Here is a 72,089-nt window from a genome sequence, read left to right on the forward strand (position 1 = left end):
AAATCAGCATTAATTATCTTAAGATTTTATTATTGTAATAAATAAATATGCTTTAATTCAGTTGCCTGAAGAAGAAGGTTTTCAAGTTGCATCTAAAATGCTTATCTAAATATAAAAATGAATATCAATGAATATTCAAATGTTAATGCCAATTCAGGGTCCACATAATTTCATATTGACATCACTGTGATGATTAGAAATGATGGGAATATGTGTGGTCATATCCCCATTTAGTAGGTAGATGACCAATATGCTAGAAACAAAACAGATGTTTGGTTACTTTGTCTTTCATGGCTGATGAAACGAGGCATCATATTTTTATGAATACTGAAGCCAAAGTTAAACTTTAGAGCATCTCTATGTTAAAAAAAAAGATCCTAAAATAAAGTTAAGAAGAAAAATAAAAGAAAAATTCCCTAAATCTGTAAATAATCCCTAAAGAGGAAACTTGAATCATGAAAAAAAAAAAAAATCCTACAAGAAATTTCTTAACCCTGCCGGTAATTGGGTACTGGAATTTAAAACAGCAATGAGATGCCATTTCACACTCATCAGGTTGGAAACAAAATTAACAAGTATCAAGCATTGGTGACAACACATATAAGCAAAAAGCCATAAGTGACTCATTAATACATAGTAAATGGGAAGATGGTATACTTAGCAGCCAGCAATTTCATTTTTAATCCATATCCTACAGAAATATTTGTATATGTACCCCACATATAATATTGGAGTTGAATTGTAACCAAACAATACCATTTAGCAATTTTTTAATTTTAATGTTTAATTTAATAATTTAATAAATGGGATCTATTTTGTTAAGTTAACAAATATAAAAAGTATTCTTGGTAGAAAAAGCAAGCTGTAAAATGATAACTAAAGCGAGGTAATACATATTTTTAAAAGAGGCAAATTATGTCGTTTGTGGCTTCACCACATGGTAAACATATAAAGAAAATGCTTGGGAATGTTGCACAACAGTTTTAAGATGGTGATTGCCTCAGAGAAGGTAACCAAATATAGCTATTCTATTATATTACTCAGAAAACATATGTGAAAAATGAAATCTCTAGAAAGCAAATAATGCTTTTTATAGATGAGTAAACTAAGGTATGGAGGACTGAAGTCACTGTCCCATGACTGCACAAGTAATTAGAGATGAAGCAAGAATTTGAGCTAAGGCTATCTTGTTTTAGCCTACACTCTTAATTATGGCAATACACTGTGTTAAATGGTGAACTTATTTCAGTAGGTGTTGAAAAAAAGGAAAAGAAAAAAAAAAGCTATTTCCATTAATTGGCAGGCAGATGATTTGAACCTTTTCTAATTGATTCAAAACACCTCCCCATGGCCCTGGAACCTTAACAGAGGTGGGGGGGGGGGGTATTCAAATATTTAGCTCAAATGATGGAAGATCTGTTACAAAATAAAGGACAATTTAGTGTAGACCATGAAGTCCAAGGGATTTCTATATAACCAATCAACCCAGATATTTGGTTGCTCTTGGTAATTGGTGTTTCTTTGTAGGAATTCGAGGCTGGCATTTCTTAGAAAATTTTATGACTTTCTGTATTCTGAGAAAACATCAGTTAAGATGTTGGGGAGATAGGGGAACGTATTATAATTTTGTGAGATTTAAAATGTGACAAGCAACATTGAGAGTTTACTAATTTAAAGGAATCTGTCAATGTCAATTCCAAGCAAGAGCAATTAACAGAGACATTTCTGGGAGTCAGAATCAGTTCAGATCAGTTCAGTCACTTAGTCATGTCCAACTCTTTGCAACCCCATGAATCGCAGCACGCCAGGCCTCCCTGTCCATCACCAACTCCTGGAGTTCACCCAGACTCACGTCCATGGAGTCAGTGATGCCATCCAGCCATCTCATCCTCTGTTGTCCCCTTTTCCTCCTGCCCCCAATCCCTCCCAGCATCAGAGTCTTTTCCAATCAGTCAACTCTTCGAATGAGGTGGCCAAAGTACTGGAGTTTCAGCTTTAGAATCAGTCATTCCAAAGAACACCCAGTAATGATCTCCTTTGGAATGGACTGGTTGGATCTCCTTGCAGTACAAGGGACTCTCAAGAGTCTTCTCTAACACCACAGTTTAAAAGCATCAATTCTTTGGTGCTCAGCTTTCTTCACAGTCCAACTTTCACATCCATACATGACCACTGGAAAAGCCATAGCCTTGACTAGACAAACCTTTGTTGGCAACGCAATGTCTCTGCTCTTGAATATGTTATCTAGGTTGGTCATAACTTGCCCTCCAAGGAGTAAGCGTCTTTTAATTTCATGGCTGCAATTACCATCTACAGTGATTTTGGAGCCCGCAAAAATAAAGTCTGACACCGTTTTCCCATCTATTTCCCATGAAGTGATGGGACCAAATGCCATGATCTTAGTTTCTGAATGTTGAGCTTTAAGCCAACTTTTCCACTCTCCTCTTTCACTATCATCAAGAGGCTCTTTAGCTCCTCTTCACTTTCTGCCATAGGAGTCAGAACAGGGGCATACAAAAGTGATAACAATGGAATCCATCGCATTGTAACTGATACTATGTGTTTGTGGTGGTCCTGCCTACTATAAACAATGAGTCACCCTTACAAATAAAACATATAAGTAAATTTAGCTGTGTCATGCAAATCCTATGAGCAATCTTCCAAAAATAAATTTGGAAGCAAAATAAGCCCTCAAATTGGTGAGTTCAACAGATGTTTGTGCGTATCATGAATGATGCTAAGAGATCAGTATGGTACATTATCAAGTGTCACCCGATGATGAACGTTGGTGTTTGAATATTTGCTGTAAGCAAATATTTGTAAAGTAGACAAAACACTTTCATCACTGAAAAGGAGAATGAGCTTGTGGTATATAGCATAATGTCCTCCAAAGATGCTTGCATCTTGAACCCTGCAATCTAAATATTCTTATACTGCAAATGGGATTCTGCAGATGCGATTCTACTCTTCTTGAAAAAAGGAAATTATCCTGAACTATACAAGCTAGTCCAATGTAATCACAGATATCAAACAATGAAAGAGGGAGGCAGGTTAGAAAGAGGAACATTTGAAAGTGCTATACTGCTCACTCTGAAGATGCTGAGAGGAGCCACTAGCCAAGGAATGCAGGTGCCTCTAGAAGGTGAAGAAAGCAAAGAAATGGCTGTTCCCCTAGAGTCTCAGAAAGAAAGCAGCTTACTGACACAATGTTTAGCCCAGTGATAAATTTTAACTACAAATTATAAGATAATAAATTTATGCTTCCTTAAAGCAGTAATTTTGTGGTAACTTGTTGTAGTAGCAATGGGAAACTGATGAAGACCTTGTACAAAACACTGTGAAGATGCTTTTGAATCCACCCTTTTAAAAATGTTTTTACCATGTATTTATTTTTAATTGGAAGATAATTATTTTACAGTATTTTATTGGTTTCTGTCATACATCCACATGAAGCAGCCATAGGTATACATATGTCCCCTCCCTCTTAAAACTCCCTCCCACCTCCCACCCCATCCCACCTATCTAGGTTGTCACAGAGCACTGGTTTGAGCTCCCTGAGTAATACTGCAAATTCTCACTGGGTATCTCTTTTAAATACAACAGTGTAATTTTTCCCATGCTCCTCTCTCAATTCAGCCCACCTTCTCCTTCCCCTACCGGGTCCACATGTCTGTTTTTATGTCTGCATTTCCAGTGCTGCTCTGCAAATATGTTCATCAATACCATCTTTCTAGATTCCATATGTATGCATTAATATACAATATTTAATTTTCTCTTTCTGACTTACTTCACTTTGTATGATAGGCTATAGGTTCCTGCACCTCATCAGAAATGACTCAGATGTGTTCATTTATGGCTGAGAAATATCCCATTGTATATATGTATGACAGCTTCTTTATCCATTCATTTGTCAAAGGACATCTAGGTTCCTCCCATGTCCTAGCTACTGTAAATAGTGCTGCAGTGAACATGGGGGTATGCGTGTCTTTCTCAGTTGTGGTTTTTCTCAGGGTATATGTCCAGTAGTGGGATTGCTAGGTCATGTGCTAAGTTTTGTTTTTAGTTTTTTTAAGGAATCTCTGTACTCTTCTCCATAGTGGCTGTATCAATTTACATTCCCACCAACAGTGCAAAAGAATTCAAAGAATAGCAGATTTACAATATTGTGCCAATCTCTCTTCAGTAGCAAAGTCACTCAATTATGCACATATACACAATTTTTGGTTAATAGTCTTTAACATTGTGGCTTCTCAGAGGATACTCAATGTAGTTCCCTAACTCTAACTCTAACCCACAAGCCACATGGTGTAGCCAAAAAACAAAAGGTGAAGAAAGATTCACTCTTAATAGTCCAGCCACAATATTAATGAAAAATGAAAGAGAATTTCCATGTTGGCAACATTTGTCATGATTTAAAGATCAAGAATATGGAGAAAGGAGATTAACGCTTTCCATGTTTCTAAATTTTTATTTTAAGAGTAGTTTTTAAGTATTTGTGGTGTATATTTCAATATTCTAAATTGCTTTATTTAACTCTTATTTTTGCGTATACAGTGTGTATACATGTATCAGGTTGCTTCTTAATGATTTCTACTATCAAATGAAAATATTAGGTAAACATCATTTTCATGTATTATTGAAATGCATTATTTTGTCACAGTATAACAGTTCATAATAATACAAAACTATGCATTGATTATTGTGTCTTTTCCTTTTTTCCCCATGCAAAATCCTCTACAGCTTTATATAGTTCTGTCATAGACAAATAATTTCCTATGTATTATTGTTGTGGCTCACTATAATTTTAACATATGTCAATAAATTATTATAAAAGTATAAAATATCTTCTGATTGCAGGAATTCCTGAGGATTCCTGGAAATTTTTAATTCACACTTTCTGATTCCTGAAGATAAATATGTCTTTAAAATTTGGCAATTGTTGGTATCAAGAGTGCAGCAGTGTGACTCCTCTTAAAAGTACAAAACTAGTGTATCCTTTTTCGAACCCACACATTCAAGATTATGTATTCTAAAAGCTATAATATGTGAAACATGCAGTATCTTCCAATCAGCACTGGCAGAAATAAAATTAAGTGCTGTAAACAGCAAAGGTGAATTCCTGGAAAAATATGATACATCCATGATTATAATCATACAGTTTCCATCATCTCCACAATGTAAGAACAATGGTCAAATCATTTCTACCTATGTGGTAGGAAAAGGACTAAATGGAATAGATATGGGAGAACTACCTATATTGAATAGATTTCTATTTCTGAGTCAGATTTCACAGCATTATCATTTGAGTCTCCATCTATTATTAATAGAAATGGAAAGCCCAGACTTGAAGTAGCTAAGTTATTGGCACAAATTCCTTGATTCTTACCTTACTTGATACTCTGAACGATTCACACAAGTCATCATCTAATGAGGGATTAGCATAGACTTTGAATTAAACATTTCTGGGGTTTGAATTGCTCATTTTACTCTGCTTGTAACTATTTCTATGAAATGAATGAAATGTAAACCAATCACTGGCAAACTAAAACATAAAAGTAACAGCTTTTCATATTATGTTTGCCATTTTTGTGGGCTTCCCTGGTCCCTCAGCTGGTAAAGAATCCACTTGTAATATGGGATATCTGGGTTAAATCCCTGGCTTGGGAGGATCTCCTAGAGAAGGGAAAGGCTACCCACTCCAGTATTCTGGCCTGGAAAATTCCACAGACTGTATAGACCATGGGGTTGCAAAAAGTTGGATGCGACCGAGTGACTTTCACTTTCACTTTCTTCTCATTTCTGTGGCTACAAAATCAGACTGTTTATATGTGTGGCCCAATATTTCAGAGATGTTCAGGAAAATGACAAATGATTCAGACAAAAACCTGTTCTCTTGACACCTCCCTTGCCAGGGGATGAAATGAGGCCCTTCATGTCACAGTAGAATGTGTACTGGGCACAAGTGTTCCTTAGCAGCTGGAATGAGGATGAGCACCTCTGGGGATGGCTTCATGAGAATTCCATCTCAAACACAGAAAACAACCTACTTGAATGTCCTAATTAAGACTTCTGAAATTGAGATAGCAAAGAAACAAGCAAAATCCATTCTCTTTATTTAGACATTCTGACAGAAAAGTGTAATGGAACATCTGTTGTGTAGTATGTTTAAAACAAAATCACAACAGCGAAGTTTTTTTCCATACTACCTGAGGTAGAGTCTGTCTTTTGGGAGCTTGACTAGACTGAGACCCCCATGTGGTCTGCCTACTCTTGGTTGGAGTTAATGGTTCTTTCCTTTTCCTCTCATTCTAAAGACCTTCCATATTCTAATTGTCCATTCTTTTCACTCTTCTTTGGTTTTTCAAAAAGGAAAAAAAAAAAAACAGCAATACCAATGAAAAAAATAGCATGCCTTATATTCATTGACTACAATCATTTAATCATTGACTATTTAAGCTGAAAATGTTCTTATTACCTATTTCGAGCAGCTTCATTTTTAGAGTCACAAAATAAGACCTAAATGATTTTGGTATCACTACCTATAACTTTTAATCCAGAGTCTCTTCTATTTAACAATAGATACTATCTGAATTTTCATTTTCTGTTTTTTCTATTTATTTTACTAAATTCCAAGATGTCGAAAATACAACATGGGCTTACATCCGCATTTCTAACTATCACATTTTATTTGAATGCAAAATCAATCTTTAGAGGGGAAAACAAATTTCTTCAGATGCATATTTCATTGCATAAGAAATCAACAAATAAGGACTCCAGTGAAGTGATGATGGTTCAGTTTGTTACAAATCATCAAAAATATGTCAAGATATGCATTCCAAAAAATGCATTTTAATGCAATAATAAAGTCTTTGGGGGTAAAATATTGCATAGAGAATACTTTCAAACCCATATATATGCATATGTGAAGTTAATGAAAATCTCTTAGTCGTATCTGACTTTTGTGACCCCAACGACTGTAGGCCACCAAGATACTGTCCATGGAATTCTCCAGGCAAGAACTGGAGTTGATTGCCATTCCCTTCTCCAGAGCACCTTTGCTTTCAAATCCATACACACACACACACACACACACACACACACACACCAGTTCAGTTCACTTCAGTCACTCAGTCATGTCTGACTCTTTGTGACCCCATGAATCGCAGCACGCCAGGCCTCCCTGTCCATCACCAACTCCCGGAGTTCACTCAAACTCATATCCATCGAGTCAGTGATGCCATCCAGCCATCTCATCCTCTGTCATTCCCTTCTCCTGCTGCCCCCAATCGCTCCCAGGATCAGAGTCTTTTCCAATGAGTCAACTCTTCGCATGAGGTGGCCAAAGTACTGGAGTTTCAGCTTTAGTATCATTCCTTCCAAAGAAATCCCAGGGCTGATCTCCTTCAGAATGGACTGGTTGAATCTCCTTGCAGTCCAGGGGACTCTCAAGAGTCTTCTCCAACACCACAGTTCAAAAGCATCAATTCTTCGGTGCTCAGCTTTCTTCACAGTCCAACTCTCACATCCATACATGACCACTGGAAAAACCATAGCCTTGACTAGATGGACTTTTGTGGTCAAAGTAATGTCTCTGCCTTTTAATATGCAATCTAGGTTGGTCATAACTTTCCTTCAAAGGAGTAAGTGTCTTTTAATTTCATGGCTCCAATAACCATCTGCAGTGATTTTGGAGCCCCAAAAAATAAAGTCTGACACTGTTTCCCCATCTGTTTTCCATGAAGTGATGGGACCACATGCCATGATCTTCATTTTCTGACTTTAAGCCAACTTTTTCACTCTCTTCTTTCACTTTCATCAAGAGGCTTTTGAGTTCCTCTTCACTTTCTGCCATATGGGTGGTGTCATCTGCATATCTGAGGTTATTGATATTTCTTCCAGCAATCTTGATCCTAGCTTGTGTTTCTTCCAGCCCAGCGTTTCTCATGATGTACTCTGCATAGAAGTTAAATAAGCAGGGTGACAATATACAGCCTTGACGTACTCCTTTTCCTATTTGGAACCAGTCTGTTGTTCCATGTCCAGTTCTAACTCTTGCTTCCTGGCCTGCATACAGGTTTCTCAAGAGGCAGGTCAGTTGGTCTGGTATTCCCATCTCTTTTAGAATTTTCCACAGTTTACTATGATCCACACAGTCAAAGGCTTTGGCACAGTCGATAAAGCAGAAATAGATGTTTTTCTGGAACTCTCTTACTTTTTCGATGATCCAACCGATGTTGGCAATTTGATCCCTGATTCTCCTACCTTTTCTAAAACCAGCTTGAACTGGAAGTTCGTGGTTCATGTATTGCTGTGTATATATATAATTTCTTGTATTCTGACATGTCAAAGTTCATTCTTCAATTATGTAAAAATTTGGGCCTCAGCACTTAAATTCATTATAACCAGTGTAGTTATACCTCTGGAAGAAGTTATTTATTCTTTGTAGCAATTGTCACTTTCTTAGTAGTAAAATTGTAGGTGTACCTATTTTTTTAGGGTCTCTCTATGAGTTTCCTATGGTCAGAATCTAGTTTGATATTGTTTATTTTTTAATACTTAGTACAATATCATTTTATTAAATCTCAGGAGTATGAGCATATATTGTTTGCCTTATGAGAAAATCCTATCATCCCCCTTTCTAGTCATAAATTCAGAAGATATGTTAAGACTAACTTCAGCTTTTATTGCCTGAACTTATACTAATTGGGGATGATGATATTCATCATGAATTTATTTGAGCACATATTATATGCAAGATTCTGGGTTTAAAAGAGCTTTACCCATATTCCACTTAATCATGAATTTGAATAATACAACATAGAGCAAATTTGAAGAATGTTTTGGGTTAAATTGTTTCCTTTAAAGATGGAGATATGTTGTAATTTTAATCCCCAGTATCTATAAATGTGACCATATTTAGAAACATTTGGTCTTTGCAAATGTACTCAAATTAAGATGAAGCCATATTGGGTTAGAGTGGGTCCTTATATGACTGACATTCCCATAGGAAGAGGAGAGACACAGATAAAACTAAGTAGAGAATGCCACGTGAAGATAGAGGCAGCAATTGTAGTTAGATCTCTGGAAGTCAAGGGACACCAAGGATAATGCAGCCACCAGAAGCAGGCGAGGCATGGAATAGATCCTCCCTCAGAGCTCTAGTGGAGAAGGAAATGGCAGCCCACTCCAGTATTGTTGCCTAGAGAATCCTGTGGACAGAGGAGCCTGGTGGGCTGCTGTCCATAGGGTCACACAGAGTCCGATACGACTGAAGCAACTTAGTATGCATGCATGCATTGGGGACTGAAATGACAACCCACTCCAGTATTCTTGCCTGGAGAATCCCAAGGATGGAGGAGCCTGGTGGGCTGCCGTCTATGGGGTCGCACAGAGTTGGACTCGGTTGAAGCAACTTAGCAGCACCAGCAGCAGAGCTCCTAGTGGGAGTCAATCCTACTGACACCTTGATTTCAGACTTCTGGCCTCCAAAGATTGAGAAAATAAATTTATGTTGTTTTTTGCCACCGAGTTTCAGTACCATGTTACAGTAAACCTAGGAAACTAACACAAAGAGTTAACATGTTGTAATGGGATTAATACTTGAACAATAAACAGAAGGGAGTGTGCATTCCCTCTCTTCTACTTAGTATGTGCATGCATAGACAAGTTACTTAACCCCCTCTGCTAATTAATTTCTTTATTTATAAGATAAGGACTGTTATACATACTTGAAGACTTACTGTGAGGACTAGAGATAAATTGTAAGATATCTAATAATGTCATTTGGTGATATGTATTCAGTAAGTTATTATCTTTGTTACTAATTACCAGGAGCATTTCACTTTTCATAATTTTAATACTGCTTCAGATTAGAGTTGCATTGTATATCACTTCATATTTAGTTTACATCACATATACTATTGGGATGTGCACATTTTGGATACTCAATAAATAAATTTTTGATTGACGTAATGGTTTTGAAAGCATTGCAAAGGTGAATAGCAGATACTAAGCTGTTGTCTTTCTTCATGTTTTGAAAAAATTGGAGGAAAAGGATTGATCTGTCAGTATCAATGTGTTTAAAATTTATAAAATTATACAACCCTTTAGAAAGAGCATAGAAAGATTTCAGCTGGGCATTGAACAAGAAGCATATGACACAGAAGGGACCTTTTGAAAAGTGGTATACCCCACTCTCTTTGGCTGTTCAAGAAACCAGACAGTGATTGCTCTTTGAAACATCAGTATCTGTCCACATGCTTCCAGCCATGTCTCATTGGAAATTAAGAAGTCAAGTGAAATTGAACATTTGTTAGTAGTGCTTGCTCATTTCCCTCTTTGTAAATATGATATTTAATATGCATTGGGGAGGCTTCTTGTCCCATCTTGATTGATCACTTGTAAATTACCAGGGACAATTCCTTTTGGTGAATGAGAAACATAAACTCATTTATCTTTATATCATATCTTCTTCAAATTAAAGTAAAAATATACAGTTTGCACACTAAAGTGGGTCTACTGTGGAGCAATGTGGCTATAAAACAGCATGCTAGCAAGCATGACATGATGAATGGAATACGATAAACTGCCATGATTGCCATTTCTCCCCCAAGCTGATCTCAGGACTCTCACCTATTGGGGACACAATAACAACACTCCAGGGAGCCCAGTAAACCACCTTGAGGGCAATGATCCTCAGATTACACAAGGTAGCTGTTCATCCAAGTCAAGATGAGAAATATTGACCACATGATACATCATGTAGGCATAGCTTCCCCTCCTGTATTTAAATGCATACTACAACCACAAAAGGCACAATGCTGGTTAGGGGTGAGAGCAATATTAGGACAAGAAGTATCTTGAGAAGGTCTGATGCAAAAGGCAGAAAGAAAAAGGACTAGCAACTTCTTCAAACTTCCTAAGAACAGAAGGCCAAGGGGAGGGAATCATCCCTTTCCTACCTTTAAAGGCACTGTTTTAAGAAAGAACAGAATTATTACTGCGGAGACATGTTAACTTTGAATAGAGTCCCTGACACGGATAAAAACCAATTTAATAAACTCTCTCTTTTGGATTCTACTCATACACTCTAGGAACTTGAGACTTGGGAAGTGTGAAATACATGGAGTAAATCTTCTTACAAAATACTTCACTGTACTGTGCATTTTTTAATAATGTAGGTCAGGTTCCAAGTTCTGTGTAGGTAGGAACATTGAAGTTGATCTTTCACACTGTGCTATAAGGAGTCCATTATTTCCTACTTCCCTAGACCATTCACACTAAATTCTCCACATCATATTTCCTTTTCATATAAAATGTGCACATTTGATCCATTTCTTCATTTTCCTAAAATAGTTATTTTTTATATAAATATATTTATTTATTTGGCTGTGCTGGGTCTTCCTTGCTGCATAAAGCTTTTTGCTAAGTTTGGTGAGAGGAGGCTACTCTCCAGTTCTTGTGTGCTGGCTTCTCATTGCAGTGACTTTTCATACTGCAGAGCACAGGCTCTAGAGCATTTGGACTTCAATAGTTGTGGCACACAGGCTCAGTAGTTGTGGCTCCCAGGCTTTAAAACATGAGCTCAGTTGTTGTAGGGCACAGCTTAGTTGTCCCATGGAATGTGGGAATCTTCCTGGACCACGGATAGAACCCCTGTCTGGCAGGCAAATTCTTTACAAATGAACCACCAGGGAAGCCCTCCTAGATTTTTAGATGCACTTTTCCATTGGACAATACATTAGCTATTATTTTTATTATTATTTTGCATTGCCTTTATGCTCAAGTTCTATCTAATAAACAAGGGGGAGAGGAAGTATGGAAGGACAAAAAAGAAAGCTGTTTCTTAACAGCGAGTAGTCTTAGCATCTAGTAGACTCTCAAGAAATACTTAACTAATTTATGGCAAATGCAGCAATTTACTAGTCAATCAAATATATATTCAATTTATTTTATTTATAAGTCAAGTAGAGTAAGGGTATTCAAGAAGTCATAAAAAACAGTGATTTGGACACTTTTCTTTCTAGCCAAGATAGAGTGATAGCCACCAGATTTACCTTTCCATTTGAATCAACATACAGACAGAATATGGAGAAGGAGATGGCAACCCACTCTAATGTTCTTGCCTGGAGAATCCCATGGACAAAGGAGCCTGGTGGGCTGCTGACCATAGGGTCACCCAAAGTCAGAGATGACTGAAGTGACTTCACATGCATGCATGCATTGGAGAAGGAAATGGCAACCCACTACAGTATTCTTGCCTGGAGAATCCCAGGGACAGAGGAGCCTGGTGGGCTGCCATCTATGGGGTCACACAGAGTTGGACACGATGAAGTGACTTAGCAGCAGCAGTATATACAGAATATATGAAACAGTAGTTCTCAAGATGCTGAGCATCAGCGTATAAAGGACAGTAATTCCTGTACATAAGAAAGGATCAAATGACAGGAGACCTTTGATTGCCCCTGCTTACTCGCAAGAGAGGATTTCCAGTCTGCAGGAGCTGTGAGCCCAGAAGAAGCTCAGTGGAATTCTTGAGTTGAAGAGATGGAGTTGAAAGTCCAGGGAAGCCAGGTGGCTAAAGTGTGCAGGGCAGAATATTTGAGAGAGCTACACAGGCAATTTGGATTCTGCAAAGCAAACCAGTTGAATATTCAGCTGAATACATGAATATGAGGACACTTCCTATAACTGGGGAAAAACTACTCTAAAGGATAAGAGGGAACAACCTATAGAGCTCACACAGAGTCAGAGAGAGTTTGTGTATCCACCAGCCAGGGTGAAATTCCTCATAATTTATGGGGCATCAATAGAGAAATCCTTTGTCTCTGAAGTAAAGAAAAATTAATCCTAGAACAAATGTTGTTTTTATCCTATCTAACAAGGCTTTATAGCAAGACCTGAAAGGATCAAAATATTTTCAAGTGACATAACTGTATCTCAGAATAAAACTGAATTAATATTTATAAGCTATAGGAACAAAAATATTCAGGACTCGACAAGTGAAAATCTACAGTCTAGGAGTGCAAAAAAAAAAAAAAAAGCAAGAAAATAAAATTCATAATGAAAAGAAAAATCAATCAAGGGAAACTGACTCAGAAATTACACAGATCATAGAATTGATAGAGTAGGACACTGAAACATTTATTATAATTGTATCTGATATGTTTAAGAAGTGGGAGGAAATATAGAACATGTTAAAAAGAGACATGAAAGCTATAAACTCAACATAAAAGGAACCAGTAGAGATGAAAATTGCATAGTCTACCATGAAAATGGTATTAATGGCAGACTCAATACCACAGAAGGAAGTGATTTAAAGTCACTGCAAAAGAAACTTTTCAAAATGAAACAATGAAAGATAAAAAGAGACAGAATGAGAACCCTAAGAGAATGTAGGTAATCATAATAACTGAGCTATAATTATAATCCCTGAAGGAGTCAGAAAAAAAAAAAAAAAAGCAAATACTTGGAAAAATATTGGCCATATATTTTCCAAATTTGATGAAAACCAAACACCTCAATTCAAAAATTGCAGAGACTTCCGATCATCCCAACCTGAACAAAGCTAACAATTTCTCAAACCCATCCATTAAGAGAAAACTCTGGAAAGTAGCTGGCAAAAGGATTGGGGTGGAAAATACATTATGAATGAAAGAACAAAGATAAAACAATAGTAAATTTCTTGTTTGGACCAATGTAAAAGAAAAGAGAACAGGCAATCATCTTTAAATTATTAAAAGAAAAAGGAAACTAAACTGAGAAAGATTTATCCAGTAAAAGACATCCTCCATCAATGAAAGAAAATAAGAGCCAAAAGAGTTCATCACCAGCATACATGCCTTATAAGATGTGATAAAAGAAGTCCTACATGCCGAAGAAAAAACTTGACCTATAAAAAGAAAAATATACTATATTATAAAAATAATAGAAAATATGTACTAAGTGCATATGTAGCATAAATATTAAAACATATGTAAAATCATATAAGTGTCAAAAATAATTTAAACTTCACAAGGAAAGAATTATACAATTGAAATATTTTTGTGCTATGTTCAGTGTAGTATCACTGGAAGGAAGACTACTGTCAGTTGGAGAAATCTTAAAAACAAACTGTAAACAACCGCTAAAGTCTCAAGACAAAAAGGTATAGCTAACAAGGCACAAAAGAGATAAAACTGTCATTCAAAAAAAAACCAGTTATTCCAAAAGAAGTTAGAAAAGGAGGACAAAACTCATTTGGCCAAATAGAAATCAAGTAGCAACATGGTAGAGTTAAACCCCATCATATCAATGATTACAATAAATAGAAATAGTCTGTTCCAATGAAAAGTCAGATATTTTAGTTGGATAAAAAGCAAGACAAAAGTATGGTCTACCTACAAGAAACCCACTTTAAATAAAAAGACAAAAATAGGTTACAAATAAAAGAATGAACAAAAACATAGTATATGAAAAGGAGCCTATCAAGTATAAGAATAGTCATTTCATTAAACTGACCTCATTCATTCATAGAAAAAAGCAATTGTAAATATTTTCCCACTTAATTAAAAAAATCAAAGGAAGCAAAAATTGATACAATCACAAAGAGAAGTATTCAGACCTAGGCAAAAACTTATACATAAAATTTTATAGCAGGTTTATTTTTTAGTAGCCAAAACCTAGAAAGAATCCAAATGCTTATCAACTGGTGAATAATATATTGGGATAATGCCTTTTGCAGCAACATGAATGGACCTAAACATTATCATACTGAGTGAAATAAGTCAGACAGAGGAGAAATATTACATGACATCCATTACATGTGTGTGGGGGGGAGGAATAATATAAATACAATTCACAAAAGAGAAAGAGATACACAGAATTAGAGAACAAACTTGTGGAGAACAAATTTGTGGTTGCCAGGGGAAAGATTGGGGGGCGGGATAGTTAGTTTGGGGTGGCCATGTGCACAGTGTTATATCTTAAGTGGATAACTAACTAAGGACTACTTATAGCCCATGGAACTCTGCTCAATGTTATGTGGCAGCTTCAATGGGAGAGGGGGTCGGGGGAGAATGGATACATGTATATGTGCAGCTGAGTCTCTTCGCTGTTCACCTGAAACAAATCACAACACTGTTAATCGTCTATACCCCAATACAAAATAAAAACTCTAAAGAAAAATAAAGTTACCTTTAAGGGAAAATGAGAATATATTTATATAATGGAAAGTGACTAATCAATATAATGAAATATTACAACATACTGCAACATGAGTGAATAAATAATTATTCTGAGTCTAATAATTCAGACTAGAAAGAGAATCTACTGTGTTATTCAATTTATGTAAGATTTTCCAAAATTCAAACTGATCTATAGTGACAGAAATCAGATAAGTGGCCATCTAGGTGTTGAGAGAGAGTGGGAAGGAGAAAGACCGGCAGAAGTGAGAGATTACAAAACAGCATCTGAAAATTTTTTTTGAGTGATGCATATTTTATTTCTTATCTTGACTGTGATATTTCCATGCATATACACAATATGTTATCAAACAAATAGTTTAAATATATACACAGATTTTGTGTTTTAATCACTCAGTCATATCCAACACTTTGCGACCCCGTGGATTGTAGTCCACCAGGCTCCTCTGCCCATGAAAATCTCCAGGCAAGAATACTGGAGTGGGTTGCCATTCCCTTCTCCAGCAGATTTTCCCACTCAGGGACCAAACCAAGTTCTCCTGCATTTCTGGCAAATTCTTCACCATCTCAGCCACTGGGGAAGCCCATATATACAGCTTTAGTTCAGTTCAGTTCAGTCGCTCAGTCGTGTTTGACTCTTTGTGACCCCATAAATCACAGCACGCCAGGCCTCCCTGTCCATCACCAACTCCTGGAGTTCACTCAGACCCACGTCCATCGAGTTGGTGATGCCATCTAGCCATCTCATCCTCTGTCGTCCCCTTGTTCTCCTGCCCCCAATCCCTCCCAGCATTAGAGTCTTTTCCAATGAGTCAACTCTTCTCATGAGGTGGCCAAAGTACTGGAGTTTCAGCTTTAGCATCATTCCTTGCAAAGAACACCCAGAGCTGATCTCCTTTAGAATGGACTGCTTGGATCTCCTTGCAGTCCAAGGGACTCTCAAGAGTCTTCTCCAACACCACAGTTCAAAAACATCAATTCTTCAGTGCTCAGCTTTCTTCACAGTCCAAATCTCACATCCATACATGACCACTGGAAAAACCATAGCCTTGACTAGACGGAACTTTCTTGGCAAAGTAATGTCTCTGCTTTTCAATATGCTATCTAGGTTGGTCATAACATTCCTTCCAAGGAGTAAGCGTCTTTTAATTTCACGGCTGCAATCACCATCTGCAGTTTTTTTGGAGCCCCGCAAAATAAAGTCTGACACTGTTTCCACTGTTTCCCCATCTATTTCCCATGTAGTGATGGGACCAGATGCCATGATCTTTGTTTTCTGACTGTTGAGCTTTAAGCAACTTTTTCAGTCTCCTCTTTCACTTTCATCAAGAGGCTTTTTAGTTCCTCTTCAATTTCTGCCATAAGGGTGGTTTCAGCTGCATATCTGAGGTTATTGATATTTGTCCCGGCAATCTTGATTCCAGCTTGTGTTTCTTCCAGCCTAGCGTTTCTCATGATGTACTCTGCATAGAAGTTAAATAAGCAGGGTGACAATATACAGCCTTGAAATACTCCTTTTCCTATTTGGAACCAGTCTGTTGTTCCGTGTCCAGTTCTAACTGTTGCTTCCTGACCTGCATACAGGTTTCTCAGGAGGCAGGTCAAGTGGTCTGGTATTCCCATCTCTTTCAGAATTTTCCACAGTTTATTGTGATCCACACAGTCAAAGCCTTTGGCATAGTCAATAAAGCAGAAACAGATGTTTTTCTGGAAGTCTCTTGCTTTTTCAGATCCAGTGGATGTTGGCAATTTTATCTCTGGTTCCTCTGCCTTTTCTAAAACCAGCATGAACATCTGGAAGTTCATGATTCACATACTGCTGAAGCCTGGCTTGGAGAATTTTGGGCATTACTTTACTAGTGTGTGAGATGAGTGCAATTGTGCAGTAGTTTGAGCATTTTTTGGCATTGCCTTTCTTTGGGATTGGAATGAAAACTGACCTTTTCCAGTCCTGTGGCCACTGCTGAGTTTTTTAAATTTGCTGGCATATTGAGTGCAGCACTTTCACAGCATCATTTGTTAGGATTTGAAATAGCTCAACTGGATTTCCATCACCTCCACTTGCTTTATTCATAGTGATGCTTTCTAAGGCCCACTTAACTTCACATTCCAGGATGTCTGGCTCTAGGTCAGTGATCACACCATCATGATTATCTGGGTCTTAAAGATCTTTTTTGTACAGTTCTTCTGTGTATTCTTGCCAGCTCTTCTTAATATCTTCTGCTTCTGTTAGGTCCATACCATTTCTGTCCTTTATCAAGCCCATGTTTGAATGAAATGTTCACTTGGTATCTCTAATTTTCTTGAAGAGATCGCTAGTCTTTCCCATTCTGTTGTTTTCCTCTATTTCTTTGCATTGATCGCTGAGGAAGGCTTTCTTATCTCTTCTTGCTCGTCTTTGAAACTTTGCATTCAGATGCTTATATCTTTCCTTTTCTCCTTTGCTTTTCACTTCTCTTCTTTTCACAGCTATTTTTAAGGCCTCCTCTGACAGCCATTTTGCTTTTTTGCATTTCTTTTCCATGGGGATGGTCTTGATCCCTGTCTCCTGTACAATGTCACGAACCTCCGTCCATAGTTCCTCAGGCACTCTGTCTATCAGATCTAGGCCCTTAAATCTATTTCTCACTTCCACTGTATAATCATAAGGGATTTGATATAAGTCATACCTGAATGGTCTAGTGTTTTTTCCCACTTTCTTAAGTTTAAGTCTGAACTTGACAATAAGGATTTCATGATGTGAACCACAGTCAGCTTCTGGTCTTGTTTTTACTGACTGTACAGAGCTTCTCCATCTTTGGTTGCAAAAAATATAATCAGTCTGATTTCGGTGTTGACTATCTGGTGATGTCCATGTGTAGAGTCTTCTCTTGTGTTGTTGGAAGAGGGTGTTTGCTATGACCAGTGCATTCTCTTCTCAAAACTCTATTAGCCTTTGACCTGCTTCCTTCCATACTCCAAGGCTAAATTTGCCTGTTACTCCAGGTATTTCTTGACTTCCTACTTTTGCATTCCAGTCCCCTATAATGAAAAGGACGTCCTTTTTGGGTGTTAGTTCTAAAAGGTCTTGTAGGTCTTCATAGAACCGTTCAACTTCAGCTTCTTCAGCGTTACTGGTTGGGCATAGGCTTGGATTACTATGATATTGAATGGTTTGCCTTAGAAACAAACAGAGATCATTCTGTCATTTTTGAGATTGCATCCCAATACTGCATTATGGACTCTTTTGTTGACTATGATGGCTACTTCATTTCCTCTAAGGGTTTCCTGCCCACAATAGTAGATATAATGGTCATCTGAGTTAAATTCACCCAATCCAGTCCATTTTAGTTCGCTGATTCCTAGAATGTCGATGTTCACTCTCGCCATCTCCTGTTTGACTTCCAATTTGCCTTGATTCATGGACCTGACGTTTCAGGTTCCTATGAAATATTGCTCTTTACAGCATCGATCCTTGCTTCTATCACCAGTCACATCCACAACTGGGTATTGTTTTTGCTTTGGCTCCATCCCTGCATTCTTTCTGGAGTTATTTCTCCACTGATCTCCAGTAGCATATTGGGCACCTACTGACCTGAGGAGTTCCTCTTTCAGTATCCTATCATTTTGCCTTTTTATACTGTTCATGAGGTTCTCAAGGCAAGAATACTGAAGTGGTTTGCCATTCACTTCTCCAGTGGACCACATTCTGTCAGACCTCTCCACCATGACCCACCCGTCTTCTGTGGCCCCACGGGCATGGCTTAGTTTCATTGAGTTAGACAAGGCTGTGGTCCATGTGATAAGATTGGCTAGTTTTTTGTGATTGTGGTTGCAGTGTCTGCCCTCTGATGCCCTCTCACAACACCTACCGTCTTACTTGGGTTTCTCTTAATTTGGACGTGGGGTATCTCTTTACGGCTGCTCCAGCAAAGCGCAGCCACTGCTCCGTACTTTGGACAAGGGGTATCTCCTCACAGCCACCCCTCTTGACCTTGAACGTGGAGTAGCTCCTCTCGGCCCTCCTGTGCCCATGCAGCCACCACTCCTTGGACGTGGGGTTGCTCCTCTTGGCCACCGCCCCTGACCTCGGACATGGGGTAGCTCTTCTGGGCAGCTCCTGTGCTGATGCAGCCTGGCACTCTCAGTCGCTGCTCCTGACCTTGGGCGAGGGGTATCCCCTCTTGGCCATGCTTCAGAATCTAATAAGGTATATACAGTTCAGTTCAGTTCAGTATCTCAGTCGTGTCCGACTTTCTGTGACCCCATGAATTGCAGCACTCCAGGCCTCGCTGTCCATCACCAACTCCCGGAGTTCACTCAGACTCACGTCCATCAAGTCAATGATGCGATCCAGCCATCTCATCCTCTGTCGTCCCCTTCTCCTCCTGCCCCCAATCCCTCCCAGCATCAGAGTCTTTTCCAATGAGTCAACTCTTCGCATGAGGTGGCCAAAGTACTAGAGTTTCAGCTTCAGCATCATTCCTTCCAAAGTAATCCCAGGGCTGATCTCCTTCAGAATGGACTGCTTGGATCTCCTTGCAGTCGAAGGGACTCTCAAGAGTCTTCTCTAACACCACAGTTCAAAAACATCAATTCTTTGGTGCTCAGCCTTCTTCACAGTCCAACTCTCACATCCACAGAAGCTCTAAAATTGTTAACTTATAAGATCTGTGAAATATAATGGCATTTGCCATTTCTAGTTTGAAAGAAAATCTCAGAAAAATTAATAAAATCTCTGTGGTGCAATTGATTTCAGAGACGGACCACAATGCTTGATTTCAGAAGCAAATCAAAACAGAAGCTCAGTTTTCCACAAAATTTCTATGTCTGGCCAATACTGTCAGAGACAGGTCAATTTCAGAAATTTACATTCTTAAGTTATGCATCTGAATAGGAATTTGTGCACTCCAGGGGGACACATAAAGCTATGAGTTAAACATGGATTCTTCATAAGCCAGCATTTATCTTCAGAATTTTCAAAGTTAAACTTCTGTCATTAGTCCATTTTTTTGATTTGATGGAAAAGATGTTGTTGTTAGAGTGCTACACTCAATATTTCATCAAATTTGGAAAACTCAACAGTGGTTACAGGACTAGAAAAGGTCAGTTTTCATTCTAATCCCAAAGGGCAATGCCAAAGAAAGTTCAAACTAGTGTACAATTGCACTCATTCCACGTGTTAGCAAGGTTATACTTGAAATCCTTCAAGCTAGGCTTCAGCTGTATGTGAGCCAAGAACGTCCAGATGTACAAGTTGGGTTTAGAAAGGGCAGAGGAACCAGAGATCAAATTGCCAACAGTCATTACATCGTGCAGAAAGCAAGGGAATTTAAAAAAAAAAAAAAAGCATCTGTTTCATTAATTACATGAAAGCCTTTGACTCTGTGGAACACAAGAAATTGTGGAAAATTCTTAAAGAGATGGGAATACCAGACCACCTGACCTGTCTCCTAAGAAACCTGCATGTGGGTCAAGAAGCAACAGAACTGGACATGGAACAACTGACTGGTTCAAAATTTGGAAGGAATTTCATAAGGCTGTATACTCTCATTCCGCTTATTTAATTTATATGCAGAGTAAATCAGGCAAAATGCTGGGTTGGATAAATCACAAGCTGGAATCAAAAATGCCAGGAGAAATGTCAACAACCTCAGATATGCAGATGATACCACTCTAATGGCAGAAAGTGAAGAGGAACTAACTAAAGAGCCTCTTGATGAGGGTGAAAGAGGAAAGCCAAAAAGCTGGCTTGAAACTCAACATTCAGAAAACTAAGATCTTGGCATCTGGTCCTATCACTTCATCAGTTCAGTTCAATTCAGTTGCTCATTTGTGTCCGACTCTTTGCAACCCCATGAATCGCAGCACGCCAGGCCTCCCTGTCCATCACCAACTCCTGGAGTTCACTCAAACTCACGACCATCGAGTCGGTGATGCCATCCAGCCATCGCATCCTCTTTCATCTCCTTTTCCTCCTGCCCCCAAACCCTCCTAGCATCAGAGTCTTTTCCAATAAGTCAACACTTCGCATGAGGTGGCCAAAGTACTGGAGTTTAAGCTTTAGCATCATTCCTTCCAAAGAATACCCAGGGCTTATCTCCTTCAGAATGGACTGGTTGGATCTCCTTGCAGTCCAAGGGACTCTCAAGAGTCTTCTCTAACACCACAGTTCAAAAACATCAATTCTTCGGCGCTCAGCTTTCTTCACAGTCTACTCTCACATCCATACATGACCACTAGAAAAACCATAGCCTTGACTAGATGGACCTTTGTTGGCAAAGTAATGTCTCTGCTTTTCAATATGCTGTCTAGGTTGGTCATAACTTTTCTTCCAAAGAGTAAGCGCCTTTTAATTTCATGGCTGCAATCACCATCTGCAGTGATTTTGGAGCCCCCAAAAATAAAGTCTGACACTGTTTCCACTGTTTCCCCATCTATTTCCCATGTAGTGATGGGACCACATGTCATGATCTTAGTTTTCTGAATGTTGAGCTTTAAGCCAACTTTTTTAGTCTCCTCTTTCACTTTCATCAAGAGGCTTTTTAGTTCCTCTTCACTTTCTGCCATAAGGGTGGTGTCAGCTGCATATCTGAGGTTATTGATATTTGTCCTGGCAATCTTGATTCCAACTTGTGCTTCTTCCAGCCCAGTGTTTCTCATGATGTACTCTGCATAGAAATTAAATAAGCAGGGTGACAATATACAGCCTTGATGTATTCATTTTCCTATTTGGAACCAGTCTGTTGTTCCATGTCCACTTCTAACTGTTTCTCCCTGACCTGCCTACAGGTTTCTCCAGAGGCAGGTCAGGTGGTCTGGTATTCCCATCTCTTTCAGAATTTTCCACAGTGTATTGTGATCCACACAGTCAAAGGCTTTGGCACAGTCAATAAAGTAGAAATAGATGTTTTTCTGGAATTCTTACTTTTTCTATGATTCACCAAAATTGGAAAACTCAGCAGTGGCCACAGGACTGGAAAAGGTCAGTTTTCATTCCAATCCCAAAGAAAGGCAATGCCAAAGAATGCTCAAAGTACTGCACAATTGCGCTCATCTCACACGCTAGTAAAGTAATACTCAAAATTCTCCAAGCCAGGATTCAGCAATATGTGAACCATGAACTTCCTGATGTTCAAGCTGGTTTTAGAAAAGGCAGAGAAGCCAGAGATCAAATTGCCAACATCTGCTGGATCATGGAAAAAGTAAGAGAGTTCCAGAAAAACATCTATTTGTGCTTTATTGACTATGCCAAAGCCTTTGACTGTGAGCTAATAGTTAATGGGAGAAAGGTGGGAAAAGTGGCAAATTTTATTTTCTTGGGCTCCAAAATCAGTGACTGCAGACATGAAATTAAAAACACTTGTGACTGAACAATAACAACATTTTGGGTTTTATATTTAAGCACTCTAAGTCATGTCATTGAAATTTGAGGGACTTCCTTGGCAGCCTCAGTTAAGACTCTGCACTTCTACTGCAAGGGTTGCAGGCTCAATCCCTGGTTGGGGATTAAGATCTTGCATGCTGCATGGTCAGAAAAAAAATTTTTGAAACTTATTCATATAGGTTTTGTTTACTCATGTAGTGTTAAACTATTGAAGATGAACATCACAATGCAAAGATACCTTAGTTGGGGAAATTAGTTCAAAATGTCTTGATTTACTAGATGAGCCTTAAGAGCTTGAATGATTGGTAAGATTTGGTATGATAATAGTCTTGATATATTCCTACTTCTGAACCATTCCTTAATTATAAGATAGATTTGTCAGACTTTTGTTCTTCCTTACATTAGCATTGGTCTCATAGTTTTAAGTGAATGACCCAATCTTCCAAATTACTTGTAAAGCCTTTGAATGCCAATCCCATGCCATCTCTTCTCTCACATCTCTTAATTTACTTAACACAGGCAAAGCACAGAGGAGGCATTCAGTGGTTGCTAAATGGTATAAAACACTTACTTTCTATTCATATCAGAGCCCATTAACATTGGACCTTCCCTGGAAGCTAAATTTATATCTTCATTTTTACAGCTGTGAGAGGCTAATATTCTAAAAGGATAGAGAATATGGTGACTCTGTATTTTGAGATATTTGGGCTAGTTTTAAACCATAAAGAGAATCTGACATTTTTGTTGTCCAAATCAAATATTTAATAATTCAATAAACATGTTGATATCACCAAATCAAAGGCTAGTGATTCATCCATTAGATTTGGAGTACCTATCATATACCAGGTACTGAACATTTATGGAAGAAATCTTTATCAGCAGTCAAAGGAAAAGATGATTAGCAGCAAGTTGGGAAATTAGACTAGATAAATAAAATAAGAATTCCAGTTTCTTAAGGTATTAAGACTACGTGACTTCCCTGTGGCTCAGGCGGTAAAAGAGTCTGCCTACAATGCTGGAGACCCGGGTTCGATCCCTGGGTCAGGAAGATCCCCTGGAGAAGGAAATAGCAACCTACTCCAGTATTCTTGCCTGGAAAATCCCATGGACAAAGGAGCCTGGTAGGCTACAGTCCATGGGGTCACAAGAGTCAGACACGACTGAGCAGCTTCACTAAGACTACATCAGATAATGTAAAATTCGGTGCAGGAAAAAGCACATTTTGTGTATTTCATGTGTGGTACTAATTATTACCATGATGTGATGGGGCTGAGGTGGAAAATCTCTTTGCTTTCTATAGTTTTATGATTCAGTAACACAAATTGGTATATAACTGGATAGAATTTTCTCCAGAGTACAGTTTGCACTTTTTATCTTTAGTTCCCCCTCTCTAGGGAGAAAAATGCCTTCTCTACTCAGTTAAGCCCATTTGCAAGATTCTGAATATTATACAGTCTCACATTCAACACTTTTCCTTAAGGAAACAAATAGGATGTACCTAAGCAATGTTTCCTTCATTCTTTCTGAGGTTATTTCTGCACTGATTTCCAGTAGCATATTGGGCACCTACTGACCTGGGGAGTTCCTCTTTCAGAATCCTATCATTTTGCCTTTTCATACTGTTCATGGGGTTCTCAAGGCAAGAATACTGAAGTGGTTTGCCATTCCCTTCTCCAGTGGACCACATTCTGTCAGACCTCTCCACCATGACCCTCCCATCTTGGGTTGCCCCACGGGCATGGCTTAGTTTCAATGAGTTAGACAAGGCTGTGGTCCTAGTGTGATTAGATTAACTAGTTTTCTGTGAGTATGGTTTCAGTGTGTCTGCCTTCTGATGCCCTCTTGCAACACCTACCGTCTTACTTGGGTTTCTCTTACCTTGGGCGTGGGGTATCTCTTCACTGCTGCTCCAGCAAAGTGCAGCCGCTGCTCCTTACCTTAAAAAGCCTCTTGATGAAAGTGAAAGTGGAGAGTGAAAAAGTTGGCTTAAAGCTCAACATTCAGAAAATGAAGATCATGGCATCTGGTCCCATCACTTCATGGGAAATAGATGGGGAAACAGTGGAAACAGTGTCAGACTTTATTTTTGGGGGCTCCAAAATCACTGCAGATGGTGACTGCAGCCATGAAATTAAAAGACCCTTACTCCTTGGAAGGAAAGTTATGACCAACCTAGATAGCATATTCAAAAGCAGAGACATTACTTTGCCAAGAAAGGTTCATCTAGTCAAGGCTATGGTTTTTCCTGTGGTCATTTATGGATGTGAGAGTTGGACTGTGAAGAAGGCTGAGCGCCAAAGAATTGATGCTTTTGAACTGTGGTGTTGTAGAAGACTCTTGAGAGTCCCTTGGACTGCAAAGAGATCCAAGCAGTCCATTCTGAAGGAGATCAGGCCTGGGATTTCTTTGGAAGGAATGATGCTAAAGCTGAAACTCCAGTACTTTGGCCACCTCGCGTGAAGAGCTGACTCATTGGAAAAGACTCTAATGCTGGGAGGGATTGGGGGCAGGAGGAAAAGGGGACGACAGAGGATGAGATGGCTGGATGGCATCACTGACTCAATGGACGTGAGTCTGGGTGAACTCTGGGAGCTGGTGATGGACAGGGAGGCCTGGTGTGCTGCAATTCATGGGGTCGCAAAGAATCAGACATGACTGAGCAACTGAACTGAACTGAACTGAACTGAAGCAGTGTTTCCACATGAAGCAGTGTCTTCACTTGGTCTTTTTGAAAACTTGCATGCAGATGGAGTAGATAGTGCAGGCATATCATCAAGGCTGATTGGAGAAGTGAGCGGATTCTCTTTTAGGAGATGAGGTCAGTTATAGGGAATTGCTCATCAAATGCCTTTAGCACTCTTACCACCCAAAGCCACCAGGTTCTTAATATATGCCCTGAAAGATGTATATGTGTTTGCTAGTCTGGAAACAGCACAGACTGCATTCTGCTCTACTTTTTCAGGAAACATTTCTTTAAAATGCTTTGCCATCTGATTAAACATATTTTAAGCTGTTTTTTTATGTTGCTTTCATAACAACAAGATGTCCAGTGCTTTCCATGGGAAATGATAAGAATTCTAAACAGTAAGAGAGGGCAGCTGAACACTTGATTTCTGGCTCTGGCATTGCCTCAACTGAGTTATCTTGAGCAAATAATTCATGTCCTATGACTCTCAGTTCCTTGAGGTATCCGAAGGTCTCTGCTTCCCCTCTTCCCACAGAGAGAAACTTTCAACCCCTATTCTTTTTTTTTTTTTGAATTAATGCAACCAAATAAAAAAAGTGCATAGGCCAAATTTGTCAGGCATTAAATATATATCTAGATTTATACAATATTAAGTCTCATTTAAACATATTTTCCTAAATTTGTAAGAGTGTTGTACTTTTATTTGTAGTCATTTTGTTTTATTCCTAAAAATGTTATAGTCAACCTGGCTTCAGTTTGCTAAACTTTGGCCTATAAGGTATAATTAAAAAGCAAACTTTGGCCAACTCAGTATTGAAAGACAAGGACAAAATCGGTGGACTAATACAACTTGAGTTAAAAACTTACTATAAAGGTACAGTACTCAAGACAGTATGGTATTAGAGCAGACAAATAGATCAACAGAAAGAACAGAGGGTCCAGAAACAGACACATAGATATAGTCAAATAAACTTTGACAGATAAATGATGGAGAAGATAGTCTTCTCAGCAAATGGAGCTAGAACATCTAGACAGCCACATATTTAAAAAAAAATCTAAACACAGACTCTAATGTCCTTCACAAAACTTAACTCAAAATGTATCAAAGATCTCAATGTAAAATGCAGAATCATAAAATTTATAGGTAGCATAGAATATAACAAAGGAGAAACTCTAGACAACCTTGAATTTGGTGATGACTTTTAGATAAAAAAACTAAAAAAAAATGAAGCAAAAAATTAATAAGCTGCACGTCATTAAAATTAAAAATTTCTATTCTGCAAAAGATACTGTCAAAGAATGAAAAAGCAAAACATGGCCTGGGAACTATATCTATTTCCAAAAGACATAGCTGATAAAAGATTATTATCCAAAATAAAAAGAACTATAAAAACTCAACAGTAAGAAAATAAGCAATCCAATAAGTAGATCAAAGACAATAGCAGATACTTTACAAAATAAGATGTACAAAATGACAAGTAAGCTTATGAAAATATGCTCCACATTATGTCATCAGTAGTGAGATGCTGCTAAGCACCTAAGACAATGGACAAAATCCAGAATGCAGAAAACACCAAATGTTGGCAAGGATGTGTGTCAACAGGAAATGTAATTTCTTGCTCCAAGGAATGCAAATTGGAATAGCCAGTTTGGAAGAGAGTTTGTCAGTTTCATACAAAACTAAACATACCTGTGCTATATGATTAAGCAATGCTTCTTAGTATTTACCCAAATGAGTTGAAAACTTATGCTCACATAAACCCTGCACACAGAGATTTACAACATCTTTATTCATAGTGCCCAAAACTTGGAAGCCACTAAAATGTTCCTCAGTAGAAGTAATGGATAAATAAATTGTGGCATATTCAGGAAATGGAATATTACTCAGTGACAAATGGAAAAGAGTTATCAAACCATGAAAAGACACAGAAGGAACTTAGATGAATATTACTAAGTGAAAGAAGCCCATCTGGAAAGATTGCATGTTATATGAATTCAACTAAATGACATTCTGGGAAAAAAACAACAACAACAACAACAAAACTATGGAGCTAGTAAAAACATCAATGCTTGCTAGGGGTTTGGGGCAGGGGGATGAATAGGTAGAGCCCAGAAGAATTTTATTGCAGTGAAATCACTCTGTATGATACTATATGATAAATACATGTCATTATGCATTTATCAGAGTCATTGGAAAAGACATTGATGCTGGGAAAGATTGAAGGCAGGAGGAGAAGGGGATGACAGAGGATGAGATGGTTGGATGTCATCACTGACTCAATGGACATGAGTTTGAGCAAGCTCTGGAAGTTGGTGATGGACAGGGAAGACTGGTGTGTTGCAGTCCATGGGGTCACAAACAGTCAGACACCACTGAGTGACTGAACTGATGCATTTATCTAAACCCATACAGAATGTAAAACACCAAGAGTGAACCCTGAGGGTAAATTAGAGTCTGGGGTAATGATGATATGTCAATGTAGTATACCAATTATAACAAAGGTACCTCTCTGTGGGGGATGCTGATAATGGGGAAAGTCATGCAAGTGTGGGACAGGAGGCAGAAGGGAAATCTCTGTATCTTCTTCTCAGTCTTGTGGCTCAGACAGTAAAGTGTCTGTCTACAATGCAGGAGACCAGGTTTGAGCCCTGGGTTGGGAAGATCCCCTGGAGAAGGAAATGGCAACCCATTCCAGTACTATTGCCTGGAAAATCCCATGGACAGAGGAGCCTTGTAGGCTACAGTCTATGGGGTTGCAAAGAGTCAGATACGACTGAGCGACTTCACTTACTTTGCTAAGATAGCAAAGTATATTTAGAATCAAAACCAAACCAAGAAAAACAAAATGACCATAGAATATGGGCACCATTGGCCCATCATTGATATGTGACTTTTCTACAAGGATTAGACCTTCCTTCCAAGGAGTTCATAAAAACACTGTTGAGAATGGTAAAACTTTAAGGTTTATTTCAAGAGTTTATCCAAATGTGGACTACCTTGAATCAATAGAAAGAACAAATGAGGATAAGAGGCTCGGTTTTGGAGAAGAAGCTTGGGTTGGGCCCTGATGTCTGAATGAATGAAAGTGTTAGTTGTTTAATCACATCCAACTGTTTGGGACTCCATGGACTGTAGCCCAAGGCATTAAGCTTTATCCATAGAATTCTCCAGGCAAGAATATTAGAGTAGGTAGCCTTTCTCTTCTCCAGGAGATCTTCTTTGACCCAGGAATCAAACCCAGATCTTCCCCATTTTAGGAAGATTCTTTACTATCTGAGCCACCTGGGAAGCCCCTAATGTTTGAACAGCTCTTTATTAATCAGGGTTTGCCAGAGAAACAGAATCAATAGAATTGGTTCATTTTAAGAAACTGGCTCATGCAATTGTAGAAGCTAAGTGAGTTCAAAATCTGATGGAGGAGTTTGTCAGACTGGACAGTCAAGAAAGAGTTTCAGTTTAAGTCCAAAGGCAGTCATCTGTAGCATCAGGAAGAGCCAATGTCACAGATAAAATCCAAAAAGTAGCCTGCTGGAGAATTTCCTCTTGCTCAAAGTGGTCTTTTCTTTTTTTAGGCCTTCAGTTGATTGAGTGAAGCCCACCCACATTATGGAGAACAATCTGCTTTACTCAAAGTCTACTGATTTAAATACAAATTAGATATAAAAAAACACCCTCACAGAAATATCTAGAAAGATGTTTGACCACATATCTGGATACTGTCACTCAAATAAGCTGATGCATAAACATAATCATCACAGGCTTAAATAACAGGAAGCAATTGTACAATTTGGTGAAATCATAAATAATTGTAAGATTAAGAGATACCATGGACAAATATACACTTTGTGGTTTTGCTAAATGCTAGGAATATTCATAGGAATGCACACTCTACAAAGATAGGAAAAGAAAATGAAACTTCATTTCTTTAGCCAGATACTGTTTGGAACCTTTTTGCATTAGAGAGGAGATAGAAAAATTATCAACAACACAGCACTCTTCAATACTTTAAATTTTAGGATGCATGACTAGACATGGATACCTTCCTTTTCTTCCTATTCAGTATGTTCTTAGAAATAAATATAGGGAGCTAGTATTCAGATGAAAGGCAATTGGATGATAAATAAAATAAATAAGCTAAATAATTTTTCTTCTCTCTTTGCATTTTTAAAGTATTATATATTTAACTTTATTTTTTCCAAACCTTAGAATTGCTTGCTCTTTCTTACAATTTATGTTTCAGATCAAAAGTCACAATTCAGAGAAGTCTTCTTGTACTTATTTGCTCAGTCACAGCCAACTATTTGTGACTCCATGGACTGCAGCTCCTTTGTCCAAGGAGATTCTCCAGGCAAGAATACTGGAGTGGGTTGCCATGAAGTCTTCTTTCTCTGCAATAAAAATGTTTATCCCCATTCCTTTGGGTCATGTGGTGCTCTTTTATTTACATTATAGCAAATGTCACTGACCTACACAATGGATACAGTGTGACTTATGAAAATAAAAGATCCGTGGGGGCAGTAGGCACCTCTTGTGTATGTATGTCATGATGTATGTCCAGATCTGCAATAGTATCTGGAGCATAGAAAACATATAACACTTAACTAGTGCAAAGGAATTTGAAGCTTCAATTCCTGTGAAATATTTTAAGACCATTTTGTGCAAAGATTTATGTTTTAAAGGGATGACTTTGTGGAAATATGTAAAGTTGTGCCTTTGAAAAAAATATCTCCAGTTATCTGCAGGGTACAAAACATTGCTCCATACAAATAGAGGCCGAAACAGCTAATTTTAAAACCCTCCTTTTATAGGTGAGGTAACTGCCAACTAAGGTCCATCTTGTCAAGGCTATGGTTTTTACAGTAGTCATGTATGGATGTGATAGTTGGACTATAAAGAAAGCTGAGTGCCAAAGAATTGATGCTTTTGAACTGTGGTGTTGGAAAAGACTCCTGAGAGTCTCTTGGACTGCAAGGAGATCCAACCAGTCCATCCTAAAGGAAATCAGTCCTGAATATTCACTGGACGGACTGATGCTGAAGCTGAAATTCCCAATAATTTGTCCACCTGATGTGAAGAACTGACTAATTCGAAAAGACCCTGATCCTGAGGAAAATTGAAGGTGGGAGGAGAAGGGGATGACAGAGGATGAGCTGGCTGGATGGCATCACTGACTCAATGGACATGAGTTTGAGTAAACTCTGGGAGTGGGCGATAGGGAGGCCTGGCGTGCTGCAGTCCATGGGGTCGCAAAGAGTCGGACATGACTGAGCGACTGAACTGACTGACTGAACTGAACTGCAGTCCGCAAAGTGTAAGTAACTTTATCTAGGTTGATTTGTAGGAAAGATAACTTTAAAACTTCAGAGCACTCAACAATAGAAAGAGTTATTTTGCTATAAACATGTTATTCTGTTACTATGTCATGTCCATCTGTTTGCAACACCATGAACCACACACCAAGCTCCTCTGTTTTCTACCATCTCCCAGAGTTTGTTCAAATTCATGTCCATTGCGTTGTTGGTGCTATCTTAACATGGTATTCTCTGCTGCCCTCTTCTCCTTTTGCCTTCAATCTTTCCCAGCATTGGGATATTTTTCAGTGAGTTGTCTCTTCACATCAGGCAACCAAAATATTGGAGCTTCATCTTCAGTATCAGTCCTTCCAATGAATAGTCAGGGTTGATTTCCTTTAGGATTGACTGATTTGATCTTGCTGTCCAAGGGGTTCTCAAGAATCTTCTCCAGCACTACAACTTGAAAGTATCCATTCTTCAGTGCTCAGACTTCTGTATGGTCCAACTTTCACATTCACACATGACTACTGAGAAAACCATAACTTTGGCTGTATGGACCTTTGTTGGCAAAATTATGTCCCTGCTTTTTAATATGCTGTCTACATTTGTCATAACTTTCCTTCCAAGCAGCAAGCATCTTTTACTTTCATGGCTGTAGTCACCAACTGCAGTAATTTTGAAGCCCAAGAAAATAAAGTCTGTCACTACTTCCAAATCTCCCCCTTCTATTTGCCATGAAGTGATGGGACCAGATGTCATGATCTTAGTTTTTTGACTGTTGAGTTTTAAACCAACTTTGTCACTCTCTTTCACTCTCTTTGCTTTCTGCCATTAGAGTTGTATCATCTTCATATGACATTATTGATATTTCTCCCAGCAATCTTGATTCCAGCTGCAAGTCTTCCAGCCTGAAATTTTTCATGATGAACAATGTACTTTTCATATAAGTTAAATAAGCAGGGTGACAGTATAGAGCCTTGACGTTTGGGACCAGCCCATCGTTCCATGTCTGGTTCTAACTGTTGTTTCTTGGCCTGTATACAGGTTTCTTAGGAGGCTGGTAAGGTGGTCTGGTATTCCCATCTCTTTAAGAATTTTCCTCAGAAATTCTTTAGCATACACAGTCAATGAAGCAGCAGTAGAAGTTTTTCTGGAATTCCCTTGCTTTCTCCATTATCTAACAAACGTTGGCAATTTGATCTCTGGTTCCTCTGCCACTTCGGACCAAACTTGCACATCTAAAAGTTCTTGGATCATGTACTGCTGAGGCTTAATTTGGAGGATTTCAAGCACAACCTTGCTAGCATGTGAAAGGAAAACAATTGTGGTAGTTTGAACATTCTTTGGCATTACCTTTCTTTGGGATTGAAATGAAAGCTGATCATTTCCTGCCCTGTGACCACTTCTGAGTTTTCCAAATTTGCTAACATATTGAGTGCAGCACATTAATAGCATCTTCTTTTAGGATTTGAAATAACTCTAGTGGAATTCCATCACTTCCACTAGCTTTGTCCATAATAATATTTCCTAGGGCCCACTTGACTTCACACTCCAGGATGCCCCATTCTTTGTGAATGATCTCACCATCATGGTTATCTGGGTCATTGAGACCTCTTTGAATATTTGTTTGTATTCTTGCCTCCTCTTCTTAATGTCTTCTGCTTCTGTTAGGTCCTCACTATTTCTGTCCTTTATCATACTCATCCTTGCATGATATATTCCCTTGATATCTCCAGTTCTCTTGAAGAGATCTTTAGTTTTTCTCATTTTGTTGTTTTCCTCTATTCCTTTGCACTCTTCATTTAAGAAAGCCTTCCTGTCTCTCCTTGCCAATGCTCTGAAACTGCATTCAGTTGGGTATATCTTTCCCTTTCCCTCTTGCCTTTCAGTTTTCTTCTTTCTTTAGCTATTTATACAGCCTCCTGAGACAACCATTTTGCCTTCTTGAATTTTTTCTTTGGGATGATTTTGGTCATTGCCTTCTGTACAGTTTTACGAACTTCTCTCTATAGTGCTTCAGGCACTCTGTCTACTAGATCTAGTCCCTGATTGTGACAAAGGTCACATTTGTCACCTTCATTGTATAATCATAAGGGAATTGGCTTATGTCATACCTGAATGGCCTAGTGACTTTCTCTTCTTTCTTCAATGTTAGCCAGAATTCTGCAGTGAGGAGCTCATGATCTGAGTCACAGTCAGCTCCAAGTCTTGCTTTTGCTGACTGTATAAATCTTCTCCATCTTCAACTGTAATGAACATAATCAATCTGATTCTATTGACCATCTGGTGATGTCCATGTTTACAGTCCAAGTGTAAATGTCCATGTATAGAGCTATATAGTACATATAAAACTATATAGTACAGCTAAAATAGCTTTTAGAATAGCTTTTTTTCAAATCAGGTTCTTCATAACTTTATTCTACTTAGAGATTCCTAGTATCAAAATAAAGTTTAGAAAACAACATTTAAAAAGGACTCTCCTGTTGCTTTATTTTAAAAAGTAATATCTACTAAATAGCATACATAATAATATACAATATTCAACCCCTAATATCTGGCTTCCACTTTTACAATGCCTGTATATTTTATAAACAAAAGAAAAGATAGTAATGCTTGACTTTTTTAAGGCAATAAAATCCAATAAAATTGTAAATGAAAAACTTTTAGAAACATGAAGTCTTTAGAAAATAATATAAAGTATTTGAGTAAAGAGGCAATATAAATCCAAAGAAAATATTATGAAATAAAGGTCAAAGTCAGGATTTGGTTGGTCTTCATATTATCAACCACAAAACCATGAAATATGAAGCAAATTTCTCAAAAAGACTCTAGTTAGGTTGTTTTGGAAACCTCACCACCGATAGAGGATCCAGTCCCCTTTGAAAGAAATTTCCAGTTCAGTTTCATTTTAGGGCAGCCTAAGTGCTCTTAAGGTTTGCATATTTCAGGATCTCACATTTAAAGAGACAAAATGACAATCTTTTGGCTTTGAGGAGGGACAAAACAAGTTTAATGTATCAAATTCCTAAAAGAATTTCAAATCATAAAAGTCACTTATGGGGATGAGTTTTTGAAATTACTTAATATGAAGGATATTTGGATTATTTAACTTCAAGAAGAGAAGGTATTTTTTGATGATTTTTTTTCAAATACATAGGAGAGTAATTAGATTTATTCTGAATATATCTTGTGGTCACAGAGCAGTCAGAACTAGAAGCAATACCAGCTTAAAATAAGAAAATTTTAATAAGTGGAGCTGCAATTGGATATCTCAATATATTGAGTTATCCATTCCCAGAAAGATAAAAATAAATCAAATATTAGTGTGATCCTCAGTACCGCAGTGATCAACACTTTCATGAATAACTGAGCCAAATAAACTCCATGGTGTCTTCTTGAGGTTTGCTGAGTTTAGATGAGATTTTTCTACTCAAATGACAATTGGAGCTAGATGCCAGCTCCATGATTTGTAAGCACAGAATGGTTTTAGAACTCTTCAAATTACATCTCAAACAAAGTCTTACCATTCTCATTAATTATAAAAGTTCTATCTGATTTACTGAAACACATAAATCTCTTCTAATGTAATCAATACACTGAAGTGACTATTACACTTAAAAATATACTTTATTCCATTATTGAAGAAAACATGGTTTTCTTAGCCTGATGAACTTGGACAAATAAACCCACCTTCCAGAATCTCAGTTTTCTCATCTATAAAATGGAAGTTTTATGTTCCAATTTCTATTTCAAGTTCTGCATCAAGTAAACACCTAGTCATCATCAAAGGCTGGACAACAATTTAAAGAAGACACCTATGGTTCAGTTTCAGACCTCTGTTTAGGAATTCTTCTTACCATCAATTTATGACACAAGAATACAAGTCTTATTAGGTTATAGTCAAAATTTGTTTTTATTCCAAAATCCCATTTTTCAGTTTGATCACTCATCTTATTCACTAGTCTTGACTCTGAGTGACTTTTAGCTACTTCCAAAAATTGAATCTATCTGCAAGAGATGACTATTTATCACTATTAAGGCCTTTTTAAAAAGTGTTACAAAAAAGGCTTTGAAGAAAATTTCAAAAGAGTTGAAACAGGATTCTGAACTATAGCAGCATCATTAACAATAATTGTATAATTGTCCAAAGGACAAACATTTTTTGACAGTATAGTTTCTGATATGACTCAAAATGGTGACAGTATATTTCTTCAAGAAAATATTAAGGAAAAATACAAAGCAGCATCTGAGAGACAGAACATAATAAACCTTATAACAGTTCAGAGGAGGCGAGGGGAACCCCTTTATATTGACTAGTTAAAGATAAAATCTGCCTAGACTCTGAAAAGTGAGCAGATTATTGGCATCTATTATTATCTGAATTTTTAAAATTACTTCATCAGAAAGTATTAATTGGTAATGCTAGTTAGAATTCACTTAGAAAAGAGTTGAATTCTGAGGGACTAGAACAAAATGGATTTAAGCTTTGTCTTGGCAAAAGTCTGAAAGGGCCAAGAGCAGAAGCCACAGTCAGAGCAAACTGAAGTGGATTGAAGACCAAAGGGATGGTCCTCTCTCTGCCTCCTTGGTAACATGTTCAGTTCTCTCACATTTAAAGACCAGCATTTTCTTAAGGAAGTAAAATCTCACCCACTGCCAACTACCAAATACACCAACAGACAACATCAACAAGAAACTGAACCAGTGTCTACCTTAGATCACGCACTCAGTTAGTTCACTCAGTCGTATCTGACTCTTTGTGACCCCATAGATTGCAGCCCTCCAGGCTCCTCTGTCCATTCTTCAGGCAAGAATACCTTAGACAGCTAGTTCTTAATCCCTGTTTACGTACTTTGGTGTATAGGGTTTTTTTTTTTTTTTTTTTTTCGGTTTTTGTCTTTATTTTTTCCTAGGAAGATGCTATCTAACAGGGCTCTCAATTTGACTTTTATAACCATGCCAGAAAAACAGCTATTAAATGACAAGATTATCAGGACATTTAAACACACAGAGATGGGTTTACACAAGGAGGCTGGTGATGATGAAAATGATCTTTTCTCAGAAGTGTCACTCAAGTGAAAACCACTTACTCTTTCTCTGTCTCCGAGAGCTGGGATAGGAATGTCAGTAAACTGGTGTGTCACATGTATGCAAATTTCTAAGTGTTCTAAAGGTCATTTACAATCCACAAGGCTTGGCATTTTCCTTCCAGAACACTAAAAGAAATAATTTAATTAACTCTTCCAAAGAAACATAATCAGACTTAATTGGAATTTGTGCTGGTCAAGATATTTGATTCTAGGATCTAGATAACTGAAAAATAAACGATACAAACACACACACACATAGTTGGTGTCAGTAAATTAAGTATGTGAAAAGGAGATCAGAACTTAAGAGTAGGCATGTCATAGGAATTCAGGTTAGCACTCTGGTAGTTTTTCCTTGGCTCCTTTCTTCAAACTCTTAATCTGTAGAAAATATATCAAAAATGAGTCAATAAGAAAGCTTGCCTCTGAAACAGGAGCCTCAACAACAAATACTGTCCAACTGTCATTGTTTAAGCTGCAGCTTACTTATGAGCAATTGAATCACATTATTTCAGCTAAATTATATTTTACTGCAGTGAGAAGCCAAACAAAATAAACTTTTTTTTCCTTGCACTTCAGACTTCAGTGATATGGAAAAACATTGATGTCTCAAGAAAACAAAAGCATCTTTAACCAAAAGGAATATCCCAGGAATGATAACTAGCTCTTGTAGACCTAAAGGATAGATTAATAATAATAATAATAATATTTTAGTCAGATATTTATCATCTGTATGCATAGTTACTTAGAGAGTGATTGTCACCATATAGAAAGCAAACAGTGGATATTCCTAAACTGCATTTGGCATGTTATAACTTTTTCTAAGATTTGTCTTGCTAAATGACTAAGAATTGCCACTAATAATGATAAAAACTATTATAAATTAAGTAAGGCAGTATGTTAACTTATTTGCATGGATTTTCTCTTTTAAGTGTTACCAAAACACTATGTTTCTATAGGTGATAAATCTGAGACTCAGAAAGGTAAGTAATTTGCTCAAGGTTACCCAGCTAGTGAATGGGGTTACACTGGTATGTTAGCAAGTGACAATACAATGTCAACTGGCTAAGAGTGGGGAAAAAAGGAAGAATGAATTATTTCATGAACCTGAGCATTCAATAGCAGATATAATCTCAGTATGCCAAAGATATCATTGAGATTCAGTCTCTTGCTTCTGTGTGATCTTCACTCTTAGGCACATTTTATATATGATGGCAAAGATGATGGTAGCATCCTAGGTTGTGTCTGTAGAAGTAGATATTATATACCCACAGAGATATAATACCATAGTCTCTGTCACTTTAAATCAATTTCTATTAGGGTATTTTAAGGTGTTGCAAATAAACACCTGATGAAATGTGAGGTTCAAACATTTCTCCAAACTTAGAGTTTGATCCATGCATTGAAGTTTTTGCTAACAATGTGATGGACAAGGTGATTAGTCTTCAAAATTTACAAATAGCTTATGTTGCCTAACAGCATCAAAACAAACAACACAATCAAAAAATGGGCAGAAGACCTAAATAGACATTTCTTCAAAGAAGACATATGAGTGGTCGATAGGTACATGAAAAGATGCAATGAATTTCTTTTATGTCATATTTGCTGTTTTTCTGGGGGACAAAAAGTGTTTGAGTTCAGTTCGGTTCAGTCGCTCAGTCATGTCTGACTCTTTTCGACCCCATGAATTGCAGCACGCCAGGCCTCCCTGTCCATCAACTCCTGGAGTTCACTCAAACCCATGTCCATTGAGTCGGTGATGCCATCCAGCCATCTCATCCTCTGTCGTCCCCTTCTCCTCCTGCCCCCAATCCCTCCCAGCATCAGAGTCTTTTCCAATGAGTTAACTCTTCGCATGAGGTGGCCAAAGTATTGGAGTTTCAGCTTTAGCATCAGTCCTTCCAAAGAACACTCAAGACTGATCTCCTTTAGGATGGACTGGTTGGATCTCCTTGCAGTCCAAGGGACTCTCAAGAGTCTTCTCCAACACTGCAGTTCAAAAGCATCAATTCTTTGGTGCTCAGCTTTCTACACAGTCCAACTCTGACATCCATACATGACCACTGGAAAAACCATAGCCTTGATTAGACGGACCTTTGTTGGCAAAGTAATGTCTCTGCTTTTCAATATGCTATCTAGGTTGGTCATAACTTTCCTTCCAAGGAGTAAGCATCTTTTAATTTCATGGCTGTAATCACCATCTGCAGTGATTTTGGAGCCCCCCCCCCCTCAAAAATAAAGTCAGCCACTGTTTCCATTGTTTCCCCATCTATTTCCCATGAAGTGATGGGACCAGATGCCATGATCTTTGTTTTCTGAATGTTGAGCTTTAAGCCAACTTTTTCACTCTCCTCTTTCACTTTCATCAAGAGGCTTTTGAGTTCCTCTTCAATTTCCACCATAAGGGTGGTGTCATCTGCATATCTGAGGTTATTGATATTTCTCCCGGCAATCTTGATTCCAGCTTGTGCTTCTTCCAGCCCAATGTTTCTCATGATGTACTCTGCATAGAATTTAAATAAGCAGGGTTACAATACACAGCCTTGATGTACTGCAGCGAAGAAAAAAAAAGAAACTCCATTAGGAGGAAGGGGAAGTACATCACTAACTCTGTAGTGATAAGAGTTCCTCTTGATGGTTTTAGTAAAGTCATGAGGATGACTCACAGAGCCCCACATGAGGTCTATGACTAATCTGAACTGACTATTGTGGAAAGGAAACGAGACACTCTCATTGGTAAAACTCAGGTTAAATGCTAATATGGTAGAGATGAGATAGAGATTAGGCTATGGCTCCACCCAAACATAAACATAGTTTCAAAGAGGAAAGTTTAGAAAGAAATAAGTGATTTGTTACAAACTATACATAAGTATTGTCTGCATAGTAGATACAATTAATTTACATTAATTTCACTTTACATACTTGGAAAATATATAAACCAAGATCTGTTTTCTATCTGTCTATATCTATCTATGTCACACGCTAGTAAAGTAATGCTCAAAATTCTCCAAGCCAGGATTCAGCAGTATGTGAACCATGAACTTCCTGATGTTCAAGCTGGTTTTAGAAAAGGCAGAGGAACCACAGATCAAATTGCCAACATCTGCTGGATCATGGAAAAAGCAAGAGAATTCCAGAAAAACATCTATTTCTGCTTTACTGACTATGCCAAAGCCTCTGACTGTGTGGATCACAATCAACTGTGGAAAATTCTGAAAGAGATGGGAATACCAGAACACCTGATCTGCCTCTTGAGAAATTTGTATGCAGGTCAGGAAGCAACTGTTAGAACTGGACATGGAACAACAGACTGGTTCCAAATAGGAAAAGGAGTAATTTCAAGGCTGTATATTGTCACCCTGTTTATTTAACTTACATGCAGAGTAAACCATGAGAAACGCTGGACTGGAAGAAACACAAGCTGGAATCAAGACTGCTGGGAGAAATATCAATAACCTCAGATATGCAGATGACACCACCCTTATGGCAGAAAGTGAAGAGGAACTAAAAAGCTTCTTGATGAAGGTGAAAGTGGAGAGTGAAAAAGTTGGCTTAAAGCTCAACATTCAGAAAACGAAGATCCGGGCATCCGGTCCCACCACTTCATAGGAAATAGATGGGGAAACAGTGGAAACAGTGTCAGACTTTATTTTTCTGGGCTCCAAAATCACTACAGATGGTGACTGCAGCCATGAAATTAACAGACGCTTACTCCTTGGAAGGAAAGTTATGACCAACCTAGATAGCATATTGAAAAGCAGAGACATTACTTTGCCAAGAAAGGTTCATCTAGTCAAGGCTATGGTTTTTCCTGTGGTCATGTATGGATATGAGAGTTGGACTGTGAAGAAGGCTGAGTGTCGAAGAATTGATGCTTTTGAACTGTGGTGTTGGAGAAGACTCTTGAGAGTCCCTTGGACTGCAAGGAGATCCAAGCAGTCCATTCTGAAGGAGATCAGGCCTGGGATTTCTTTGGAAGGAATGATGCTAAAGCTGAAACTCCAGTACTTTGGCCACCTCATGCGAAGAGTTGACTCATTGGAAAAGACTCTGAACTGGGAGGACTGGGGGCAGGAGGACGACAGAGGATGAGATGGCTGGATGGCATCACTGACTCGATGGACGTGAGTCTGAGTGAACTCTGGGAGTTGGTGATGGACAGGGAGGCCTGGCGTGCTGTGATTCATGGAGTCGCAAAGTGTCGGACATGACTGAGCGACTGATCTGATCTGATCTGATATCTATCTATTTATCCACCCATCCATCTGCATGCATGTGATAAGTCACTTCAGTAGTGTTCAACTATTTGTGACACTATGGACTGTAACCCACCAGGTTCCTCTATCCATGGATAGAGGATATTTTTACAGACAAAAATACTGGAGTGGGTTATTATGCCCTATTTCAGAGGATCTTCCTGACCCAAGGATCTAACCTGTGCCTCCTGCAATTCCTGCATTGCAGGTGGATTCTTTACTGCTAAGTCACTGAGGAAGCCTATCCAGACATTTATCTATGCCTTTATATCTCAACAACTTGATCTCTATTATCATAAGGGAATGTAGTCTTCAGCCTAAGTACAAAGCCCCAAATAAATTAACCCATAGCCTCTGAGTATCTAATGTCCCAAATTCTAGTGATTGTTTATTTAAGCAATTTTTAATAGCAGATTTCCTTATGTGAGTTTTTTGTGTTTTTTTTTTACAATTCATACCATAGCGTTTCAGTCAAACCCCCTACCTCACACCCCTCTGTCATGCATGCATACCTCAAAGGCCATTCTTCTGAATTCAAAAGGTCATAATCAAGTCCAGGAGTCAAAATGTCTACCTGAGTGATGTTTTATCCTGAGTTGTGGCAATCGCTTCAAATTGTGGTGTTATTATTGTTTACTTGTGTTTTTACATTCCTTTTGCTCAATTACATAAGGTTTTCCTTCTGTTCTCAGGACAGAAACCAAAGTCCTGAATCTAGCATTTAAGATCTTTGATAATCTGGACTTGATGTACATTTCCTATAACTAATATTTCTATACACATTAGCTCTAAATATGTAAGAAGTTTAGCATTTGAAGATCTTTCTAAAAATTAAGAATTCTAGACTTCACTTGCTGTTGATTCTAACTCAAGTTGTTTAATATGGTTCAGAAATCTATATTTTTAATGAACGTTTTTGCTAGCCAAGATGGACTCTGTTCCATTGTGTAACAAACACACCTCCAAATCTTAAGGGCATGGAACAATCAAAGTTGACTTTCTTCTTGACAAATTATACAACATAGGTCAGCTAGAGGCTCTTCTCCAGGACCATAGCAAAAAAGTTTAAAAAAAGTTACCATTCACCTAAAGTGAGGAAAAGAGAATGTATTAAACTGCTCACTAACTCTAAAATCTTCCACTCAGAAGTGACACCATCTTCTCATCTCTTTTGTTTAGACTTTATTGTACAAAATTAGTTCTGCAGCCATGTTTAAGCTGAAGGGATGCAAACTATTTGGTAAATGATATTTATGCAGATATTTTGAGGACTTTTTTTTTGGACACAGGTGCCATAGTTTTTAATCCTGAGTTAGCTTGCCCCACAAAGATTTAAAAAACAACAAAAAAAAATGAAATGTTAGTCACTCAGTAGTAGCCATTCAGTTCTCCAGGGGATCTTCCTGACCCAAGGAGCCCAGGTCTTCGGCATTGCAGGCAGATTCTTTACTGTTTGAGCCATCAGAGGAGCCCAAAGATTTCAAAACGTACCTTTAATTTTCCTCTGTACATTTGTATATCCATTACCAATGCTGAATTTGTCTTCCCTATTTCTAGCTGCAAAAGAAATTCCAACCCTAAGTTTATCTTCTGGAACTAAGAAGTCAAAAGGAATTTTCTGCTCAATAATTTATTTGCTTTTACTGTATTTTCTAATACTCACCTTGTTCAAAAATAATTTAATATATCTATAATATACAATGTAATCTTATTTTTGAGGAAACAAATCTTTTAGCAATCAAATCATGGCAAAAGAAATACAAAGGAAATTAACTTTATCTACTCAGCAGAATACAACTATCAACAGATTATTTTCTGAGAATTTCTCTATAAATCAGTTGTTTAAAAATCTTTTATATTTCTCCATTTGGACAGTATCATAGTGATTGAGATGTCTAGGAGAGTATTGCCAATGCCTAATTAACTCATTAGGCTGTATGTTCAAAATGAAACAATATAAAATAAAATAGTATAGAATAAAATGCAACACCTTTACAATGCAGAAAAATGCTAAAATTGAAACCATATGTTTGCTATGTATATTTTAAGCTAATACTGAGGCAAGTCTTTTAAATTAGAGAAGAATGAAAAGCTAGGTAGAGATTTTGTAGATATTTTGAAAAGGAATTTTGAGTATTTTCAGGATTTATGTATTATCGGCAGAAGATCTTAATTATTCCTAATTGCCACTTCAAATTGTATGATGTCCTTGCTTCAACAAAGGTGTGTCACTACTAATACTTTAAAATTTCAAACTATGATTAGCCCATTGTTCAAATTATGATTGCAATAATGAGGGTGAGAATAAAAAAGTTAATGAGTAAAAAAATAAGGAGAATGAAAATATACAGTGCTAACTAGGAGAGACTTTTAGCAAATAGAGGAGAAAACAATAAAATTGAAGTGGGTATGTTTATGTTGTGAAAAGTTGTCTGATAAGGAAAAGCTGAACTACTACCAGTAAACTAAGAATAACAAAGAGAGACTATGGTCTGTGCACGATCCATTTGACAGAAAAATAAAGTTGACTGTAATATAGAAACATTTAAGTGAGACAACTTGCATAACATAGGACAAGGGAAAAGAGGAGAATGAAATTAACTTGCTTGCTTTTTAAAGTAATGTGTGTTAGTGAGACTTGAACTTCCGAGATTGATAGGAGTAGGGGTGGGGAAAGCTGTGAAGTGAAGTGAGTCCTGCAGTTGTGTCCGACTCTTTGAAACCTCATGGACTATACAGTCCATGGGATTCTCCAGGCCAGAATACAGGAGTGGGTAGCCTTTCCCTTCTCCAGGGGATCTTCCCTACCCAGGGATGGAACCCAGGTCTCCTCCATGGCAGGCAGATTCTTTACCAGCTGAGCCACAATGGAAAGCTGAGAAGGTGCCTAAAAGATGTTTTATTTAGCACTTAATAATAAGACCATCTGCCCACTTAAGTTTCCTAAAGATGAGGAAGGAATCCCACACCCACAGTCCCACACCCTCTCAATGAGCAGAGTGCAGAACCTTTGTCAGCTTTTCATTTGTTGATCAGTGAAAATTGGCACCTCTCTGTGTGGAGAAGTTTGTTAGTCTTCATTACGTTATGTCCACACCTCAACTGATCCACCATTTTCAGGCTCAACTCTGAGAATTTCTCCAGTTCCGCTCAGTTCAGTCACTCAGTTGTGTTTGACTCTTGGTGACCCCGTGGACTGCAGCACACCAGGCTTCCCTGTCCATCACCAACTCCTGGAGTTTGCTCAAATTCATGTCCATTGCATCGGTGATGCCATCCAACCATCTCATCCTCTGTCATCTCCTTCTGCTCCTGCCTTCAATCTCTTCCAGCATCAGGGTCTTTTCCAATGAGTCATTTCTTCACATCAGGTGGCCAAAATATTGGACCTTCAACTTCAGCATCAGTGCTTCCAGTGAATATTCAGGACTTATTAAGGACCCCCATTTTCTGAATTGAACCCCATGCTCAATTCTGAGAACTTCTCCAGAGTAGATCCCAAATTATTAATGGATTAGAACTCGGACTGTTAACAAATACAGAGCTAGGGAAAAACATACTAGCAATAATCCAAGGAGGACAGTGACAATTCCAAATTAATCAAGTGTATACTGAGTGCCTATTTGTGGATCAGCTATTGTACTATGAATTTTACATATGTAATTTCTATTTGGACTTCCCCAGTGACTCAGCAGTAAAGAATCTGTCTACAAGGCAGGGGACCCAGGTTCCCTGGGTCAGGAAGATCCCCTGGAGAAGGAAATGGCAGCCCACTCCCGTATTCTTGCCTGCAAAATCCCACGGAGAGAGGAGCCTGGCAGGCTATAGCCCATGGGGTCACAAAATATTTGGACACAACTTATCAACTAAACAACAACACAAAAACAACAAAATTCTAGTTACCATTTGATCAGTGTTTTATTGACCATATTCTCAGAAACTTTAGACAGGAGCTGGAGGACTAACTAGCACAGACACAGGTTCAAGTCAGAGGAAGCAGAAACCAGAGTAGAATCATGATGGATGGGTGTAGACCACTGGAGGCTGAGGGCAAACTCTGAGTTCTGAAAATGTGCCTTTTGTGTCCCTGTCTTTTCCACTTCTCCTACTTTGAATCCCCCTCACAGAACTGTTGAAAATTAAAATTGGTTATCAGAGTCTTCATCACACTGACATGTGAGTGAAACCGGCTTTAGGTGCCAGCTAGCTAAGAACACCAGACAATTTCTCTTGAACTGAAGGTTTAGAATAAATAAATGTACTCATTTATATATTATTCAGTCACATATTGAATACCTTATACGTGTCACACATTAGGTTAGGCTTTATTGTCACATGTCAATAGAAGCTATAAATTGAAAACTGAAATTCCAGGTATTAATTAAGAAAGGTGAGTTTGAAGAATGAGATTAGCAAGGCCTTCAGTCTGCTCTAATATCAGACCTCAATGCCTTATTTCCTCAATTTCCCCTTATTTGTTTAACTTGTTCATGGAAATACAGGGAGAACATGGCCACTTAGATTGGAAGAAATAAGTCTCAGCTTACACACTCAAACAGGCCTTCTTATAAGAGATTGTCAACAAAATAAATACATGCATGGAATGTAGTTTTATACCTTGGAGAGGAAGTTGAAACATTATATAAGAAAAAGCATATCTCTATAGGCGACCACTCTTGCTTGGAAAATCCCATGGATGGAGGAGCCTGGTAGGCTGCAGTCCATGCGGTCGCGAAGAGTTGGACACGACTGAGTGACTTCCCTTTCACTTTTCACTTTCCTGCATTGGAGAAGGAAATGGCAACCCACTCCAGTGTTCTTGCCTGGAGAATCCCAGGGACGGGGGAGCCTGGTGGGCTGCCATCTATGGGGTTGCACAGAGTTGGACACAACTGAAGCGACTTAGCAGCAGCAGCATATATACCTCTATAAATGAGTAAAATTCAAATAAAATTTTAATGAAAACCATATCCCAAGATACTCTAGTTCTTTCCTGAAGCAAAGAGACACTGTCCTGTGTGATAGGGCAGTGAGGAGGAAGTCCAGGCATTGTTGTATGAAAGTTCAGGTTCAAAACAGTAAGGCCACCTACGAGGTCTTCCGTGTCAAGAAATATGTCATATTCTTCTATCACTAAATTGTTCTCCAGGGCATGCATTGTTTTCCTATATTGGGACCCACAACTGTCACTTGCCTTGGAAACCCAGATATTTCTAGGAGGGGCAGCAAGCTGCTGGAAGTCACTTCAAGGACATGGGTGAGGTTCAGAGAGTTATCTTCCCACATACCCACAACCTCAGAGTAAAGGAAGGACCAGGAAAGGACAGGCTTGGCTGAGACTATGCTATGAGGTCAGGGTGTTCCCAAATTTAAGCTAATATTTCAAAATAGCAAGCAGATCACTGGTTTCAAAATATGGCCCCCAGATTAGTGACATCAGCTTTGCTTCAGAACTTAGTATTAACACACTTCCTCAGTCACTGCTTCAAGATTGTTGAAGAAGAAACTAAATTGGGGGCCCAATGATATGTTTCAAGAAACCCTCTCAGTTCAGTTCAATCACTCAGTCATGTCTGACTCTTTGCAACCCCATGAATCGCAGCATGCCAGGCCTCCCTGTCCATCACCAACTCCCGGAGTTCACTCAAACCCACATCCATCAAGTCAGTGATGCCATCCAGCCATCTCATCCTCTGTCGTCCCCTTTTCTTCACACCCCCAATCCCTCCCAGCATCAGAGTCTCTTCCAATGAATCAACTCTTCACATGAGGTGGCCAAAGGACTGGAGTTTCAGCTTTAGCATCATTCCTTCCAAAGAAATCCCAGGGCTGATCTCCTTCAGAATGGACTGGTTGGATCTCCTTGCAGTCCAAGGGACTCTCAAGAGTCTTCTCCAACACCACAGTTCAAAAGCATCAGTTCTTGGCACTCAGCTTTCTTCACAGTCCAACTCTCACATCCATACATGACCACTGGAAAAACCATAGCCTTGACTAGACGGACCTTTGTTGGCAAAGTAATATCTGTGCTTTTGCATATGCTATCTAGGTTGGTCATAACTTTTCTTCCAAGGTGTAAGTATCTTTTAATTTCATGGCTGCAGTCACCATCTAGAGTGATTGTGGTCCACTGGAGAAGCAAATGGCAAACCATTTCAGTATTCTTGCCTTGAGAACCCCATGAACAGTATGAAAAGGGAAAATGATAGGATACTGAAAGAGGAACTCCCCAGGTCAGTAGGTGCCCAATATGCTACTGGAGATCAGTGGAGAAATAACTCCAGAAAGAATGAAGGGATGGAGCCAAAGCAAAAACAATACCCAGTTGTGGATGTGACTGGTGACCGATGCAAGGTTCAATGCTGTAAAGAGCAATATTGCATAGGAACCTGGAATGTCAGGTCCATGAATCAAGGCAAAATGGAAGTGGTCAAACAGGAGATGGCAAGAGTGAACATCAGTTCTAGGAATCAGCAAACTAAAATGGACTGGAATGGGTGAATTTAACTCAGATGACCATTATATCTACTACTACGGGCAGGAATCCCTTAGAAGAAATGGAGTAGCCATCATGGTCAACAAAAGTCTGAAATGCAATACTTGGATACTTGGATGCAATCTCAAAAATGACAGAATGATCTCTGTTCATTTCCAAGACAAATCATTCAATATCATAGTAATCCAAGTCTATGCCCCAACCAGTAACGCTGAAGAAGCTGAAGCTGAATGGTTCTATGAAGACCTAAAAGACCCTATAGACTAACACCCAAAAAAGATGTCTTTTTCATTATAAGGGACTGGAATGCAAAAGAAGGAAGTCAAGAAATACCTGGAGTAACAGGCAAATTTGGCCTTGGAATATGGAATGAAGTAGGACAAAGGCTAATAGAATTTTGCCTAGAGAATGCACTGGTCATAGCAAACACCCTCTTCCAACAACAGAAGAGAAGATTCTACACATGGACATCACCAGATGGTCAACAGCGAAATCAGTCAGCAAAAACAAGACCGAGAATTGACTGTGGCTCAGATCATGAGCTCCTTATTGCCAAACTCAGACTTAAATTGAATAAAGCAGAGAAAACCACTAGACCATTCAGGTATGACCTAAATCAAATCCCTTATGATTATACAATGGAAGTGAGAAATAGATTTAAGGGACTAGATCTGATAGTCTGATGAACTATGGACTGAGGTTTGTGACATTGTACAGGAGACAGGGATCAAGACCATCCCCATGGAAAAGAAATGCAAAAAAGCAAAATGGCTGTCTGGGAGGCCTTAAAAATAGCTGTGACAAGAAGAGAAGAAACCCTCTAGGTGATGCTAATTCCTAGCAAGTTTAAGAAACAGTGACCTACATGGCACTTTCACTGGGGCCCACCCTATTTTGTGGATTCAGGAAATAACCTAAGGTTTAATAAGTTTCTAGTTCTTTCCTGAAATCAGACTTTGATGTCATCCAAAAGGGCTAGAATAAAAGCTTCCTGTGCTGGGAGTTGGGAGTAAAAAAGTAGGATGAGATGAGAATAAAAAGTAATCAGGATGGTGTGAAAAAAAATCCAGAAGTGAAAGAACAAGGATGAGAGATCCCAAGAAGACACATATATTAGCATATTTTCTAGCTTAGTCCTAGCTTAACTTCAGTCTTTGCCGTGATAGAACTTTACACTAGTGACTACTGGGTTGCAGACCTGCATTAGGTCTACACTGGGGACCATGTTATCCTGGGATTTTGTTTTTCTGTCTCTAAAGGCAGTAGCAGTAGGTTAAGCTGTCTCCCTGTTTGTGAGCTTTCTTCTGCCCCAATTTGTGTGTGTGTGTGTGTGTTTTCTTTTTGAAATGCATTCTAATGTACTTACATCTTTCCAGGGATTAGGCCTGACAGCAACAGCCCACAATAAAGTGAGCACTTGGTCATACAACAATGAGGAAGAATGAACTACAATTAAGCCAACATAATTGCATACAAGCAACACCCTCCAAAGTAGGGAACAATGAATCTTTGGCTCAAAGTAATAAGGGATCAGGAGATGAAAATGTTGAAACAGCTCACTGGAGCAGTCTTAAAACTCACAAAGAAAGGAAAAATCAAAACAAAAAAATTGCCATGGATTCCTAATCCCAAGAAATCAGCCTGTCCTCCAAAATGTGAGATGCATACTTTCTAAGGTACATGGTTATTTGCACATAGGTGCTCAGTCATGTCTGGCTCTTTTTGACCCCATGGACTATAGGTTGCCAGACTCCTCTAACCATGGGGTTTTCCAAGCAAGAATACTGGACTGGGTGGTCATTTCCTTCTTCAGATGATCCTCCTGACATAGGAATCCAACCCGTATCTCCCATGTCTCCTTCATCTTCTGCATTGGCAGGCGAATTCTTTACTACTGAGCCACCTTGGGAAGTGGTACATGTTTAATGACCACCACTTAATCCCTCCTGGTTTGGATGGACAGTGGACTGTTGTTTGGAAACCATGTACATTTGCAAGGGTAATGAGTCTTATAATTAGCTCATATTTAAATTGTTGCAATTCATTCTATTTATTAGTACTTTCATTCCAACAACCAATTAAGTACATACCTTCCTTGAAATGATTTTTAGAATTCTCCAATCTCTACAAAGTAGACGTAGGTTTTCAAAGTAGTTTTTCTTACTGCAAGTCATCTAGAAAACAGACTTACTCTCAGAGAGAAACTGTGCCAGTGAAGAGCTTGGAGGTACAAGCTAAAATGAATATGCTTATTACTTTTTAATCTCTTCCTGATGAGGGAGCCAAGAGGCCATTGTACTGTAAAAGAGGGGGGAAAAGCAGATAGGTATTTCCATTTTCTTTAGAAATTATTTTTCTACTTGGGACTTCATAGCACAGGATTAAGTAATCTTGATTGAGTCTATGTGTTCCTATACTCCCCATATCACACAATCTTTCATAATTAAGAATTAGTGAATTAACAACTCACTTAATTTTTCAGAAAATATTTAATAAGTTTTTACTAGGCTTCTAAATGTGATTTAGTCATTACCCAAACAGGTCATGCTACAGTTCTTTTTCCCAAAGAACACATCCTCTATTGTAGGGTTGTGTTTGGTCAAGACTAAGATGCTTGACAAATCCTAGATTGCTAAGTGCAGAAGCAGAGAAACTACAGACACACAGAGGGAAATACATTACCTTGGAATAGAGAAGATGAACATACTACAACTGAGCTGGACATGAAATTCTTCGCAAAACTGCAAGGATCCTACTTTCCACCTTCTTCCTTGTACTCTCCCTACAAACTTACAAAACTGAGCAAAAAGTTTTCAGTTCATTTGAAAACCATCTGCACCATAATCTAACCAGGGAGTGTATTTTGTCACATTAGCCTTTTATAGGATATGGAGGACATCTGTTAAAATTTAGCTCTTGTCAGTGATGAAGAAACTCAGTAGAAGAGGCATCAGATTGGTTGAAATTTTAATAAAGCTGTAGGGGCTTTTGAAACTTTCCCGAATGAGGAAGAGACAGAAATGGAGAGACAGAGAAATAATGAGAGACAAAATAGACACAAAAGGGGGAAATCAAGGGAGAGAAGAAGAGAAAAACAAACAAACAAAAAATTGAGAAGAAGGAAAAGTCAGGATATTTGGAATATTTCCATTTTTTTATGTGAAATCTTGTGTTTTAGAAGCGCATTCTATGTGTGAGTGGGTATATGTGTTCATTCTCTATTTGATCTTACCTGACATATGTTTGCTTTACAAGTGTGATTAGCCAGTTGTGTTTGTGTCATGTGGGAAAACCTTTTCTGCTCACTACAATAGAAGCAGGGTCATGTGATTTTGGTGTCAGATACTGACAAACACAATTCTGGATCCCTTACCTGTGCTTCAGATCAGATCAGATCAGATCAGTCGTTCAGTCGTGTCCAACTCTTTGCGACCCCGTGAATCGCAGCGCCAGGCCTCCCTGTCCATCACCAACTCCCGGAGTTCACTTAGACTCACGTCCATCGAGTCAGTGATGCCATCCAGCCTTCTCATCCTCTTCTCCTCCTGCCCCCAATCCCTCCCAGCATCAGAGTCTTTTCCAATGAGTCAACTCTTCACATGAGGTGGCCAAAGGACTGGAGTTTCAGCTTTAGCGTCATTCCTTCCAAAGAAATCCCAGGGCTGATCTCCTTTAGAATGGACTGGTTGGATCTCCTTGCAGTCCAAGGGACTCTCAAGAGTCTTCTCCAACACCACAATTCAAAAGCATCAATTCTTCAGTGCTCAGCCTTCTTCACAGTCCAACTCTTACGTCCATACATGACCACAGGAAAAACCATAGCCTTGGTACCTGTTAACCTAGTGACTTGAATACACAGGGTTAGTACTAGATTTCCTTTGGACCCAAGTTAGTTGAGTTAGAAGCCAGGAGCCATAGACTTGGAAGATAAGCCCAGAGACAAAGAAAACTGAAGCTATAAGGATTGATAAAATTAAGGACTCTCTCTTATCTCAGATATGGATCAAGCATGTGTTAGAAATGTTTGTGCTTACTAATGAAGTACCTTTCATTTGCCTTTATATTGTTTTTTTTTGCTTAACTTAAGGAGAAAATGTGCTTTATTTAAAGGAACCAAACAGAATGAAAGCACAACAAAGAAAAGAAATCATTTTGATTTAAATCTTGGCAAATATTCAACTTGCAATAACTTGAAGATTTAATACTATTACATGCACAAAAAAATAAAGCCTAATGCTCATCCAAGCATATTTCAATCAAAACTCTCTCTGAGAACCTTCCTACTGACAATACAATTTCATGCAAAATAAACAATAAGATGCAAAAACTACTGTAAGCAGTTTAGGAAATTACATATCAAATATCTTCCTAAGAGCCTGGGGAAGTTTTGCCTAACAAAACTGAGCAGAAGTTTTGCCTAACAGGTCTCATTGCATATGCAGATTTAAATAATTCACTTGTTTAAGAAATCTCCTATTCTCTGTTTACTGTAGCACTTCAGTGGTGGGTTGTCACCAGCAGTCATGCCAAGAGTCAAAAGGAAAAAGAAGAAAAAAATTTATTTTTCTAGTACTGAAGAAAATGACATGAAAATAATTAACAAGCCTAGGGTTTTGCAATAAAGTCAGGTAATGATAGTATATTCAATCAAAATCTATTCTCCATAAGTGTGATTTCATAAACAGGGTAATTTACACAGATATGAATAGACATACACTGAAAAATTGTATGGTCACGCTTAGTTAGCTACCTGACCAACTGGTCCCGTATGTCTCTTATTACATAGATAAGAATCCCAGAGACAGATGCTGTCCAAGGTCACAAGACCAGTGAGCATGGGCACTTGAATGAGTTGACAGAACTTCCAAAGTTGGTTCCTGTCTTAACACATGGCATCTTGTATATGTGAACAAATCTATACAAAATATTAAATGTGTGTATGTGTATGTATATCCTCCCAAACTTAAAAGTTATTTAGATTTTGATTAAATAGAATAATTCTCCAGTTGTCTCATGCACTCACAGATCTCTGATGATTTAACCAACAATAGAATAATAAGATAAAAGGACAACAACAATAAATTAACCAGATCTTCTCTAAAAGAGAAAATTAACAAAGTCAATGTCTGCAATACAAGTTGTACTAGGGTAGTTATTTAGAAGTTTTGGGGCTGAACTTTGAATAGAAATGGTCTGATTACCAAAATTCTTGTGCTTTCAAAAGATTAATTTTTCTTTCAGTCTCATTTAGAAAAATTAAATTAGCATATATTAGAGGGAATATAGAAATACTTTTTTACCACCTCTTTTTCAGATAAAAGTGGTCCACAGAGTCTAAAGTATTTATTGATAATGAAAGCACAAAATAGATGTGACCTTAGTTGGATGTATTATTTGTGATTTCCAGACTGTATTTCACATTTTCAGTTTTTCTCTATAATATCTTCACAGGCATTCCAAGACCTCAACTTTGCTTAAATATTGAAAAAGAAAAAAAAAAAAGTACCATGCTTAGAACAGTGGGAAATTCAAAGTAGAAGAAAATGTCCTGTCTCTAGTGGAGTTCACATACTTGCTTGGAAGAGATGACCTTTTTAGATGAAAAGTGAATTTCCAGTTCAAGGCTGTATTCCATTCAGCAGCAAAAATAAAAGAAAAATGGCATAGAGGAAAAGTTGGATCCAATCAAGTGTGGGAGAAACTGTCCTAAGTTGGAGATTGAGAAGGTTCTTCTGAGAAGATAGAAATGTGTGAAACAGAAATCAGTGAGGAAAGAAAGCCTTCACTTGAAAAAAATCTGGAAGGATGAAAGCCGAGTTAATAGTGTTTTTCAAGGATAAGATCTATATGATTATGGTATTTTAATGAGAAGAGTCAAAGTTTGCTTTATGTATATACATATATATATATATATATTTAGTCATTAAAGCCTTTGCAATAAATATATATTACTAATATAGTTATAAGGAAAAGAATACAAGGCCTAGTGAAAAGTTTAAACAAAGAAGCAGGGTCTTGATATCTATATAGCATTATGGGCATGATGAGGGAAGCACGGTGACTAGAACTGATCTGTGGAGGGTGATAGAATGGAGTGACAACAGAATTTGCACTCAAGTTTAGTAATGTTATGAAATTAGATTTGGAAACTCACTGACTAAGATAAATCAGATGACGGCTGATCCTCATTCATCAAGTAATTCATCATTTTTCAACAAATATTTATTGTGAATATTAGCTTTATCACAGGCATTGCTCTTGGGAGAAAAATAGCTGAACTTTCTTAGAAAGCGTACTGCATGGGGAGAGAGGGTTTGCTGTGTAAATTAATGATAAAATAAAATTTTAAAATCAGATTGCTACATTCTTGAGGAAAATTAAGTGGAGAAGGTACAAAGGAGATGAAACCTGTGGGGTCCTGCTGCTGATTGTGAATCCTTATCTGAGAGGGTGACAGAAGCTATGATATTAATGATAAGTCTTAATGAAGAAAAATGGAGTGGATCTGGTCTAATAGGTGTGGGTACCAACCAGAATTTCTTGGAGGAGGAAAAGACAATCCAGTCCAGTATTCTTGCCTGGGAAGTGCCATGCACAGAGAAGCCTAGTGGGCTTATAGTCATTGGGGTCACAAAGAGTCATACAGCACTGAGCATGCATGTACACATACCAACCACAATACATGAGACTATGTGCATACAGAATGGTAACGTGACACCTAAAATCTCAGGACTTCTCAGAACACCATAAAAAAAAAAAAAAAAAAAAAAAGTTACAAAGCCAAAGGAGGGGGGCGGGGGCGGGAATCTTCCTTCCCAGACAACTTTCAGCTACTCAAAGGCAAACTGCCCTTTAATGCTTAAATGGCCTTCATCCGATCAGCTTCCCAGTGGAAAAAATAAAGACAGATCAACAAACATAGGATCCTGTTCCTAAGTCTGTAGTTTTCAGTTTCATAAATGCAACCCTTTTCTTTATTTGGGGAGACAGCCTAAATAAATATTGCTCTCCCTCAGATATGAGTAAATATTCAACTACACAAAAACTAAATATCTCAGAGTCATTTGTTGACAGTATTAAAAAAAAATTCATTGTAAATATCAGGAGGAAAATCATTCTGGACAGATGGAAAATCTGGGTTAGAATAGCTTGAATGAGCTGTAGATGACTCCAGAGAAAGCAGATTTGGATGGTTGGAGACAGGTGTTGTCACGAGTCTTATTCTGACCATGCTAAGCATGGATGCTTTGTTAGTCAACTTGATTGCTATAACAAAATACCATAAATTGGGGGACTTGAACAAAATGCATTGATGTCACAGTTCTGGAGGATAGAAGTCTGAGATAAGGGTGCAATGTGGTTATATTCTGGTGTGGACCCCCTTCTTGGCTTGCAAATAGGTCTTTTTGCCCTGTCCTCCCATGTCAGAAAGAGTAAGCGTCGTTCTCTTCTTACAAGGAGACTAATCCTGTCTTGGGGGCTCTATCCTCATGACCTCATTTAAACTTAATTACCTTTTTCAACTAGAAAAATACACACAGCCTAAAAGAAGAAATTATGCTTTACACCGAGGGCTTACGCCTGTGAGACAGCCTCTCAGATAGCTCTGAGGGACTGCTCCAAAGAGGTAAGGGAGGAGTTAGGATATATAGGAGTTTTTGCAATCAATCAGTCAAGCAATCAGTACCCCCAAACCAGGTAGTCAGAATATCCAAAGATTACCATTACTTAATGCAAACTAAACATCTCAAGTTAATGAGTTTAGCACTTTCCTATATATGGGAAGATGCAAAAGTCTAGACTTATTGAAATCACTACTTTGATATACACCCTAACTTTCTAGGACCAGTATGCTATTTTATCCATCCTGAATCCCACTGCAATGACAGTGACTGACAGCTTAATGGTGCAAGGTCCTTTGTTTGCTGATATGACAGGCAACATGCTTTGTCTACACTCCCAAAGACCCCATCACCAAACACGATCCCATCAAACGTGAATTTGGGTGGAGGGAGGAACAAAAATTCAGTCCATACAGATGCTAATTATATTTACATGTGGTGAGGTCAAGGATGCAATGAAATATTCACATTCGGTGTTTTGGTAAGAGGGCAAAATGGAATACAGGATTTAAGAATCACATTATGTAGATTTTTTTTTTTTTAAGAAATGGGACTAGATGTAATTGAGAAGTTGGGGAGTATACATAATACTGATGGGTATCTATATTAATATGAAAGCAATAAGACCCTTCCACATGAGAACATGAAAACACGTTAGTTAAGTAAAACCTAAAGCTATCTTTCTGGCGTTTCCCCTGGAGAAATCATGAATACAAGTCTTGCCCTTAGTTTAAATAAATCATTTTGTTTAGTTTATAGTTGTGTATCCTTGTATACTTATTGACGTTAATCAAACTTATAAGGAAATATTTTAACAGTGGGATTTCCTGTCACAGGGAAATTGGAACTTATCCTGGTACTAGTTATCCATCAAAGCACTGAAGGAGGAAACAGACAGAACAGGCTCCATCTTGAAAACAAGACTCCATCTTGGGCCGGACTGTGGACTTTGAGCTATAAGCCCAGTATCTATGGAAACAACAGACCAACTGGAAAACCAGACCCCCCAGATGGAAGACCCCCAGGGCTCATATATAGAGTCTCCAACGCCTAAAATGATACCCGAATTATCTGTGTAACCAAATAGAATCATAAATTTTATTATGCTTATTGGGGTATGACCACAAGCCTATTGATAATCGTCTACTAGGCTTAAGGCGTATGAATCGCAGGTTAACTTTGATTGTATCTTTCTTTTCCTTTGTTCAGAATAGTTTCAGGGAATTTGGGGAGGTGGGTTTGGGCACGTACACTTAGGGTATATAAGGTTTTCACAAAAACTGGTCGGGATCCTTGGCTAAGAGGAGACTTTGCCTTGGGTCTGCTGGTGTAATAAACTTCACTCCACTTGTCTGCATTGTTCTTCTGAGTGAGTTTGTACGCTTGGCTACAACAGCACAACTTGGTCAAGATGTTAAAACTTGTTTACTATAGATCATGGTCAAGAATTAGATGGCACATAATCATCCAATTCTTTTTATAATGAGTTAAGCAGTAATTCTCTTTCTTTACTTAATTTCACCAAGAAAAAAGATCTTATATTCAAACAAACCTGGTTTTGAATCTTAATACCATAAATTTCTAGTGAATTTAGGAAAGTTACTTAACAGTTTTATTATTTTCTATACCTTGGAAATACGAATATTACCTTTCTTCCAAGATTGTTATAAGATTTAAGTAAAATAATGAATAGAGGGAGGGATTAAACATGTAACTGACACATAGTGTTCAATCAATGCTATCGATTGTTTTGTTAACATTAGAGGAGAGGAAACATGCAGTCAGGGATTTAAGCATTTGGACTTAAGCAGTTGGACATAAACATTTAGTTTCTTTGAAGTCTTCTGTTGAAATTTAAAACATTGTGTGCACTTTTATTTTCTCCCATAGCAATCTGTTTATGTTGATATAAAATCTTTCTCCATCAAATTATGGTACATATTGACTCTCCAAGAAAAATCTCTGTGGCTTTACACACTATCTAGAATTCTGCTTCATACCACCTGGGATGCCACGCACTGAAAAAGAGTGCTTGAACATAGAGAAGGGCTCATCATGCAGTCTAGATAAAACTGTTGTTCAATATTAATGTAACATTCATATTTGTGAGGTACACCCTGGATCTCTCAAGTAAAAAGACAGAAACATCTTAATATTTGGCAAATAATAGACTATTATCTCATATAAGAAGCTATTCCTCAGTCGGCCTTTACAGATGGATGTTTTGATCCACTTATATAAATTCTTGTGAACTGAGTTTGAGTGACCTTTATTAATCAGTCATATTAAATATAGGGATATGCCCTACAAATATACACTTGGGATGGGGTAGGTAGGTAATTAAGTTCAAGTCTGAGCTATTGAGTCCTGGGAAATATGAAGTATCATATGGAGGATGATACACTCAAGGTTATGGTTCTAGTATACACACAGACAAAGAAAAACATACTCAGTATTATTTCCCTTGAGGCCCTTGTGTTTTAAATAACTTTATTTAACAATATGCTTTTTGACATTTTTACTGATCATAGGTAGATGCTTGATAAAGTTCCTGATCAGCACAAGATAACTTACTTCAACCAGGGTTACTGCAGTGACTGTGTGTTATCTTACACAAAGTAAAGGAACCAGAGACTTGGTCTAAGTGTGAGTAACTTTTGTTACTAAAGAGGATTTTTTTTTCTTTGCTTATAATAGTTGACATTTGTGGACCTTTATTACTTAGCTTTGTAAATTTAAAGACCCAGAATATAATTACTAATCGGGAATGTAAACTTTCCTCTCTGGCAGTTAACGTTGAAAGAGTATTTGGAAGTGGGGACATGTCTGATATTCAACCCCTGAGGAGGCATCTGAGCCCCTTAGGAGGCATCCTTTATCAGTCTGCCTTTTATATGTCCCAGTTTCACAGAATACCTGTTGGTATTTTACCGTCTCTTACTATCTCTCATAGCACTTAGCATAGAATTGCAAATTCCTAGTGATTGATTAAACCAATTTAGACTGGTTCACTTGCAGATGGCCCAAAGGGAAAAACACAAAAACAAATAAAATGGGGGGGGGGGATGCAAGTTCTTTCTTTTCCAGAGCCTTTGGAAATTTTGTAATACAGAGAGCAACCTCTCCTCACTCACTGTTTCTTTTTTCAAGATTCCATACAGGTGGTTTTGTGCCCGCCACCACCAACACAATTTGTAAATACCAGAATATAAAACAGGCCATTGTTCCAAGCAATTTGCAGTTTCACGTTGATATCTTGATGTCTTTTTTCCTGAGTCATTCATTACAACATAATAGGGCAAAATCACACACTCACACCTCCTTCAGATGAATGTGACTAATTCACAGTTTGAAGAAAGGACAGGGCCAACTCTCATTCTTTTTCCACTTTATGGACTGTGTATGCAACTCAATCCAATTTGGACTCTGCATCTGAAACTTTGAAAATATGGTGACCTAGGAAGGGTTTGTCAGAGGCGGCAATGGCACCCCACTCCAGTGCTCTTGCCTGGAGAATCCCATGGACAGAGGAGCCTGGTGGGCTGCAGTCCATGGGGTCGCTAAGAGTCGGACACGACTGAGTGACTTCACTTTGACTTTTCACTTTCATGCATTGGGGAAGGAAATGGCAACCCACTCCAGTGTTCTTGCCTGGAGAATCCCAGGGACGTGGGAACCTGGTGGGCTGCCATCTCTGGGGTCGCACAGAGTCGGACATGACAGAAGCAACTTAGCAGCAACAGCAGCAGCAGGAAGGGTTTGTGGGGAATAGGAACTAAGACAGAGTGTGTTGAATGCTTGCTGAGTCACTTTAGTCATGTCCCACTCTTTGTGACCTCACGGACTGTAGAGCACCAGGCTCCTCTGTCCATGGAATTTTCCATGCAAAAATACTGGAGTGTATGCCATGCCAATACAGGAGGGTTGCCATGCCCTCCTCCTCCAGGGGATCTTTTCTACCTGAGTAGAAAAGGGCTCAAACCCGGGTCTGAGTAGGGCTTAAACCTGAGTCTCATGTTTTCTGCACTGGCAAGCTGGTTCTTCACAACTAGCACCATCTGGGAAGCCAGAGGTGTGACTTAGTCACATGCTCCTACTCTGATTGATTCTATTTGGAGGCCTCAAGAGGAAAAGGCAATTTCACTTACAATTAGTAGCACATAGAAAAAGAGGAACTAACAGTTGGGGATAAAAAGTAACTGTGCAGTGCTTATACTCATGATAATATTAATTTCTCTAGAAAATGTTCCCAAGTCAGTCACTTGGTCCATTCAGTCTTAGGCTATGACTTTGATCAATGACATGGCTCTGTTTGGGGAAATTAGTTTTGTTCTTGGCACCAACTTCAACGTTTGAAGGTGTGTTCTTATGGAGATATTCTTTGATGATTCATTTTATTGTTAGCAGATATCTTAAACTATTCACATTTATAGATTATTGTAAGGAAGCAAAACTTATCACTCCGAAATGTCTCTTTGGCATGTAGATTATTTTAAGCTGAAAACAGTAAAGGTCCAAAAGGCCCAGGAAGAAATGTTGACCTTCCCCCGAAGAAGGAATTCATAGGGCCTGGACTCCATCTTAGGCCTGTTCTTGCTGATCATGCTCGGCCACCTTTCCAATGGACTCTGAACTCTGTGTTTAGTGCCTATGAAAACAACAACAGAAGGATAAGACCCTCTCCAGACAGGGGAACCTTGAAGATCATATCTAGGTTACTCATTGCCTAAGAGAAACCATACACTAATCACCCCTTCCTCCAGACAGGCCATAAATTTTTCTGTATCTATTGGAGTGTAACCTCAGGTTTATTGATTATTGGCTAATTGTTTGACTGTTTGAGCACATGAGCACATAGCACGTGAATAATGGTGTTATTGGGATTGTATTTTCCTTGGTTTATGTAAGTCTCAAGGAATTTGGAGTGGTGGGTTCAGACACATACTCATGGGGTATAAAAGATTTTCACAAATGCTGGTCGGGGTCCTTGGCTAAGAGGAGACTCTGCCTTGGGCCCGCCGGTGTAATAAACTGCACTACACTATCTGCATTGTCCTTCTAAGTGAGTTTGTTTCCCGGAACATGTGGCTACAACACCCCAAACAGCTAAAATTATTTCATAGATGTTTTGTTCCTGGGAGAGAGTTCTCACCAGAGGTATTTACAAAGAAAATGGGCTAGGTGTGGTGGAGGAAATGATTCAGGGCTTAGAAGTCAAGTCCACTCTGTCTCTAATTGTCTCTGCATCTCAGAAGATATTTATTTACCAAAGATTTCCTTTTTGATCTCCATGTGAATTGCCTTCCTCCCCTTTGAGGTCCTAAATCCCTACCCTAATCACCTCTTTTGTCTTTAGGTGAAGACTACGATGGGGGCTTTAGGTATTTTGGCAAGTTACTCTGTTTTCCTGGATCTCTCCTATGGATGCATGTTGTTGGGCTGCAGTCTACAGGCTTGCAAACACTCAAAACTGAAGAAAGAGCCTGGAGCAAGGAACAGAGATATCTGTGGGTTAATGAATAAGGGATCTTACATGTCTGAAAGAAAATGTCCTGGGACAACTCCCCACTCTGGAAGGCAGACAGCAGGTAGGACAAGGCAGCAGGCTTCACTCTCAGGGAGAGAAGGAGATTTCCAGTTACAGAATTTCTGAGTCAAGTTGGCTCACTGGTTACTAGGAGCACCAGCTGAGGAGCACACTGTACACTATCCCTTCAAAAATCATCCTAGAGACATCCTAATCTAAAGAGTAGAACAATCACTAGCTTCGCTGGTGCAAGTGAACAAACATTTACTGATTAGACTCTATGCTTAAGACAGAAGGTCAATCATGTGAGCAGGGCATGGGTGAAGTTGGCACTGGTCAGGAGTGGGATTACAGAGAACAAGAGAATAGCCATCTTGGGTGGCCTGATCATAAATATGTTATGGAACTTTGGTTTGATTTTTTCCTGTTACTCTGTCTTGTGTCAATTTAATTCTTAGATCAGCCAAAAATACTGACAGGGCAGAGAAAAAGTTCTTCATTTCTGACAATATTCACTATTTACCATTCATTTCCTGGGATTATGAGATTTAGCCCTCTGTTTCCTAAGGATCAAAGAGATTTCCTTCATATATTTTATTAATTTTTAATTATCATTATCTCATAAAAACTGAGGGGGATATATTTTATTTCCAAAATGATGTATTTCATTATTTTATAGACATGCTATAACTTTGAATACTCAGACTTCATGATTTAATAGAATTTTAAAATATCCACTTTATGTCTTTGTTTGATCAATGGGTTTTAAACTGGGCTTCTAGATCCCTTTTCAGAGTCAAGGCAGAAAAGAAGTAAGAGAAGGGAGAGCCCCTTCCTCCTAACCTAATGCCTTATTGAGTATTCTCACTTTCACTGCTTTACACATTAGGAGACATATTTGAAAAATAAAAATTAGATAACTACCAGTCAAGACTACAGTATTTTAGTTCTTTTATTAAATGAAACATTTTTATTTGATATTGATTGATTGTTTTTTCTAGGTTCCCTTTATGTGGGCACTTAGAAATATAATATAAATTGAATGATTAACCCCTTCTCTCTGAGTCCCTCCCTGGCCCATTCTAAAGTATAGCCTGGGAAGTGTTTCTTTTTCTGTTTCTAACAGATTGTTTCAAGTGTATTTTTAGAAGCATCTTTGTAGTACTGCAATAATTTATTTCCCATCCTTCACATCACAACATGGATTCCTAGAAGGTAAAGACTTCAGCATTTTTCTTTGTATCTATAGTATCCAGCTCTGAGGAAGAGTCTAATAGACATGTAAGTCAAGATGCCAATTGAATTTGATCTAATATGAGCAGAAGACCTCAAGAAATGATGCAAATTTCAGTCAAAATAGGTAATCAAGTGAGAGAAATACTTCTCTAATCACAAGGAGATTGTGTATTCTCACCACAAACGGCTGGGTAAAAGACAATTATTATTATATCTTTGAAGCAGTAACTCTCTGCCTCTTAGTTGAAAACTAGATTACCTGAGTGATGAACTGACTCCTTCTGTCTTTCATTAAATGTTCATCACAAATCTACTATATACATAGGGCTACACTAGGGACTGGGGTACAAAGATGAACAAACTGTGGTGGACAGTTCTGAGGTTCTCATGATGAGGAAATAAGACCTCCCTAGAGTCAAACTGTAGCTCAAGGTAGAATACAGGGGGCCAATTAATTAGTTCTAAGAGAATGCACTCCAGGGACGTTCAGAGGAAGACAGAATATTTGGGAACCAGGTTTCTTCAGTTAGGGAATGGGGTTTTCAGGAGGCCTTTAAGAATGGTTAGGATGGACATAGGCATACACTGTGTGTCTGGAACTATATGGAAGAAGGTGACACAGACGGAGCCAGACGGGGAGGGGAGATGCAGACAGCGGTAGCCAATCGCAGAATGAGCAGGAAACATGCAAACAAGCTGAGTCGCTATTCACAAATAGTTCAGGTTCAGTTGTCTGGTATGTGTCCAGTATTATACTAGGCTTTGTGTTGTTTACTATTCCCCCACATACAGTCACTGAAAAACAAACAATCTAATATATATTGAGAATTTCCAGGTGCCTAATTTTCCCAAACGACAAGAAAAACATGAGTATTATACTTGGAAAAAATACAATAAAAATGGAAGTTATCAAACATTGGTATGGTTTAGAAGAGGACAGTATGTCTTTATTTTTTTGGTTTGATGCTTACCTGCCCCTACCATGAAGGCAAAGAAATAGAACTTTCAAAGTCTCTTCATACAACTCTAAAACATTGCAACCAAAAAGTCATGGCTTTCACACCAGACTTTCTGGGAGATAGTCAAACACCAATTTTTCTGACTTTTCGTTCTGTGAGAGCACAAAATGTCATGGCTAAAAATGACATTTGGAGTGAGTTCACTTTATTAGGGAGGAATCTTAGGACCAGAGAGTTGCTCTCTTTTGCTTGGAGACTTTATATCCTCTCATTTGAATCCCTGGCGATGTGTGCTTTTCCTTTTATTCTAACCCAAAAGTGCAGCTTCTGCACCTAGGGCCTCGTTCGTGTTCGCATCTCAGGGAGGGAACCCAGACTCATTTAGGAACTTGGATCGGCCGGTTTCTTATCCAGAGTGAGGAGAAAACCTCCACATTTGGAGCCCTAGAAGTTTTCTGGCCTCCTTGAAAAATGGGTCTCTGGCTGTAGAAAGTTTCCTCCCTCTGCTAATAATTCTGATTTCCAGGAGGAGAAATTAGGAGAGATTTGGAAAACATACACATCCTTGAGAGGGCTAGGCTAATCTCCATCTCTGTTCCTTGTCTTGATAAAATTTCTCAGCATGTTAAAAAAATAAAATAGGATAAACCAAGCAGTAGCCTACAATTTGTTCTTTGATTTTTATTTATTCAATACTAAAATCAACACCTTCCTGCACACTGACTTGTATTTTCTCTTCTTTTGTTAACTTTTTATATTAATAAGTGGGGGAATCTAAATGACCCAGATTCATTCAGGGTCATTCATTTTCAGTGTTTAAAAAAAAAAAAAAAGAACAAATTTGATATTTGAATGTTTCAGTCATTTTTTTCCCATCTAAAAAAATCAGCTGCTCATTCAAACTTAAATGTAAATTTTTAAAGTGTTAATAAGTCAGAGATTTTACATCTTAAATATAAAGATCAAATCCTTAAAGCAGAGAAGTTACCAATGGTGGAATTATGAACTTCATTGAATTTGGTCTTCACTGTTTCTGAAACCAGATGATGTGGGTTATCTACTTGTCTTTCAGACAGAAGAATAAATGCTTCTAAATCTCATACATAGAATCCAGAAAAATGGTATAGGTGATCTAATCTGCAAGACAGAAATAGAGACACAGCCCTAGAGAACAAATGAATGGACACCAAGAGGGACAGGGAAGGAAAGAAGTAAGATGAATTGCTAGATAGGGATTGACATATATACACTATTGATACCATGTATAAAATACATAAGTAATGAGAACATACTGTACAGCTCAGAGAACCCTATTCAGTGCTCTGAGATGACCTAATGTGAAGTGAAGTGAAAGTCGCTCAGTTGTGTCTGACTCTTTGCGACCCCATGGAATATACAGTTCATGGGATTCTCCAGGCCAGAATACTGGAGTGAGTAGCCTTTCCCTTCTCCAGGGGATCTTCCCAACCCAGGGACTGAACCCAGATCTCCCACATTGCAGGCAGATTCTTTTTACCAGCTGCGCCACAAGGGAAGCCCAAGAATACCGAAATGGGTAGCCTATCCAAAAAAGAGGGGATTATATGTAGAGCTGATTCACTTTGCTGTACAGTAGAAATGAACACAACATTTAAATCAATTGCACTCTAATACAAATCAATTAAAAAAAAAAAAGTGAAGTTCAATCAGACCAGGAACCTGCATCAGGAGCATAGCATTTGCTCCTGATTTTCACCTTTCTAGGTTCACTCTACCAGCAGAAGGCTGCCTCTGCCTCCCAGGAACCATGTTTAGTTTTTTGACTCTTACTTGCTTATTACTGGTCAAAACAAACAATGAAAACCCCAAAACTTTCAGACCAAATTCACAAATGAAACTCATTTACTTACCAAAGGAAGGTTTCAGTTCAGTTCAGTTCGGTCGCTCAGTCGTGTGTGACTCTTTGCGACCCCATGAATTGCAGCAGGCCAGGCCTCCCTGTCCATCACCAACTTCCGGAGTTCACTCAGACTCACGTCCATCGAGTCGGTGATGCCATCCGGCCATCTCATCATCTGTCGTCCCCTTCTCCTCCTGCCCCCAATCCCTCCCAGCTTCAGAGTCAACTCTCTGCATGAGGTGGCCAAAGTACTGGAGTTTCAGCTTTAGCATCATTCCTTCCAAAGAACAGCCAGGACCGATGTCCTTTAGAATGGACTCAAATTTTAAACTTCTTCCAAACCTACTCGTTTTTCTCTTTCTCTTTGGAATTTCTTTCTTTTTTCTTTCTTCACATTCTTTTGTTGTCTTTTATTTTTATTTTACAGTCCATTTCTCCCAAGAATGTTCTGATAATATGGCAACCGACCCTGTGGAAAACTAGCAAGCATGCATTGTGTTTGTGGTCTTGCTTGTTTCCATGGAGTAAATATTACTTTCATGGGTACAAATACTCCTTTCATGGATAATTTGCCTTGTATGAGTATGTGTAAGCAAACTCCAGGACACCAAATTCCCTCAAAACCTCTCTCTCACACTCATGCATTCATGGGTGCACATACATACACACACACACCCCTGAAAAGCCACCCATCAGAGAGAAAAAGAGATGCCTAGAGAAAGAAAACCCCACAACCAAAGAATACAGCCAAGAATTCTCCCACTTATTAAAATGTCATTTTGGTCTCCTGGTATTTGAAGTTTGGGGCCATCCATGTTCTAACTCTTCTCTGTAGAGTTGAAGAAAAATTCAGTTCTCAGCTGGGTTCTTACATTTTTGTTTTCCTTCTCAGAAAAAGTGAGCTCTAGGGAAGAGGAAAAATCTGAAGAGTTAGTGTGTATGTTTTCATTTGTTGCTTTGAGATTCAGAACTTTTCTGTATTGCCAGTTTGAAAAACATTTTTTTTTTCTCTTTAAGTGCACAGGGACCTAGAGATGATAAGCTTAGGACTTGGTTTCAGTCCTAAGGCACAACATCATAAGATTTAAATAATGTCTTATAGGTTTTCATGCTGTTTTTTTCACCAGGGAGTTCTAAGCATGCTAAAATGTGCAAGGTTTGCTTTCAGAGTTCATTTCCCATTGGTTTTCTTTCCTTTCAACATTTTTTCCTCTAAAGACTTTTCTCTCTTTCCTGTTCCTTCTTTTTATTCCCTTTCCTCTTTCATTCCCTCTCTTCTCTATATCTTTAATCACCTTTTTCTTTCCCTTCTTCACCTCTGACTCAACTCTTCTTCCAAAATTCTTAAAAATCTTCACTCAAATTTCTTACAAGACATAGCCATGCAGTAAGGTCTCATTGCAAAACACTGAAGCATTTTGGAGCAAGAAAAAGGTCACTGACATAAGCAATGAGAACAGCCCAAAGAGGAGCTGAAGCTATAGAAGGAGAGGGACCATTCAGTCAAAACCTTAAGCAAATCCTGCTGCTGCTGCTAAGTCACTTCAGTCGTGTCCGACTCTGTGCGACTCCATAGACGGCAGCCCACCAGGCTCTGCTGTTCCTGGGATTCTCCAGGCAAGAACACTGGAGTGGGTTGCCATTTCCTTCTCCAATGCATGAAAGTGAAAAGTGAAAGTGAAGTTGCTCAGTCGTGTCTGACTCTTAGCAACCCCATGGACTGGAGCCTACCAGGCTCCTCTGTCCATGGGAGTTTCCAGGCAAGAGTATTGGAGTGGGTTGCCATTGCCTTCTCCGTAAGCAAATCCTAGAGGAGTCAAATTCAACATGACTGCTTGTCATTAGAACTGCTCAGCCTATAACTCTGCTGCTTCTTTCTGGCATATCGCAGTATATGTTGAGTTGGGTTTGACCATGATACAGGTGTAGGAAAGTAAAATGTGAGAGGCAGTAAGATTATTTCAAGACAAATGATTCAAGAGCTGATGCCATGACAATATTTTCAGGAAGGTAGAGACTAAGTCAGACTGGGTTCCAGAGTGAGGAAAAGGCAAGACAAAACCTCCAGAAGATTTTTAGTAAAACCGCAAGATGAGCAAGAAATTAAATTTGTTATAAGACTCTGAGATTTGGAGGTTGTTTGGTATACAATTAATAACATAACCTATTCCAAAGAATACAGTAACCAAGAGGAAAAAACATAACATAAGCTATTGGCTTTCAGAAATAAGAATGTAGAAGCTCAAAAGAAAATGAGGTTAAATTATTGTCACTTCAAGGAAGATTTCCCCAAGAGTATAAAAGATGGCTGAAACTAATCCTGTATTTTGGATAAATACAGAGAGCACTAATTCCTGTTGTCCATGAACATGACATGCTTAAGGTCCAACATGTACTTCACAGCATTTGCAAATGTTGCTGCAGCTAGCCAAGAGGAAAATGTGCCTTGTCATAAATGTTCCCATCCCTGCTAGATCAATCTCTAGGTCTGTGCCAGCCTGGGATTTAAGTGAATCGATTACTTTCTCATGCTATGGGATAAGCAGTACTCTATCATCATTTTCATATTTTATTCACTAAAATATATCTATCACGTATTTACTTCATTCAGTGTGTTTTATTATAACCTATGGGGAAATATGTATGACCATGGAGAATTGTTTTTCCAGAATAAGTACCCATTGTTTTCATGCCATCGGTGGCTTCTGGAAAATTTTCCCATGAACCTTTTCATCAACCATTTTGATTCATCAACTCATTTCAGGTAACATTCAGTTAAGGAATTCAACAGGATTCAACATAGCAGGATGGTGTCAAACTACAACATTTGACCTCAACTGTATCCCCAAGTTCTTATTCCCAACTAGGTGAACAGAGAACAAATCACATGGTCTACTTTAGAGAGACAGAGGGAGCTTTCTCCTCATGTTTCTGTATTGACCTTTCCACTTGGCCTGCAGTGTTAATGCAGGCACAGCAGACGGTATGGGTGATTGCAGCTTCCACCTCCGCCAAGGAAGAAGTATATGGTAATTCCATCTTCCTCAATAATAGGCAATGACTTGAGGTTAAAATCTGTATATCTTTTTGGTCCAAGAAGGTTTCATTGGTCACTTAAGGTAAAGAACAACTTTTGCACCACCTTTAGTAATTAAATGGACCCCATTACCCAGCACATGCACAATACAGAGTGATAAATGATAGTTATCCCTCTTGCTATTAGGGACAATTTTATCACCAAATATGAGAGATTTCAAAACTGTATTAGGTGTGAAATTGCTAGAACAATGCCAAACTAAAATATAATAAATTATATATTTCATTTACTGTCTAAATGTTATAACTTAAAGTGTCCTCCAATAATGTTATTGGTAATAGTTTCATTTCTTTGAAACTCCTAAGACCTTTTATTTTTTAAAAAATGTGAGAATGAATGTTCACAAAATATCAATTTGGGCAAGTTTTATTGGTAGGCAGAATAGGTATTTCCCACAAAGCCTTCAGGAAAGCAGCTCTGATTTAAGTAAATTCCTGCCTGCCAATTGCCTGACATTGCATCTGAAATTTCCACCATTAGATATAAATTTGTTTATACCCATGTAATATATATAAATACATAATTTGTTTGCACCTCCACCTATATATAATGGAGAGTTTCCTGCTCAAAGCAAATATTTTTAAAATGAGAAGTGCTCTCAGTCACTTTTTATTATCCACACATTTTCAGTTATTATGACATCTTTTCCATTGTGATAACATCTATTTAAAAGAAACTTCTTTAAGATGAGATCACAACATGTCTGTTTTGAAGACAACAGAATAAAGGAAGATGTAACAAGATAAATGTGAAAATGGGGGGATGTATGGAGTGGGAAGGAGGATCATAAACATTGTAATTAAAGGATACAAGATGTCAAGAGACCAGGGCAAAAAATATATATATATATATATATATATAAAACCAAAAGACACTGTAGAGATCAGACTGCATCAAAATCTTGGTATTTCCCAATAATGCTCTTTTAGAATATAAGGAGTTGCTAAGTGATTGCGATTAGAACCTGGGAGCAGAGCTTTTCCTATGATGGAGTGTCCCATTAAAGCATACTGACTCTTTTTATTTCAGAACAAATTTGACCTGAGTCCAATGAGATCTATCAACATCCCATCTCTGCTGACTCATTTAGCTGCAAGAAGTTCACAAATCAATTCAAAATACAAAAATAGGGAAGGTGCAAAAAATAACAAAGAATTGAAGAGATACCATGTAAGATTTCTAACATTCTTTTTAAAAAGTAAAGCAAAGAAAGAAAGAAATGAAAAAAAAATAAAACTGTTTGGAAATTATTTTTAGGGGGAGACTGAGTACAAGACCCCTGTACCAGGTGTATAGTATGCAAAAGACATAACCTTTCATCTCTAGGAACAGTATATGGATGATCATGAAACTGTACAATTTGGAAATGGGCTTCCCCACCACGGCTGGAATACCTGTCTCCTGCGTCTCACATCCATAGCCTAGATTTATTATCATGGAAGCTAAAGGGAGAGATGTGGGACTCAGCTGTCAGCCCGTGTTGACACCATGCAGCAAATGCTGTTCAAATGGACAAATTTTCACTGGGATGATGCCTACCTCAATCGTTAGTCACTCACCCTTCATAGCTTATCTGCTTTAATTTGTTTATCTTGTTTGGTCATTAGTTTTGTCTAGATATTATATTCATTATTCTGTATCGTATCTCTGACATTTAAGTTTAGGAGGTGATTGTTTACCATATACACTGATTCTCCTAGGCCCTCAAATATTCCACAATCGATGCTAACAAGATAGTAACTACGAATAGTCATTATTTGGCTATTTTGGGACACATTCTCTGGCTCATTTTAATGCATTCTTATGTTTCCCGTCTCCTGGGACCTCTCACATATTCCTTTTGAACCTTTACTCTTTAATGCTACTCAGACAGAGCCTTTGTACCTCTTTAGAATGAATAAAAACAGTCTATCTCAGGTGATTTAAATCTCTCTCTCATGTGCCTTTAAAAATGCACACTTTGCTTTTATCAAGCCCATATTTTGCACTTTCGAGAGAAAACACTGAAGCTGGCAAGGGTTGTCTTATCAGCCTGTATTATAGACGAGGGGACCAAGTAGGGACAGGCTTGTCTTCTCAGTTCCCGAGTCGCAGCCACAGAAGGAATGTATTATGGATGTTGTACATCATTTGTCTGGCCTGTTTGCTATTGTACTTTTTGTTACTAGTTTATCTGTTTACTGCATCTGGAGTTTGCATGCGGCCTTTAATTGGGACTGAGCAGGGAACAGTTATTCCTGGGGCCTAAGTAAATATGCACAGCCCTGGGTTTCCTGGGAGTTTGCTAAGCTTGATGCTATCAATTCGCTGGTCCTACGGGAGTGAACCTGGGTACCTACTGGTACCAACTGCTCCTTCCACTCTCCTTCTTTGCTTTTCTAGCTTTACTTAAGCTTTTTTTCTCCCATAGTGAAGTTACCACTGGTGTCCAGTCATTGACCCATGACTTTCTAAAAGTCTATTAAAGCTCCTTGGGATATTTAGATGCATTCCATGTATTGGCAAAATCGGTGTGCATGGCCTTCTTTCTCTATCTTATGTCCTTAGGCTACAGTGTTCATATAATAATAGTATGACATAGTATAGTATCGTATAATGGACCTTGGTATGAAAACAGACAAGATAGCTTTAGATGGCTATGATTTCATGAGTAGACCTAAAGCAGGCTCTGCTTCCTGCTATTCTAAAAAAAAAAAAAAAAAGATCTCACCTACTTATGTCAAACTGCTCAGACATACTGACAAAGCAGTGAATGCAAAAATGCGGCTGACTTCTGCAGGATTGTGTGAGCAGTCAAGCATCTCCGGCCAAGTGCCAGACTATCCAATACAAGGTCTGATACACTGTGTCAGACAGCCCTGTACCCTAGACTTGCACTGGAAGGGATATAAGATGGAAAAAGAAGGCAACAGGAGTGTTTCTCCTCAGCATCATGTGAGGTTCATACACTGATAGTTTAATTCTGAGCACAAACGAGCCACCTAACCATAGCTAAGCTTTTTTTTTTTTTTGCAATATTCTGTTATTATCCTTTCCATAATAACCAAAATACAAAAACACTTTCAAGACAATGATAAACACTGAAGTAGAATACAACTCCGTGTATCAGGACCCCAGATTAACCAAGTTAGATGTCTAGTCCAGGGAACAAAATATTCAAGCTTTAAATAAATACACAATAAAAATAGCACACTCTTACTATAGGGTTACTGGACTGTAGCAGTAAATGAACTGAATAAAATTTTATGGCTTCTTAACATGCTGAGGTTTTTGCAGTGTCTTCCATCTTGTAGCTTAACAACATTTTGCAGTCTGCTATCAGTGAAACTAATAGTGCAGATGAAAATTTTATGAAAAATGAGAAATCTGCATTGGGTTTTATATTATGTCAGTGAAATGAATAAAGATCGTATTTTGGCATTAACAGCTAATGGTGAGAAAAGGAGTGGGGGCTTACTCCATTTTGGGCCTTGGAATTGATGTTTTTTAAAGAGTCAGCTGTAATTATGATATTTGAATGTCATTATCGTTAAACTGATGAATTATTTAGGAAGAAGGTGAACAAGGCAAAGAGTTCCTCAGTGTGCTCATGCATTTGAGTTGTATTTTACCGGTCAGGTGCTCCTTTTAGAGGGCTGTATTAATCACATGGATGGTGCAGATATGTTGTATTATTACTTCTCTCAGCAAGGTCAAATTTCTCTACTACAGAGTATTTGAGGGATAAGAATAGAGGAAAAGGGGAAGAGGAATTGCTAAATAATCAATCATATTGTAAATGTTGATAGGAAATAGTCCTTACTCTTTGAAATGGATTGTTTTATATCTTCTATTTGAGTTGTTATAATGATCTCCTTATCAACTATTCACTGGCCTCTCAGCTTTGCTTAGCTTAAAGCAAGCTTTTTGATAAGGAAGAAATTTAATTTGAGAAAAATAAGACTAGAAGAATGATATCATGTGGATGAGAGAAATATTTAAAGATACAAGTAACTTTTCCTGCACACATTTTCCTTAAACCAAATGTCATATTGATATTGAGCAACTTTTATTTTCTCATTTCTTTCTCTAACACTCCCTCTCCAGGAAATAGCATTTACTTGTTTCAGTAGTTTCATTCCTTAGGAGACTAAAATAATTTTCTCTCTAGATTTATTTTAAAAATTGTATTTCCCTTACCTGGCTTATATTGTTATGTCCCTGCTTCCAAATAGACACTTGGCATATTGAATCCTTCATGATCACTGATTACCAAGGAGTATAATTTTGTGTGTTATACAAGATGGAACATACTGACTTTTACTTTGGGATGCTAAAGTTAATGGCGTATTGTATCTTAACTTCATCCTACAAAATACAAGTAAATATTTTGCTTCCTACACACTTTTGTGCATTTTTAATAGTTTATAGAATAATGCATAGTTTTATAGTTTATAGATTGAATACTTTTGTTCTAGACTATTCTGAAAGTTGTTTCTGGATCAAAGACATTTTTTTCCCCCTAAAGAACCTATAGATTTTAATAATTCTAATGATGTGATCACTCCCATTTGCCATTATTTTTGTAATTTTGTTTCCCCTGCAGTTTTCACAGGGGATTCTGCTATGACTCATGTCCCATAAGAAAACAAAGAGCTGAATGCTTGGAGTTGACTTGTATGACTTTAGGGACAACTCTAAATGATACTCTTTCCCCGTGTTTCTTCTATTCATCTTAGTTTTTTTCAGAAAAGATCCAGAAATGCATGACTAAACTCCTGTCTAATATAAAGAGTATGCACTTAAATGAACTACCTGTTCTACTTTACATTAGGGGGAAAATGCAGTGGGGAGTCTATGGAGATAAAGAACACTCAACATCCAAGTCAATTTTCAGTCAATATGGCAAGATTATAACAGGGAAGTGCAAATCAAAATTGCAGTGAGATATCACCTAACACTTAGAACAGCTATAGCATGTGGAGAAAAGCAAACTTTTGTGTACTGTTGATGGGAATGTAAATTGGTGCAACTGCTATGGAAAACAGTATGGAGCTTCTTCAAAAGATTAAAAATAGAACTATCGTATGATTTGGAAATTCTATTTCTGGCTACTTATCTGAAGAAAACAAAACATTAATTTGAAAATATACAGGCAATTACATGTTTATTACAGTATTATTTACAATAGCCAAAATAATGGCAACAACCTAAATGTCCATTAATGGATAATGAATACATAAATTGTGATATGCTGATACACACACACACACACATATGTATATATGAAATGAAATATTATCCATCCATGAAAAATAATGAAACCTTGCCTTTTGTGACAACATACATAGACCTTGAATGCTTTAGGCCAAGTGAAAGAAATTGGACAGAAAAAGAAAATTACCATATGGTTTCATTCGCA

The sequence above is a fragment of the Bos grunniens genome, chromosome 24 (assembly GCF_055505025.1).
Source record: "Bos grunniens cultivar Pamir isolate PY7600 chromosome 24, Bosgru_T2T1.0, whole genome shotgun sequence".
NCBI classification, from domain to species: Eukaryota; Metazoa; Chordata; class Mammalia; order Artiodactyla; family Bovidae; genus Bos; species Bos grunniens.